The sequence below is a fragment of the Euphorbia lathyris genome, chromosome 9, assembly GCF_963576675.1.
Source record: "Euphorbia lathyris chromosome 9, ddEupLath1.1, whole genome shotgun sequence".
In the NCBI taxonomy this organism is placed as follows: domain Eukaryota; kingdom Viridiplantae; phylum Streptophyta; class Magnoliopsida; order Malpighiales; family Euphorbiaceae; genus Euphorbia; species Euphorbia lathyris.
This window is the reverse complement of record NC_088918.1, coordinates 29,214,196-29,286,284: the sequence shown is the minus strand read 5'-3', so window position 1 is coordinate 29,286,284 and position 72,089 is coordinate 29,214,196. Positions and strand designations below refer to the sequence as shown.

Sequence of the window (72,089 nt, the reverse complement as noted above, 5' to 3'; positions counted from 1 at the left end):
TGACTTTTGATGAAAGACTCAGGAAATATGCAGCCATCGTGCTTCGCCCTTTTCTTCCTTACACATCAAAGCTTCGGAAATATCATCTCAAGTGTATAGAACACTATAACATTTCCAGTGCATAGTCGAGGTAATCTTATGCGTTTGAGCTTTTTTGTGTTTTTTATTTTTCAATTTTGTGCTTAATTTCGAAGAATTGTTGTTGTAGATGCCTGTTACGAACTGTTGTTTTCGTTCGTTTGGGCAAAAGATCAAATCAATTGAAGATTTTGATTTCTTAGGGTTTTTGGTGATTACTGATTATGCAATTCGTACATCTTTTCAGTTGAGATTATTGTTTTCACGATACTGGAACTTCGTCTCTTCACATGTAGTTGGGGTTCTATTTAATAGTTATTCTGCCCAACTTGAGCTTTGTTTTAGTGAACTTGAGCTGTTTTTATGATCACTATTTTCAAGTTTGGAATACTCCATATTTTCATGGTTATAATTAGGTTACTGGGAAACAACTTAACCATGATGTTAAAACCAATATATTCCATGTTTTCCTTAGAACTTGAACTTTAGAATGTTTCATCATATATATTTTTTTTCTTCCAATTGTTCAATCCAAAAACTCTAGTAAAGATAAATTATTTTTGACTTGGTTTAATTTTTCGTTTGTCTTCTATTTGTTGTATGAATTATCATTTCAATTTGAATAAACATTTCCTTTTCTTTTTTTCACAATGAGTTTTTGAGATTTGAAAGGAAATACAATATCATGATACTGATGACTACCTATTCTTGAAAAAGTAATTTGTTCCTGATAAATTCCAAAAGGAAAAAAATGAAATAGCTGAGAAGATGTGAAGAGTTAGAGGAGGATGGTGACTATAGTTTTTTGTGGTGCGCGTGCCGTATATGGAGGATCCGAATTTATTGTTTATTGATTTTATTAGCAAATTAGATTCACATGCATTAATGCTTTCTAAAATAGGGTGTTAAGCTTGTTATTTTAAAATCTGTTTCCTTTATTAGCAGCTGAATTCAACAAGTGAACTTATGTTAGAAGGTTTTGGTGGATATAATTGGTAACTTTTTGGTGGGTTAAGGTGTCGAGCACGACTATTTGCTTCTTGTTTTGTGATTTTTACCAAAGATGTCGAGCACAACTATTTACTTCTTGTTTTGTGAGTTTTAGCAATTATGTTCTATCCAATTTTGGATATATTATATTTCTAGTTGTTGGATCTCCAAATGAATGTATAGGCTTTTGAAACTTACATTATGATCTTTAGTTAAAGCATATTCTTTTTTATTCATTATTATTATTTTCGCGAAATATTTGGTGTTATATGTATTCTTTCTTTTCTAGTAGTGATATTAATCATGATAATTAAATTAGAACTACTTTTTTAGATCTCTGATTTTTGTTTTTTTCCTCCTTCAGTTTCTCTCTCTTTATTCGGATGATGGGTAAATACTTTTTGGTCTATTCTAGATCCCTTATTTCCTCTAGGTTTCAGCCATTTGAATTGTGAACCTCGAAAGCATTAGTGAAATAGAATTCATGAAGAACATAGTCCAAGTTTAAGTGCAATAGAATGAAGAAAATAGTTGAGTTTTAATAATGGAAGGCACGCAAGTAGGCATATCCAACAGACTTTAGTTAGTGAAACTATTGCAAATTACTCGTAAAGTGATTATAACGATCGTTATGGTGGTGCCAAGTTTGAATGCCTCTTTTCTGAGTTGGGCATTTTATTTATTGATGTTATACTCTCAAATAATCTGAGGATTCGACATGAATTTTAAATTAAGCTAAAGTTTTAGTCAAATTTAAATTCATTAGTTGCTATGATTTTGTGTCGTACATTGACGAAATGAATTATCCTTAACTATTTCATTTATTCATTTGCTTTTATAAAATAGTTGTATAACTTTTTATGCAAAGTAGTATTTTAAAAAATAAATTGTGGTTCAATATTTTAAAAAATAAACTTTAAAATAAAAAAGAAGAAAGTTAGATGTAGACATGTTTTCTAATTTTTCAGCTTCCCATTTTGAAATTGGAAAATTAGGAAAAGAAAAGGAAAATGCCAAATATTTCTGAAACCAAAGAAGGCGACAAATTCTTAGAACAATATGCGGTGTTATTATTTAGTGGTTTTGATTCAACTCTCTTGCATATGGACTCGGAGGGAATCTATTTTTTGGAATCACCCACAGGGAAACACTTCCACGTATGACTCACGTGAAAACTAGATTGATCTATTCTTTTGACATTATCAATGCCTCACTGGAAATTAGATTGATCTATTCTTTTGACATATCAATGCACGAGGATACCACTTCAAACTATGATAATTTATTTGCTGTTTATGCTGACTGATAAAAAAAGAAACAACTTGTGCTGGCTGGGTTATTTTGATTGTAGCAGCCTTTTTTTACTATGAATGTCTAAATGTATATTATCCATGCATCTTATCAATGGTTCAGTTTGAGATACTGAGAACAAAGAAAGACTAGATATTTTCCTGGATAATTCCAATTAATAATGTTGAGTTGGAAGGTTCTATTTATTAGGATAGATTTATGCTGTTCATCGCTTTGTATGCTATCGATGATGACACGTGGAGGACTATAATTTTAGGTGTTTATGATTTTCGAGTCTAGTACGTGAAAGATTCATGTAGTAACTCACATATATAGATTTTCTTTTATAATTGCAGGCTAGCTCTTTGCGGAAACAAATTATTATGGACAGGATTTTTATTGGATCTGGTTTAGATAGAATCAGTGATCTTCCAAGCAATGTGATAGATCACATTCTAGCATTTTTGCCATTAAAAGATGCTGTGAGAACCAGTACCTTGTCAAAGAACTGGAAGGAAAAATGGCACACAATGCCACATGTTATAGTTGATGAGGACTTGTTTCATGAAAGATCACAGAGGAAACTTGAAGGCATAATCAATTATATTCTCGGTAGACATGAAGGGAGGATTGAGAAATTTTCAGTTTCTGTTGAAAAAGTGAAAAACTCTTACAATATGCAGTGGTGGATATGGAGGCTGTCACAAAAGTGTATTCAGGAACTAACCCTCATTATCCGGAGAGGCCGGTGCAATGAAGTGCCATCTGTATTGTTTTCTTATCAGCAGCTGAGAAAGTTGAATCTCCGCCATTGTGAGGTTAAGCCAGCACATCTATTCAGAGGATTTCAAAGTCTTACGAACCTTCAACTGAACAAAGTCAACATAGCGACTGCTGCATTTGAAAAACTTATTTCCAGCTGCCCTCTGCTTGAACATTTGACAGTAAGAAAGTTAAGTTGCGTCGATCATCTTCATATTAATGTTCCCAAACTCAAGTACTTCTGCTTTGATGGAGAATTCAAATCTATGTGTTTCAACACTCCACTTCTGGAGGTATTGTCTGTTAATTTATATCGAATTGGTTCTGAGAATAACCAGTTCGATTTAAGATTCAAATTTCGTTGTCTGCCATCTGCAATTAAGGAGCTTTATGTGCGATGTCACTTTCATAAGGTAAGATGACTTAAGATTTTGTTTTCCGGTACACTCTTTTTTACAAAGTAATGCTGTTAATTTTAATTCTGTGCTTTGGCTTTTAGTACTTGGCTGCCTGTGATACTTTCAATGAAGATTTAACGTATAGCAATCTAAGGGTGCTTGCACTCAATGCATTTTGTTTCGAAAAGGTGGACCAAGTCATATGTCTTCTCTCCTTGATTGGAACCGCTGTCAACTTAATAACGCTTGAGATAACAGTAAGTATTAAATTGTAAATGAAGATAAAGTATTTTCCCAAATAATTGGTGATAGAAATGGCTAATGATCTCAATTTTGTCATATAGGCATGTAGGTACAGCAGCGAAGCGGTATTGGAACCTCTGACAAAATTTTGGGAAGAGCAAAGTAATGCTCCTTTAACCTTGAACAAATTGCAGAAAGTGAGAGTGAGATCATTCCGTGGTAAAGAACCGGAGATAAAGTTGATTCAATTTATAATGGCGAATTCACCTGCACTGGAGGAATTAACAGTAGAATGCATGAAGAATCCCGACTTCGACGAGGATGAAGTAAAGGGAGTGTTGCAGGTATTATGTAAAGCTTCAACTGAATTTAAATTTATTGGAGGGAATTATGAGTCGAGCAGTGAGGAATCATCAGATTCTGATGACAACTCAAATGGTTCTTACTCTTCCGACGATAGTGATTAGCAAAGTCGGGTATTTTCTTCCCGCCCCCCTCCCCCCTACCCGAGAGATAGAGTACTTAGAAGGAATGCTGTTGTTTGGTATCAGAATTTTCATTGGTTGACAATTGCATGACATGAGTTGCAGCTGTTGAAAGTTTAGTTGAATAAAATAGGAAGTGGATCATTTTGCTATGTATGTATGCATTTCTTAGCAGGTCTATGCCATCTGTGATGGGGTTAGAGTTTTCACGCAGGGGCAATGCCCGTACGGAACCCTAGGACTCTCGCATTGTACGGAACCCATGGGCTCATCAGGGGAGCGGGCCTGAATTACCAGTCAGCTTTAGCAAGTTTGGGTAAGGCTGACTAGTAATTTGGGGAGTAATGCTAGTGCCGCACGGTGCGTGACACATGGCATTCAATAATATATCAAAATCAGACTTAATTTATCAATCACCAAGTTCAACCGTGTAGTAAAAAACACTAGCCCATAGGGATCCTTTATTTTCTGTATCACAATCAGTCCAGGGTTCCAAGTTAAAAAAAAACTTTTATCGTTTGTAAATTCATCTCTAACAAATAAAATGGTAAAATAAATTGGTAAACTTTTGCTATTTTACTCCTACTAATAGAAAATTTAAACATAATGGTTTATTTTTAATTCCACTAATGATTTAACTGTTATATCGAACTATCGAACTTTCTAAACATAAATAATGTCTAAAATGTTAACTGTGTTGCAAATAATTACAAAATATTACAAAATGTCAAATTAAGTCTGTAATTTATAAATTAATCATAAAAAACTATATAAAATATTTATTACGTATTATTACAGTTGCAAACAATTTGACAAAACACATAAAACTATTTCATTTTATCGATAAACTTATTTGAAAAATCCAATATAATAATCAAATAATGATTAAACCAGTCTATGAGGTAAAATTTATCTTGCTTAGAATATCTCACAAGTTTGAAAACAATTGATTTTGAACGCAACCTGCACAATTTTGCTAATAAAATTTCTTCTTTAAATTTATATATATATATTTTTTTTTGAATTTTGATCTTTATTCTATGTGTTAAATTTTTTAGAATGTAGATGTAAAGGGCCAAAATTTATTTTTTTGTCCCATGCCTGTTCGCAACTAAAGCATTAATATTTAGAGTCCGGCGAACCCTTTCCGGTGCTTAAGTCAGAATAGTACTAAGAAGTACAAATTGAAAGCAATTGACTAAGAGAGATATAATATTGAGAATGACGTACCTAAGGCTCTGATTACCAAGCTATTTATAGGTGATTTAGTCACTTACATAGAGTTTGTATGCTTTACAAGCGCCCTATTTTTCATATTATTCGGCATTAAGTGGGAGTTGGGAGCGTGCTTTTAGGATCCGGCACAATTATTGTCCCAAAGAAGCTTGCTTTGATGCTGAGCTTCAATTGTTTATAGACTCAATGAACCTAGGCCCAAATGCTAGATTCGGGCCTTAAGTTATTGTTTAAGCATTTGAGGCCCACTTATTCCCTACTGTATCAATTAGTACTCTATGTTGGAAGCTAAATTTGAAGTGCCAATGTTACTACAATGATTTGTTAGTTTGGTTGGAACCCAATTTCAGAAAAAGCTAAAATTCATAAGGATATTTGTATTATTATATTATGTATATAATATTTTAATTTTGTTTAGTAACTTTAATGTTATTTGCATTATGATTTTAGTTGCCTAATTTAAACCATCATGATATATATTTTAATCTGATTTAGTAGTTTCATTAGATCATCACTGTAGGTGCAAACTATGATTACTTTGTTTTTGACAAAGTAGCTATTATTTTGTATTTTTTTTCCATCATTGGATTCATTACTTTGGGAGCGAGCGATCGAACAAAGACTAAGGAGGACAGTGAAGATCTCGGAAAACCAGTTTGGCTTTATGCCGAGAAGATCAACTATGGAAGCCATCCATCTAATGAGACAATTAATGGAGCACTATCGAAATAAGAAGAAAAATTTGCATATGGTTTTCATTGACTTGGAGAAGGCATATGATAAGGTACCAAGGAAAGTGCTTTGGCGGGCCTTAATAAGGAAAACATTTCGCGGAAATATATTGACATCATAAAGGACATGTATGAGGGAGCATGCACGAATGTACGTACCAGTGTTGGGAAGACTGAAGAGTTCCCTATTACGATTGGAGTGCATCAAGGTTTTGCACTAAGCTGATTTCTTTTTGCCATCATTATGGATGAAATAACGAGTTCACTTCAAGATGGTATACCATGGTGCATGTTGTTTGCAGATGATATTGTGTTGGTTGATGAGACGAAAGAAGGTGTAGAGAGGAAGTTGGAACTATGGAGACAAATTTTAGAATCTAGAGGCTTTAAGTTGAGCCGAAGTAAGACAGAATATTTGGAGTGTAAGTTTAGCAACGATAGAAGTAGGGAGGCATAAGGATGGCAACGGGTAGTGTACCCGTGGGTATCCGGCACTACCCGACCCTAATGGGACTACCCGTACCCTGCATAAAAGGGTATGGGACGGGTATGAGATCAAAATTATTACCCGTTAGGGTAATGAGACGGGTATGGGAATACCCCCTAGGGTACCCGGTACCCGTTACCCGTCATAAAAAAATTTATATTAATAAATATAATTGTTTTTTAGATGTAAGACATGAAATTTAAACCCCAACCATTTATTTTTCAACAATTGAGTGATACCACTAAGCTACTTTATTCTTATTAATTATGGTTCAATTTATTCAATTTTTAGATTGATGATTTATTAAATTTATAGTTTGTTAAATTTGTAATATTTTTTTTTATTTATTGATTATTAACGGGTAAGGGTACCCGCGGGTACCCGCGAATTAAATGGGAAGGGTATGGGATGCAAAAAGTATACCCGTTAGGGTAATGAGACGGGTACGGGTAATTAAAAAATAAAAGGGTAAGGGTTTGGGAATGGCATTACCCGCGGGTACCCTACCCGTTGCCATCCCTAGGCAATGACAATCACCCTAGATGTGAGAGTTGTTCAGGCCTCGGAGTGCTTCCGGTATTTAGGATCTATTATCAAACAGATGGAGAAGTAGATGAGGATGATGCTCATAGGATTAAATCTGGTTGAGCGAAGTGGAAGAGTGCTACGGGTTTCCTTTGTGACACCGGCATGCCTAATAGATTGAAGGGAACATTCTACCGCACGGCAATTAGACCAGCATTGTTATATGGTACGGAGTGTTGGACAGTGAAACACTGTCACATCCATAAGATGTCGGTGGCGGAGATGCGTATGTTGAGATGGATGTGTGGTCATATGAGAAATGATAGGGTGACTAATGAAATAATTAGGATAAAAGTAGGGGTTACATCTATTGAGAATAAAATGAGGGAAAATCGACTAAGGTGGTTTGGCCATGTAAGACGAAGATCGCTTAATGCGCTGGTTAGGAGGACCGAAGAGTGGCAAAGGGATATAGTGATGAGAGGTAGGGGTAGACCTAAGCAAACTTGGAGGCGGGTGATCGAGAGTGATATGAGTTTATTAGGGATTGAAGAGAATATAGTAGTGGATAGGACAGAGTGGAGGGAGAGAATTTGTATCGTTGACACGACTTGATTGCACGGTTACATATGATGGTTCATGTTAGCCGACCCCGAATCATTTCGGGATGAAGGCTTTGTTGTTGTATTGGATTCATTACTTGGATTAATTTTCTACCTCAAGTATCTACTCATCAATGTAATGTGTACTCGTATCCCACACCAAGATTAATTAATAGTTTTCATATCATCATGCCTTCTGACCCTTACAGGTAGAGGTACTTTTTATTTGGTAAAAGCATAAAAACAAAAAAATAGCCGAAAAACAGGGGCGGAGAAAAGGGGTGGCTGCTGTTGGAAGATTCGGGCACAAACAAAAAAAATAGCCGAAAAACAGGGGCGGAGAAAAGGGGTGGCTGCTGTTGGAAGATTCGGGTTGGGTGCAAGATAGTGTGAAAAAGAAAAATGATATACATGTGTAAAATTGATCCCACCATCATAGCAGCATTGTTGAAAAGTGCAACCTTTTCTTATGTTTCTACAAACCCAATTTAACCATCAAACTTACGACCTAAAAAAGAACTGATCCTATGAAAACCACAATGACCTTTTTCAGGTTTTATGAAATTCTTACCAATGTATGTAGGTGGTCCATACCAAATATATATATGGTCCATACCAAATGAGCACATTGAGATCTCTTACATTAATATACAGGACCAAATCTCATGTTGTTTAGACTCTGCAACATATAATTTCTCTAACAGTGAGAATGACTTGATTCCTACAATAAGTGTGGGTTGGTTATTGTTATATGAATAAATACAAAGTGTACTACATAGAGTTTGAGTTCGAATCCTAATATTTGAGTTTGAATCCTAATATATATTACATATACTCATTAGGAGATGAACTATTTGAAATGTACATAATCAGTTGATAAGTTTCGAACGGGTTAATTTAATTCAATTACAAAAGATTGGAAGAAAAAGAAACCCCGGAAGAGTTCACTTTCTCAAGAAATCATTTTTAGAACTCTATGGTTTGAAAATATGTTTACATACACCTTTACTAATTTAGCCCAATCATTCATTTTTATTATCAAAGCGAGATTTAGTTCATTTCTATCCCCATCATTACCATTTATTATCGTTTAGGCTTTCACTTGGGTACCACTCAGTTATGATCGGGTTGTTACTGACTCACCAACTTCCTCTTAGTTTGTCCTAAAACAAATATATCGTACATTGAGAGTTCACTTTGATACAACCTATAACAACTTTGTCAAATACCATATATATGACGTTGTCCTAAGGAGTGGTGCTAGGTTGAAAGCGTGAGCAAGGAGTAGTCTTAAAAGACGACGATGAGGCAAGAATGAACTGAATCCATATCAAAACGGAGAGTGACTAGGGGTGCGTATAATAGTAAGATGTGTTTCCAAAAAAAAAAGATGGTTTTTAAGGTCGTGAGGTCCAAAGAATGAGACTTGGGCCAAAGGTGGACACTATTTACATACTATTGGACCTGACTCTCACATATATGGCCCAAGAATAGGTTTTATTCTTGAGAATGAAGTGTGTAGAACATAAACTCATATTCCTATGTGTTTAAATTCCATAACAAATGGATTATCGAGGACGTGAATCCTCGACCACTCGGTCTAAAAGGCTATGATACCATGTTAAAGTCTCATTTAACTTAAAAGTTTAACCCAATAGTTATCCCTTAAAAATAACTTTTATCATCAATACAATTTGCAAACCTTACAGGTTCAACCTTTGTTTAAGAATCAAGTTCTTATGTATTTTCAGATTTTTTTCTTGAAGTAAGTGCGCTTACTTGATCTTTGTTGTTTTAAGGTAAAAAAAATTCACCCTTATTTCGCTTAACCCACTCTAGATACGTGTCAAGTGGTATCTGAAGATGTCACTTTTGGGTTTCAAAGAGCATAGTTTTAGATAGAGACACTACATTCATGAGTCACTTTTGGCATACCCTTTGGACTCTGTTTGCTGCCTCTTAAAAGTTCGGAGTGCACCCTTAGGCATACATAAATTTTGAGGCATTGAACCAAACAATAGTAAATCTATTAAGAAGTATAGGGACAAGCCTAAAACGTGGGACTTTTCCATTGCCAGGCTGAGTTTGCTTATAATGGGGTAGTCCATTCATTTACCATATACATATTTTTCTCTATTGTCTAAACTAAGGTATCAAATCATGCATTAGATTTAGCCCCAGTTCCTTAAGATAAAAAAAAGTAAATGTCCCCACTCAGAAATTCACCCATGAGATTCGTCTAGTGGTCGAAGAGGTTTAGGAAAAACTTAAACACAACAATGCTAAGTTAAAGGAAATAGTGGGTGCACATAGGAAAAGTCAACAGTTTGAGGTTGGAGAGGAGGTGATGGTGTATTTTGGAAAAGAAAGACTAGCTAGTGCAATGAGCATTAAAGTTAGGCCTCAAAAGTATGACCCTTATAAGATCCTAAAGTAGCATAGACCAAGCACCTATGTACTCCAACTTCCAAATTGAGTACCGAATGTCCCCCTCCTTCAACATCAAGGATTTGAGTGCTTACAAAGTCGATGGGCCCTTAAACTATCCAACTGGAGGTGGAGAGCTCAACTCTCTTAAAGAATGAGAAATAATGAGAACAAATCTAAAAGCCTTTATGAGCAGTGTAGTCAGATATTGTCATATCTCCTAGCCATTAGAGGATTCAAATGATAAGCAATTGAAGCATCCCAAATCGAGTCTTCATTTTGAAGATATGTTTAACCTTGCCCCATGAAGAGATTCTATTTAGAGTAACAAGAATGGGCCATCGCCAGTATATTTCCTTATTTGTGAAAGAAAGAACTATGTAATTATTTTTGTTCAAGATAGGAGTTCTCTGTTCCAAAAAAAAGACATATAGGATTTAGTCGAAAATTCTACTTATTAGGAAATTGAGAATTCCTAATAAGTTGTTTTTGAGTTAAATTCTCAACTTCTCATTAATATTTTGAGAACTACTCCATCAGTTTCATTATAATTAACATTTTAAGGAAAACTTTTTGTTTCAATTTATTTGATGTTTTACGCTTCAATAAACATTGAATGTGTTTTTAATATTCGTATGAAAACTTTAAATATTAATTAAAATGAAACATAAAAATTATCTAATTTCTTATTTTGGTTGTTAGTAGAGGATGTATACGTTTTAGTTTCTATTTCCTAGTTATAAATTTATTTTTGTAAATTTCTTACGTGAGTGTTTAATCATCGATCGCCTTTTTGATTGGAGATTTATCATTCCTATCCTCTAGGTTATTACGAATATAATGAACCTCATGCAAGTTTTTAAGACATTCTTTTCTATGATATATTAATGTATTTAAGACTCTTCAACCTTCTTTTGTAATAAAAAAAAGTATTATAATTTTTTTAAATAATTATCCAATAAAAACTAAAAGACATAGATGGGTCTAGTGGTTGGTAGGGGTTTAACACCCAACCAAATTCTTTTTAATTAAATACTCATCGACATTGAAACACATCTTTATCTTCTAGTGAATTAATTCTAAATTCGTTACTCTTACGAAATATACATAATTAGCTACATAGGAGATAAAATTATGGAACCGATAAAGAAGGTTATTCCTCGCATTGGTAAAAACTACAAAAACAAGAACAATCTAACTAAGAAACTTAAAAATTGGATTAAAATCTAATCTTGGACAACCATGATCAATCAATGACTCTTAAAGAACCCAAAAAAAAAAAACACTAAAACACTAAAACTAGCTAGCTAGTCCCAACAATTCAGCCTTCACATGAAGTGACCCTTTTTTGCCAAAAGGAAAAAAAATAAATGTAATAGGCAAGTTCAACAAATTCACATGTGGAAGAAGGAACTTAATTAATGTCATCTTGTTAGCTATGCTATGCTTTCTTGGTTGCCTTTGTCTCCATCTCACCACCACCACCTCTATAATTTCCACTACAAATCACAGATTCTTCATCACTAACCTCATCATAATAAGAATAAGAAGAAGAAGAAGATGAAATTGCAATTTTCCCCCAAATTGGACCCAAATGATGACTTCCAAGAACAGTTACACCATTCTTCATCATCACCTCTTTTCTATGGAAGTTTCTGTGACATCCACAAGCCTCACACACAAGAGATTCTTTACTCCCTTCTTGATTTCCCTTTGGGATGAACTCTCCACAGCCATCTGCTGCATACCCACCAATTAGAACAGCATGGTTCCTCCAACACTCTCTGTACATGACCACAGAGTCTTGGTTGGGGTTCTTGGATGCTTCCATTAGAGAGTGGGGGAAAAGAAGAAGGGGGGGGTTGTTTGTAAATATGTTTTGGAGGTGGGAAATGGAGAAAAGTAGCTGTTTTTATTGTTTTTGGGTGTGGTGTGGTGTGGTGTGTTGTGTGGTCCATTTTGATGACAAAGAAAAAAAGGGGTGGTGGTTTGGTGAGAGATATAGGAATGAATCATAATCATATACGTTTTCTTCATTGCTTTTTTGCCCATTGGTTCTAGTTTGGCAGTTAGATGTTGTTGGTTAGATTTTTTTAAATTATTATTTATTATTATTTGGGTTGGGACAACTACAACAAATAAATCCAATGGCTTGATGGATTTGCAAAAACAATTTTCGTGGTTTTAAACATAGGTGTGTACTTTGTGAATTTTGCAGTAAAATGTATATAACTATTTTTCGACCAAACAATACTTGTGGTTTAGTTTTAATTTGCAAAGTTAGACCTTATATTTTAGATAATTTGCAAAGTCAATAATTTTAATTGCTTCAAATCACTTCCTTTTATTGTAGATAATCACGGCAACAATTTTTTGAAGGAATAAATGAGTTTGTAAACTGCAAAAAAAGGCACATACTCTTATTTGCAAAATTTTAAATCCTGAGGATTGTTTCTGCAAATCGGCCAAATCACAAGCTTTATTTTTGTAATTTTTCATTATTATTATTATTATTAAGGTTAATTTCAAATAAATTCCATGCGGTTTCATTTTTTTTACAGATTGATACATGTGGTTGACAAAATTTTCATTTTCTCAAATTTGACCGATAACAACCTCAAAATGAAAATTTTCAAAAATTAAAGTTGTTTAGTATCATATTTACTATGGAACCACATTTTTTTATTTTTTCAAAACCATCATTTTGAAGTTTTCTCTCATAAAAAACACCTCCTAATGACTTCAAACCTAAAATGTTGAAGAATTAAAGTTGCTTAAAATATCATTTAATTCTTGAAAAATTTCATTTTGAGGTCATTATTGGCCAAATTTGAAAAAAATGATTTTTTTGCTAACCACAGGTACCGATCTACAAAAAATGTGAAACTATAGGGTTTTATTTGAAATTAACCCTTATTGTTATTATTATTATAATTATTATTATTGATAATGACCCTGCCCATCTTTTTTATGATTAAGTCTTTATTTATGGCTAACACTATTCTGAATTTAGTTATTTTTTTCAAAATGAAGGACTAATTTTGGTGCTTGTGTTGTCCCTTTTCTACCTTGTTGCTTTCCCAAATATAACTTCTATCCTTAATAGAGTATCAAACTAGGTAAGTATAGTCTCCTATCTACTTTTCTTTTAACCGCCAAAATTGAATATGCCTCAATTAAGGCTTTTTGAAAGGCATCCTCCATGATTGTTCATCATGGTCGGACACTATATTAATCAAAGATTTCAAGTTTATGGATTGTGTTAATTAGATGTTGGCAAAAGAAAGGGTAAGAAGATTGCACTTATCTTGTACAAGTTTTGTGAGTGGTGTCATGATAAATAAACCACTAACATGTGGACCAATAAGAATAACTTATCTTAAAAAAGTAATTATCAATATCACGTGGATCAGTTAAGAAGAATTGTCGCACATTCAATTTCGATTCTATGATTATAATCATCATGTACACTTGTTAGGGTTGTTATAACCGTTTCAGGTTGATAGCAGACCTCCTTTATTAAGAAGCTGACACGTAGAATTAAGTTCATTTATAGCGTACAACATGTCAGTCTATAAATAAATAAAAAAGTGCATAGTGCAGAAAAAGATATTCTCTTTTCATAATTGATTTCATACTCTTTAACATCATTTCTCCTTTAACTTTGACGATTTAAACATCAGAGTGGGTTGGCAGTCCCCGACCCTCATTGATCCTTTATTTTTATTTTTATCTCATCTCAAGCAGTAAAAGGTTTCTAGGAAGCTCATCTCAAACAGTAAAAAAGTGCATAGTGTAGAAAAAACATTCTCTTTGTGTAATTGATTTCATACTCTTCAATATCGCTTCTCCCTTAGCTTTGATGATTTAAACATCATAGTAGAATCGATACTCTCCGACCCCTCTTTGATCTTTTTTTTTTTATCTTATCTCAGTCAGTAGAAGGATTCTAGGAAGCCCATCTCAGATTGTTCCGTATCAAATTGGTGTAGTGATCAGCGTGGACTGAAGAAACATGGTTATGACTCAAGTAAACATATTTATCTCTTCAACATCACCCCCCAAAAAATTCCCAACTCTCATGGATGCAAGTGGTGATCAAATCGAACTTTTAAAAGTCAATCCAAACTTAGATCGGCGCATGGAAGAATGTTTGGGCTTGCTAAAGCCCAAATAAAGGAAGTATATGGATGAGATTAGGGCTGGGCGCGGATCCTGGAGATACTGGACCGGGCCGAATATCCGAGGGAAAAACTCCGGAATTGGACCGGACCGTTGACTTTTTTTGGAGAACCGAACTGGATTGGACCGTTGACTTTCCGTCAAAGAACTGGACCGAAATTTATCCAGAACCGGACCGATAACCGGATTGGATTGGATTGGATTGGACCGAACTGAAATAACCGAAAGTTTAGCAATAATAAATTTATATTTCATACATTAACTTTATATAAAGAGAAATATTATATTTTTTTTTTGGTAAGAAAGGAAAGGAAAAAAACAAAACCAACAAAAAACCTACACCGGGATCAGTCTAGGAAGGCTGACTCCAATCCTATCCTCTAGGAGAGAAGGCAAAAGAAAAGAAGGAGGAACAAATAGGGTAGAAACACCTAACATTCTCCCATGCCCAGCAGCTGCTAAGCGATCCGCCACGCGGTTTTGCTCCCTAAAAATATGGGAGAAATTAAGATACTCAAAGGCAGGACGAAGCCTCAAAATAGCTTTGATGAGATTCTGGCTCTTCAGACAAACAGCCTGGCTATCTGAAATCCTGTTAATAGCCTCCAGATTATCAGATTCCACCGAGAGCTTTTTAACATCCATGCGAATGGCGAATTTAATACCTGACAAGATACCTGACAATATATAATATATAGTTATATATTTTGTAAGGTTCGGTAAACTAATTACAATAACATAAATTTATAATTTATTAATAAGGTATAACATTATTATATAGTCATAAAAATTATCCCGATTAATTCCCGTTTATAAAATAAAATAAAAAATATTTACCTAAAATGTAGACATAGAGAATTGAACACCTAACAAAATGGAATATAGTTAATCGCATTAACCATCTGAACCAATTCTACTTCTTGTTAACCATTTAATTAAGTAACAAATATTAGAAGTTTTAAATATTAAAATTTTTAAACATTTTACAAAATAGAATCTCGTGCTTCTCTTACTCTGCTTAATATATATAATTGAAGTGTTCAAAGCTCAATTAGCAAACAGAGTAGTAATAATGTGGGACTTTTTATGTGTCAATCAGTCTCTTCATATGAAAGCTATGTTTTTGTTGTTAATTAATCACGACAAGGAGGACCGAATACAATCTAGTCTTAGGGCTGTAAGCGAGCATAGCCGCTCATGAGCAGCTCGGCGTTCGGCTCGATAAAAACTCGACTCGATTTGTAAACGAGCCGTTCGTGAGCACGATTTTCAAGCTCGGTTTGTAAACGAGCAGAGCTTGAGCAGACCAAAGCTCGTGAGCAAACTCGATTAGAGGTTCATGAACAAATTCATAAACAAGCTCGTGTAAAAGCTCGTAAAGACTACAAATTATATTTACATAAAATATGATTTACACACAATAAAAATGATAATTTAAATTTAGTAAAAATAGTAATATTAGGTCCAAAACAATTAAATAAAAAGAGCAGCCCATCATCCATAAAATATGATTAACAGGAGGGACCATGGTTTAATTTTAGACATCAGCACATCACATAAGTTAACAGGTGAGAACGATGCTAATGAGTTGGTGGCACAAGTCACAAAGATTAGTATTGCATTGTTAGATGAGTATATAGTGCAAAATGTGCAAGAAAATGTGAATCTTGGAGCACATTCTTCTAGTTTGGATGAAGCGGATGATGACATTGATGATGAGATTGATGATTATTTTTTGAATATTGATAAAGATATGTCAATTGAGGGAGAATGGGAAAGATATGTCAATGAGGCACCTGAAAAATATGTAATTGAGTTTGACCTTCTATTGTGATGGAAGATTAATGTTGTGCGATATCCTGCTTTATCCAAAGTTGTAAAAGATGTTTTTGCAATTCAATGCTCAACCGTGGCTTCTGAATCTACGTTTAACACAAGTGGTAGAACTTTGGATCAATTTAGGAGTTCTTTAACTCCTGCTACAGCTGCGGTTTTGATTTGTTGTCAAGATTGGTTGAAAACTTCAACTCAAGCTTTCAAGCATGAAGAATAAGTTGAAGATCTTAAAGCATTGAGGAAGGTAATATTTACTTAGCAATTATATTTCATAGTTTTATTTTAATTAAATGTTTATGAATATTAACTATATAAATGTTATTTAATTTGTAGAAATTAGTTCTGATCCTGAAATTGCATCATCTCTTTTTTGAATTAAAGGTTTGTTTGTTTGTTTTTATAGATTTGTTATTTTGTAACTTTGATTTTGTGGGCTTTTTTATCCTTGTTGTCTACCGTAACTTTTAATACTTTGATTTTGTGGGGTTTTTTTTATCCTTGTTGTCTACTGTAACTTTTAATGAATGTTGTTTACTTCCTAAAAAAATATCATTTATTTCAAGTTATGTAAGATAATAAAATTTTATATTATATTATCTTGTAAATTAAAATTTTAATTTATTTTTAGGACATAAACTATTAGATATTTATCCGAATCACCGAAAAATTATATTGGATTGGACCGGAACTGAATCTTCGAATCCCCGAACTGGACCGAACTGAAAATTTGGGGCAATTCAATTCTGGAGATTTATTCTTTCAATCCAATCCTGGAGATTTCCTTTTATTAATCTCCGAAATTCAATCCAATACTGGAGATTCATGAATCCCCGACTTGGACCGAACTGTGCCCAGCCCTAGATGAGATCACCAAGTAACTCATCTATAACATAGGATCTGTTCAGGAAACAATGAACATCAGCTAAACATGCGACCGAAATGGCAGATGTAAGAGTAGAACTCAAGAAAACTAAGGAACCCAACAAGCGCTCAAACAATCATGATTCTGTTGCATGTTCTAAAGGAAATCATATCGCTTGTAGTTGCCATCGGAGAGGAGACCAGTCTCTAGATTCTCGCCAAACAGATTCAAGGGATTGATCTAAAGAAAGAGAGCGAGTTCGCGCCATTGTTGATATCACTACTCCAAAACAGCCTCTAGAGAGCGTAAAGGGGCAAGGATCATAATCGAGCAGAGCCGAACTTTACTTTGCTCATGCTTGACTCATCAGAAAATTAACGAGGTCAGACTCAAGCTCGACCTCAATATTCTGTTCGTGAGCTGCTCACGATTTATTCGCGAGCAGCTTGTTAATTCAACTCATGAACTTCGATCGCGAATAATTCTTTAATTATGATCATTAAATTAATTTGAAATTTCATTAACACAAAACTACATAATTTTGAAATCTGCAAAACTAAAGCTTACAAAAAGCTATGTTGTTTTACATTTTCCCCTTTATTATAATCGAGCTTGCTCATGAGCTTGTTCATGAATCTATAATCAAGCCTGATCGCAAGCTTCCGAGCCAAGTTTCATCATGCTCAAGCTCTAGTCGTCCATAAATCGAGTCGAATACGATCGAGATTTTATTGAGTTGAACACCAAGCCGCTCATGAGCGGCTCGACTCATTTACAACCCTAATAATGGATGATTTTAGAAGGTCATGGATAGGGATGGCAATGGGTAGGGTACCCGCGGGTAGTGCCAATCCCAATCCCAAACCCTTACCCGTTTATTTTTTAATTACCCGTACCCGTCCCATTACCTTAACAGGTATATTTTTGCATCCCATACCCTTCCCATTTAATTCACGGGTACCCTTACCCGTTAAAAATCAATAAATAAAATAAAAAATATTACAAATTTAACAAAGTATAAATTTAATAAATCATTTATCTAAAAATTGAATAAATCGAACTTTAATCAATAAGAATAAGTAGATTAGTTGTATCACTCAATGGTTGAAAAATAAAAGGTTGGAGTTTAAAATCTCAAATATTACATTTAAAAAACAATAATTTTTTTAATATATAAAAGAATTATGACGGGTAACGCCGGGTACCCTGTGGGTATTCCCATACCCGTCCCATTATCCCAACGGGTAATTATTTTGATCCCATACCCTTTTATACAGGGTACAGGTAGTCCCATTAGGGTCGGGCAGTGCCGGGTACCCGTGGGTACACTACCCGTTGCCATCTCTAGTCATGGACCTAATTAACTTTCAAGATATTATTTAATTTTGTTATTAAAATATTATGAAACATTAACTCCAAGATTTCATCATATTACTGTTGAAATTTAACAATTGTAATTGCATTTCCACATAAATCACACATAATTTCAATCAATTTATCTCATGGGAAAGTGGATTAAATTGCCTATGTTTAACATTAATTTGTAATATGATTATACACTCATCAAATAATTAAAAATATAGTTTAGTTTCTTATTAAAACTATTATGAAATATTAATTTGAAAATTTCATTACATTATAGTTGAATTTGAACAATTGTAAATGCACGTCCACACTAATCTCTCATAATTTCATTCAATTTCACCTCATAAGAAAATGAATGTGAAATTTTCTATAGTTAACATTCAATTATAAAATGAATTATGAAATTTATTTTCATCAAATGAATAAGAATAGCGCTAAATTTCTTATTAAAATGATTATTAAATATTGACTCGAAGATTTCATCATGGTATAGTTGAATTTGAACAATTATAGTTCACACATGTCTCACACAATTTCACTCAAATTCACCTGATGGGAAAGTTGATGTGAAATTATCTATACTTAACATTCAATTGCAAAATGATTGTTTTTTTTTATGAAATTTAATTTCATCAAATGAATAAGAATGTCGCTAAATTTCTTATAAAAATATTATAAAATATTAACTCGAAGATTTTATCACATTATAGTCGATTTTGAATAAATGGACTTTCACACAAATCTCACATAATTTCACCTCATGAGAAAGTGAATATGAAATCGTCTATGGTTAACATTCAATTGTAAAAGGATTAAAAAAATTCATCAAATTAAATGAATAAGAAAATCGTTAAATTTCTTACTGAAACCATTATGAAATATTAATTCGGAGATTTCATCACATTATATTTGATTTTGAATAATTGTAAATAAATTTTCACACCAATTCACAAGATTTCACTCAGTTTCACATTATAATTGAGTTTGAACAATCATAAATGCACTTTTACAATTGAATGTTACCTCTAACCAATTTTATGTGCTTTCTCATGAGGTACAATTGAGTGAAAGTATGTGAATGAAAATGTATTTGAACATATCGAAACTCAACTGTAATTTTTGAAGGATTATTTTTGTTGAAATTTATTTTCATCGAATCATCTCAAATATAATTTAATTTTTTAATTAATAATTTTGGGTTTAGAAGTATGTAATATTTTTAATCATTTAATTTTTTTTTTCAAATAATCATTTTGCAATTGAGTATTAAATTACAGGTAAATTACATCTATGGCCACTGAACTTTATTCATTTTAATATTGTGGCTACTGAACTTCAATTCTTAATGGCATGACCACTGAAATTTACACTTTTTAACACTAGTGGTCACTCAACTTTAACTAACTCCTCAAAATACCGTTAGCGACCTCAAAATGAAAATATTGAAGAATTAAAGTAGTTCAGAATGATATTTACCATGAAAACACATTTTTTATTTTCTAAATTCACATTTTTGGAGTTTTCTCTCTCTTATAGGGATGACAACGGGTATGGTACATGCTGGTAGTGTCAATCTTAATCCCAAACCCCTACCCTTTTATTTTTTAATTACTCGTACCCGTCCCATTACTCTAACAGGTATACATTTTTTATCTTATATCTGTCCCATTTAATTCACGGGCACCCTTACCCGTTAATAATAAAAAAAATAAAACAAAAAATATTACAAATTTAACAAAGTATAAATTTGATAAATCATCTATCTGAAAATTGAACTTTAATTAATAAGAATAAAGTAGTTTAGTAGTATCATTCAATAGCTGAATAATAAAAGGTTGAAGTTCAAATCTCATATTGTCCATCTAAAAACAATAATATTTTTTAATATATAAAAGAGTTATGACGGGTAACGTGTACCGGGTACCTGGGGGTATTTCCATACACGTCTCGTTATCCTAACAGGTAATGGTTTTGATCTCATACACGTCTCATGCCTGTCTCATACCCTTTTACACAGGGTACAAGTAGTCCCATTAGGATCAGGTAGTGTCGGGTACATGTGGGTATAGTACCTGTTGCCATCCCTACTTTCTCCTAACTAAACAACACTTAAATGACATTAGTATAAAATTTTTCAAGAATTAAAGTTTTTTAGAATATCCTAACTTTTTGAACTTTTTATTTTGAGGCCATCAACAGTCGTTTTGAGGTGTTGAATGACCATGGGTGTTAAAATGTGTAAAGTTCAGTGGTCATACAGTTAAAAATTGAAATTCAATGATCACAATGTTAAAATGGGTAAACGGTGGCCATGGATGTAATTTACCCTATTAATTACCCTAATTAATTTTATGAGATGAAATTATGTGAAATTGAGTGTATTTGCAATTTTTATTATGCGAGAATGATGTGAAAATGCATTTACAAGTATTCAAAATCAAATATAAATGTAATGAAATCTTAAAAGATTAACTACCTAATTGACTTTAAAATAGAAATTGGAGGGCTGAATTCATTCATTTTGCCAAAAATTCATTTTTCATTACATCTTAAATCACAATTTTATAATTTTTGGTTACTACAAATTTATCTTATTGAATCATTATTTTATTGTTTTTATGAGTAATTTTAAAATTTATTTTTTCCTTTTCTTATTGGTTGAGGTGTAATTTAAATTTTAGGTATTAATTCAGCTTTCAGTTATCAAATCTTTGACCAATTAACCAAAAGTTTAGGTATAAAGACTTGCAACCTAATAGTAATTTCATAATAATCCTTAACTAATCGATGATACCAAGTTGAACATGAAGCACGATACTATCATTCTTATATAGTATTTAAATATTCATTGATCTCCTAGTGAACTGATCGGTTTGAATAAGCAATACCCATTGTTTCATTCAGGTGTGACCACACTTAGGAGTGTTAAACGGTCGGTTCAGTTTAAAAACCGAACCGAACCGAAAATAACTGAATACCGAATAACATTTAAAATAAAAACCAAACCTAATCGAATAGTATTAACAACAGAACCGAACCGAATATTTCAGTTCGGTTTGGTTTTATCATTTATTAAATAAATTATTTCTTATTTTATATTATATTATTACAATGCTTGTATTAGAAAAATCATCAATACATAATTTAATTAAAGATCTTTTATTACTGTTCATTATAGGGTAACTCAATATTTAATTTTTGTAATGTTTTAATTTTCATTATGTATTCATTACGTTTTTCTAATTTTAAACCTATAATCAGGACTTAAAAAAAACATATATTCTTATAATTTTCTTATTACAATATTTAATCAAATGGTTTTATATTCAATTATTAATTCAAAAATTGAATTTTTTTTAAACCTAATCAAATAATTAATAGATAATAAATTTAATTAATTCGTATTTCTGTCGGTTCGGTTAATTCGGTTATTTTAGTATAAAAACCGAATTGACCGATATTACCGATATATTTCAATATTTAAGACCGAAAAACCGAACCGAAAAAAAAATTCATCGGTTCGATCAGTTATTTTGGTCTGGTTCGGTTTTTGAACACCCCTAGCCACACTCTTCTCAGTTCCACTAATCAAGTGGCCGGTGATTGTTGGGGATTAGTCATCGAAAATTAACCAAGTGCAGCGGAAAACTACAGTTAGATTTTCTATAATCTAGTTAAGATCGTGTCAGACTGCCACGGAGTGAACTTCAAAACAAAATTAGAACATAGATCCAGGAACTTACGGGTGATGTCTCTTCTAGAGACGGCTGCAAGAATCCACAAGTCGAGTGAATCTCCTTAATCACGTGCACCAACCGTATAGGAATTGAACCGGTGCTAGCCGTAATCGATTCAGAATAATCTAAGCACGAAGAGCTTTGTGCAGGGACTGAGGGGGCCGAAATTTCCAGGGAGGAGGCAAGTCATAATTAGCTTACTAAACCTAATGAATAAATACCTGTATCAATTAGGTTTAGGTTAAGTGGCTAATATCAAATTACTCTCTCCTTGGTCCCTAACTATAAATATAACCCTACAAATTATATTTAATTCAATTAGGTTCAAATAGGTCCAATTTAATTACCCCACTTTAGTTGGCTAATTTCTAATTAGTCCCTCCTTGATCCCTAATCATAAATATAGCCCTATAGACTATGTTTAATTTAATTAGGATCAAATAGGCCTAATTAAATAATCCCACATATATATTTATGGCCCCATAGAATTTAATTGCATTATAGTTCAATTAATAATTTATCCTATGTAACCTAATTAATCAATTAATTAATTAATTATATTTGGAAACTTGATTAATTAACCATAACCAATTAAATATCAAATTGATTAACTTGTTAAATAACAAATAATCAATTTATCCCTTTGTTAATTAATTAACAATTAATTAACATATTTTATTCCGATTAAATACATAACATGTATTTAAGATTATACTATTATTGAATTCCACGAGTTGTGTGCGCACGATCCTAAGGGTTCGTCCTCAACCAGACATGGGCCTAAAGTCCAATGACCATAAGTGGGTTCTAGCAAACCATTAAGGCCCCTGGTTGATACGAATTACTTCAGCCGTCATAGAAGACACATGAAACTCAGTAGATGATCTCTCAGTATCTTTTACCATTTGCATATCCATATTATAAACTAGAGACATGTGACTGTCATTCTCTATACGGTTTATTATATTTCTTGATCTAAAGTGAACTGATGAATCAAATAAGTAAACTACTTATCAGGGTGTGGCCACACACTTCTTCAGTTCCACTTCTCAAGTGGCCAGTGATATCGGCTCACCATTAGGTGAGTGGTATTCCCATCACTTCATCTATCCGCAACAACGTGTTCAACGATCCACCCAACATACCCGTATTTGGCATCCTATTACGGACCTGTTAGGCACATATCAAAGTGAACCGCATCCCACGTCATTTACTATAATGAAATAGGTCTGGAGATAATAGAGTTCTACACTTAGAAAGATCAATGACATGTTCACCATGAATCTTTCTAGAGCGGATCAGTCTAGTCCCACATTGAGCTACATCAATGTATACCTGTATCCATATCTGACTATACAAGTGTTCTAGTAGTGCTTCATCCTGACCAGTCTGTAAGATATAGCTTGATATTGCCAGCTCATCCTGTCCTCTGAACACCAGGAATGCATCCTTTATTCGATTAAGGTACTTCGGGATAGCCTTAACTGACGTCCAATGCTCCCTGTTGGGACCCGACTGGTATCGACTTGTCATGTTTAATGTAATTGCAACATCAGGTCTTGTACATAACCTTGAACACATGATAGACCCTATAGCCGAAGTGTAAGGAATCTTCCGTATGCGCTCTCTGTCCTATTCTGTCTTAGGACTTTGTTCTTTACCCTATATCAACCCATGGAGCATAGAAAGGAATCCTTCATTTGCTTGATCCATGCTGAACCGCTTAAGAACCTTGTCTACGTACGAGGCTTGACTCAAACCAAGAAGCCTTCGGGATCCATCTCTATAGATTATGATCCCAAGTATTGTTTCAGCTCTTCTTAGGTCCTTCATTTTGAAGCACTTGTTCAACCACTGCTTTACTCCTTGCAGTGTTGCAACATCGCCTCTAATAAAGAGTATGTCATCGGCATACAGCACCAGGAACGTTCGCATGCTCCCACTTACTTTCATATACACGTATACATGTAGGGATATCAAGATTCTGCATGAATCCATACTCTGTGTAATCGTCACAGTCTCCTCAAATTTCTTGTGGATCTGGTTCGGTTCCTATAGCATCCTCAGCTTCAGCTGTAGGAGTTTGTGAGCTTTGAACTTTAGTGAGTTCAAAATCGCTCCCACTGTCTTCTTAGGAAAGGAATCCCTTCTCCAAGAAAACATCCCATTTGGCTACGAATATTTATATTCCCAGCTGGGTTGTAGGAGTAATGACCCATAGTCTTCTTAGGGTAGCCCACAAAGTGAAATTTAGTAGATTTGGACTCTCGCTTGCCACCCATCAATTTCTTGACGTTAGCTTCGCAGCCCCAAACCTTTACAAAAGATACATTGGGCTTATGCCCGATCCATAGGTCATGTGATGTACTTTCAACTGCCTTGCTAGGTGTATTATTTATAATGAAAGCAGCCGTTTCCAAAGCATATCCCCAAAAGGAGATTGGGAGAGATGTTTGACTCATCATTGAGCGAACCATGTCAAGCAGGGTTCTGTTCCTCCTCTGGGGCACCCCATTCCATTGTGGAGTTCCAAGAGGAGTGAGTTGGGATACAATCCCACACTCTCTCAAGTATTTGTCAAACTCTTGGCTTAGGTATTCACCCCATTTATTAGACCGGGGTGATTTTTTTTTTCTTGCCAAGTTGGTTCTCAACTTCGTCCTTAAAGTCTTTAAACCTTTGGAGGGTTTCTGACTTGTGCTTCATCAGATAGACATAACCATACCGGCTATAGTCATCTATGAAGGTCACGAAATAGAGATATCCCGTTCTAGCACTTGAGCTCATTGGTCCACATACGTCTGAATGTATTAGCCCTAATAGCTCCGTTGCCCTTTCACCAGTTTTGCTGAAAGGTGCATTTGTCATCTTGCCACGTAAACAAGATTCGCACGTATTTTATGACTTTAAGTCGAATGACCTCAGCACTCCACTAGAGTGGAGCCCAGCTATGCATTTCTCGTTTATGTGCCCAAGACGACGGTGCCAAACGAATGTAGGATTCAAATCATTCTATTTGATCCATTTAGTATTTATGTTGTAAATGTGCGATTCACGCTTTAAATCTAGGATATATAACCCATTCTCAAGAACGCCATTTCCATAAATAATATTGCCACATTTTATAGATAAAAATTCCATGTCTAATATCAAAAGAAAATCTAGATTTATCCAAACTTGAAATCGAAACAATATTCCTGCGCATGGCAGGTACAAAACTAACAATCCCTAAGCTCCAACACGAGCTCAGTGGGCATCTCTAAAGAGTGGTCTCCGGTCTCCAATGCCTCTTCATGAGCGCCATTTTCAACTCGAAGATCCACCTCGCCAAATCCCAGCAACCTTCCATTTCTAAGCCTCTGCACATTTGAACAAATGTGAGATCCACATCTAGTGTCTAAGACTCAAGATGTTGAAATAGCTAGGTTTATTTCGATGACATAAATACCTGAAGTCGAGGCTACAACCTTGCCCTTATGTTTCTCCCTTAGCTTTGGGCACACACTTTTCCAGTGCCCTTTCTCCATACACTCATGGCAGAGGTCATTAGGGTTTGGTTTGAAATCCTTCTTCGCTTTAGGCTTCAGCTTTTGGGCCTTAGCCTTAAACTTGCAATACCCCTTCTTAGCACCCTTAGCCCCGCTGCCCTTGCTAACCAGCAACACTTCGGGAGTCCTTGTCATGGACTGCTCAGCCTGCTTCAGCATGCCATGCAACTCCATGATAGTTCCATTCTGACCCTGCATATTGTAGTTCAAAATGAAATTGTTGTAGGACTCTGGGAGTGAGCCCAGAACGATGTCCACTTGTGTCTCTGCACTAACTGGGGTGCCCAACCTCGATAAACAATCGATGTAGCCCTTCATCTTTATCACATGTGTGCTAACAGATGTTCCAGCTTGCATAGTTGTTGTCATTAAAGCCTTGGTTGTCAGGTAGCGTTCCTGACGTGCCTGATCCTGGAACATCCTCTTCAAGGAGTCCATCATTTCAAAAGCATGCATGTCCATGAACTGCTTTTGCAGATCTGGGATCACTGGTCACCTCTATGTCGTCCTTAACATGACGCTCGTACTGCGCTAGAACTTCCTCTGTAGCGCCTTGACCCGTCGGACGAGCTCTTGGAAGAGCAACATTCAGCACGTATTCCCTTGCCTCATGCCTAAGAACAATAGGCATGTTCCTAGCCCAATCAAGGAAATTCGGGTCTGAAAGCTTCTCCTTTTCCAAGAGTGGTCTGAGTGAATTACTTGTTGTTGCCATTAAGTTTTTGATTTAAATGATAATTGATTCTACACATTGAAAAATTGGAGAGTTAGAATTAAGGTCTTTAGCCAAATACTCAAATTGTTAATCTGTTACTAATTCGTTTTTGGTGATGTGATTTGACTATTTATACCAAGATCCACAACCCTTCTTTGACCGACCGAGCTAGGGCTCGCCAACCGGCCATTGAACGATTAAGTAGGACAACCTATCCAATTCTCCAACCTCGAGAACTCTTGGTTTGATGAACGGATTGGCACTTAACTCATCGTGCTTAGGGGCCTGCTCTGAGCTAAGACTACCCTATGTTGAGTCACACCTCCATTCACGTGTTAACCGCACCGAAGTACCTTAACACTCGACGGCCCACCAATCACTACAATATACTCAGCTAGGGCATGACGCACACTGCAGCCTTGCTTGGGAGGAAGAGTTGTGAATTAGGATAGCACTTTTAATCGACTCTTTTAATTTTCAGATTAAATTAGGTGATCGGCTTAACATGTAGAGACATGTGATGATCTGGTGATCATATTGCAAATTAATCATACTGGATATCTCACAGAAATATAAATAAAGCAATAGACATCCTATGGGCCTTATAATACATCCTAAAATGATCTAAAATCATCTTGAGTTTGTCTAGTCGCTTTTGGGCTTCCACCATGGGCCTTGGCACATCTGGACTTCCTTCATGGGCTTCAGATTACAATTTGCAATTGAAATATAGAGCCTAATCTAATTTACAAAATTAAAGATGACACACAGGCCATATTTAGCAAATGGAATAAAATTAAATTACAACCAAACTTCAATTAGGGCCCATAGAATTCTATGAATTAAAACATATTGTTGCAGGGTTAGCCAAATAAATAAAATGCATGATCATGGCAAATATATCCACACTTAACCTTTTAATTTAGTTAAACCGAATTCCTTAGGGTGAAGTCGCTTTTAATTTTACCAATTAATGACTAAGGACTGTGAACGCCTAATTATGCAAAATTATCAATTCTGCTCCCACTGAAATTGGGTTGTCATTAACTCTAAAATTTAAGCTCATTCAACGCCCGGTGCCATGGCCCATTGAATTAATTTCACAGTTAACATCAATTTTATTTATTCCAGCATAAATATAAACCATATCTTATAACTAAATAAATAAAATGCATGTCAACCAAAATTCATTTTATCAAAATTATTCAACCTAAATAATTTTAATCTATGAATTTATCAATTAAAATTTATAAAATACTTTTTTTTAATCCATAAACTTTTAATTGGTTCAGATTTGACCCCGAGTATATAAAACCTTTTAAAATTAATTTAAAACCAATATCCGGCCCAACATAAAAATCCTAGGCCCACAAACCCGTGACCCGGCAGCAGCCACCGCCACGGGCTGCCGTGGAAATGCATAGGGACTGCGATAATGCAGCCCCAATTATGTTGCTGTTCAAATTAATTTGAACAGCATCAATAAAGCATTATATTATGTTGCTGTTCAAATTAATTTGAACAGCAACAATTAACATTATGGGGCTGCGATTTGCAGCCCCAATAATGTTGCTATTCATTCGAACAGCAACATTCATATATATTTTTTTTATTATTATTTTTAAATAAAAATATAAACAACAGTCCCGTGATGAACACGAAGAACACGGATTTAAACATCAGCCCCGACCCTGAAATAAAATCAGCTCAGCCTCAATGTTTCCAATCCAAATCAAAACCATATATGTTTTGTTTTATAAATCTTTTTTCAAAAAGAGAAAAACAATCAATCAAACACAAACATATACAGATTAATCTAAGTTTTAAAACTTTTAATCCGAAGTCAAACCACTCAGTCTAACGAGCCTATACTCTGATACCACTGTTGGGGATTAGTCATCGAAAATTAACCAAGTGCAGCGGAAAACTACGGTTAGATTTTCTATAATCCAGTTAAGATCGTGTCAGACTGCCACGTTTTGAACTTCAAAACAAAATTAAAACATAGATCCAGAACTTACGGGTGATGTTTCTTCTAGAGACGGCTGCAGAAATCCACAAGTCGAGTGAATCTCCTTAATCACGTGCACCAACCATATAGGAACTGAACCTGTGCTAGCCGTAATCGATTCAGAATAATCTAAGCACGAAGAGCTTTGTGCAGGGACTGAGGGGGCCGAAATTTCCAGGGAGGAGGCAAATCATAATTAGCTTACTAAACCTAATGAATAAATACTTGTATCAATTAGGTTTAGGTTAAGTGTCTAATATCAAATTGGTCCCTAACTATAAATATAACCCTACAGATTATATTTAATTCAATTAGGTCCAAATAGACCCAATTTAATTACCCACTTTAGTTGGCTAATTTCTAATTAGTCCCTCATTGATCCCTAATCATAAATATAACCTTATAGATTATATTTAATTCAATTAGGATCAAATAGGCCTAATTAAATAATCCCACATATATATTCATGGCCCTGTAGAATTTAATTGCATTATGGTTCAATTAATAATTTATCCTATACAACCTAATTAATCAATTGATTAATTAATTACATTTGGAAACTAGATTAATTAACCATAATAAATTGAATATCAAATTGATTAACTTGTTAAATAACAAATAATCAATTTGTCCCATTGTTAATTAATTAACAATTCATTAACATAATTTATTCCGATTAAATACATAACATATATTTAAGATTATACTATTATTCAATTCCACGAGTTGTGTGTGCACGATCCGAAGGGTTCGTCCTCAACCAGACATGGGCCTAAAGTCCAATGACCATAAGTGGGTTCTAGCAAACCATTAAGGCCCCTGGCTGATACGAATTACTTCAGCTGTCTATAGAAGACACATGAAACCCAGTAGATGATCTCTCAGTATCTCTTACCATTTGCATATCCATATTATAAACCAGAGACATGGTGACTGTTATTTTCTATACAGTTTATTATATTTCTTGATCTAAAGTGAACTGATGAATCAGATAAGTAAACTACTTATCAGGGTGTGGCCACACACTTCTTCAGTTTCACTTCTCAAGTGGCCGGTGATATCGGCTCACCGTTAGGTGAGTGGTAATCCCATCACTTCATCTATCTGCAATAACGTGTTCAACGATCCACCCAACATACCCGTATTTGGCATCCTGTTACGGACCTGTTAGGCGCATATCAAAGTGAACCGCATCCCACGTCATTTACTATAATAAAATAGGTCTAGAGATAATAGAGTTCTACACTTAGAAAGATCAATGACATGTTCACCATGAATCTTTCTAGAGCAGATCGGTCCAGTCCTACATTGAGCTACATCAATACGTACCTGTATCCATATCTGACTATACAAGTGTTGTAGTAGTGCTTCCTACACAACTACACATATACTAGATGCATAGACCTTTAGTTATATTCATTCCCACGAATAGAACAAGTCTCGGACGTTTTATGATTATCAATCAACGGATACTTCATACATGTTTCATAGCACAAGATATAAACATTATGAATTATCGCCTTTATTCATATAACACATATACAATGTATTCAAACAATATGCAAAATGTCTAATACATATTGCAGGACCAATGCTTACGAACTAGGGCACACCAACAGTGATATCTGCTCTCCCTCGGCAGAGTAGCAATCTCTGCACTTCGCTCATGGTCCCTCAGTATGATTCAGTGCATACCTAGATAACCCATACTTGGCACGAATTTACTAGCCCGTTAGGCGATAACAAAAGTATGAAATGTCTCATCCAAGTCCCATGGCGATTTTGGGTCTAAAGATTCATCTATAACTGTTACATAAGAACCACCTCTGACATTAATAACCATGTGATGTTCTCATAGTGGATCAATCGAGAGTTTGCTCCATAAACCGTAATGCCCTTGGTTTGACATTCCATGTATGTGACCGGTGAAACACCATCACAACCAAGGCACAAACTGTCTTTAGTTATTCTTTGTTCCACGATAATAAGAAAGCATGGATATTTAGATTAATATCTTATTGCCACACAGGTCCTCAACCCGCCAAACATGTGCAGATCGCTAATCTTGGATACTCTATTAATTATATTGCATAAGTAAGCATGACCTAACAGATTGTTGCCTTATAGTTAATGATACCGTTAAATACAACATCTCGGGACTAGAGTGTACTCCAACAGTTCATGTGTTCTTGGATTGTGACTTTGCCATTAATATATGGCTGTCATTGGGCATTGATCACTATACCCAGGGAACAAAAAAAGTCACCGACTGGTTTGAGGATTTTATTGGGTCTAGGGATCGCTTGGAGTGTGAACTTCTTTGCACAATACTTTGGGAGATTTAATGCCAACGTAATAGACTCTATCGGAATGGGTCATGTGCTCTGCCCCCGATTGCAGCGAGGTTATGTCAGAATATGTTACTCGACTTCAACAAGGCGAGGGTTCATCCTTCAACTAGAACTTCTGTTCATCGACTGTCTCATTTGGACGCCCCTAGCAGCAAGTTGCTCAAATTAAATATAGATGCTGCCTGCTAGCCAAATAGTGAGTTCGTGGGTTGGGTGTGTGCTTTGTGACTTATATGGTGTCTTTGTTCGTGCCTTCACCATACCTCGGGTGGGGTGCCTAACTTTGAGGCTGCTGAAGTGTTGGGTCTTTAGCATGTAGTCCAGTTCCTTCTGGACGGTAATTCGGGGGAATGTAGTTATTGAAATGGACGCTAGTGGAGTTGTAGAGGCTATCAACTCGATGGAGCCAATTTTATCTGAATTTGGAGCATTGATTGGGTTCTGTAGGCGTATGTAAGAAGGGTGTAATAGGGTGTTTGTTTAGGTTTGCTAAAAAGACGGCCAACAAAATAGCCCACACCCTCGCAAATGCTACTTTATCTTTGAATTCGCCTATGTTTTGGCAATTTAAGCCTTCCTTCATTCATAATGTAATGTTAACTCATATTGCCTTTTTACATCAATGAAAGTTTCTCCTTTGCTCTAAAAAAGAATATAACCGTTGTTCCCATACCCATGATTTCAGTCATTACAATTGCTTTTTAATTATGCACGGCGACACATGCCGCATGTGATATACACACCAGATCAAATGCTTAGGAGACATATGCGTGACTCTGTCTCTATCTCATACGTTGCTAGAATTAGTTATCTCGACGTCTTGAGATATTTTGTCTAATAGTTGAATACAACTAATATATTTTTGGTATTTCCCAATAAATCCTTTAAGGGATTATAATTTTCAATATGAAAACACGGTTTACTGAGAAAACCCGAATGACACGAAAATAACTTTTCTATATGAAACATATATATTAGTAAATAACACGATTTTGACACGAAACACAAAATTGCCACCTCCATTAAAAACGGACCACTAGAGATGTTTTTACAATGGAATTTATAAATGAAAACATTTGAAAGATAAATCATATAATTAATTAAATAAATCCATGGACTAAATATAAAAATAACGAGATAAAAAATATCCGGAGAGGAGATAAAGGCGCAAGAAAGTAAGAGAGACATAACTTGTATTTCGGAGCTTCCTTCTCTACCACATTTATACTCCTTACTCTTTCATACATTCCCTCTTTCCATGCCCTCCATCTCCTCAGCTTTGGGCGGCGTCTGGAAACAAAGATAGATAAAGATAAACATCTTCTTCTTCTGTTTCCCGTCCGCCTCCCTCCGGTCACCGTCACCATGACTTCCAACGTTCATCCTTTCCAGCTTCTCGAAATCAATGTCATCTCCGCTCAGGATTTGGCTCCGGTTTCCAAATCAATGCGTACATACGCCATCGTTTGGGTTCACTCCGAGCGAAAACTCACCACCAGGATTGATCAGACCGGAAACACTAATCCTCAATGGAACGAGAAATTCGTCTTCCGAGTAGACGATACTTTTTTGAATTCAGATACTTCTGCTATAATGATTGAGATTTACGCTGCTGCTTGGCTTCGCGATGTTCAGATCGGTTCCGTTCGAGTACTAATCAGTAATCTCTTCCCTTCCGCTCCGACGAATAATTCCAAAATGCGATTCGTTGCTCTTCAGATCCGTCGCCCGTCCGGCCGTCCGCAAGGGATACTTAACATGGGCGTCCAGCTCTTAGATAGTACGATGCGGAGTATGCCTTTGTATACAGATCTTAGTGCGTCGGCGGTTGGAGTTCATGACCTAATCGACGCCAAAGCGAATAATAAACAAAGTATGGAGGAAAAAACGGCTCAATTACGTAGAACGCGGAGTGAACACACCGATTTGAACTCCGCGGATGAATTTGGGGTTAGAGCAAGTAATGTAATGGCAGGTGGATTATCCGGGATGCCGAGAACTTCTTGTGTTAATCCCGGTTCGTTAACAAGTTCATTAACAATGGATACTAGAAGTAGCAAAGAAAAAGAAAGAGAAAGAGAAAGAGAAAGAGAAAGAGATAGAGATTATTGTACCCTTGATAACGGCCGTGCAAGCATGGTCTCCGATTTAGGACCCTCCGCGTCTATAGTAGCAGCAGCGATAGCGAAAGGGTTGATTAAACCACCGGGGCAGGCCCCGACGCCTCCTCAGAGATCGGATGGAAGCTCGATACTCGAAGATTGGACAGAGAGTGATAGTGCTGAAGGTTTAAGAACGAAGCTAGAAAGATGGAGAACGGAATTGCCTCCGATTTATGACAGTGATGCTAAGAAAATGAAGTCGAAAAGCAGGAGATCGAAGCTCCGGCGGGGACGATCAAACTCAAATCCGGGGTTATTTACGTGTTTCGGGAACGTTTTCGGGTGTGAGATATCTATAAGTTGTGGCGGAGGTAGTAGCCGGAAATATGAAGGACAAGTATGTCACCTGAGTTCAGCGAATAGCTCATCGTACTTATGAGATTAGTATATGTTGGTGTTTTTGGCTCTAAAGAGGTGTATTTAGGATGCTCGACCATTGGATATTAATAAGCCTAGATTTAACGGTAAATGATCAAATTCTAAATGACCATTAACGTCTATATGATCAAAACCGTTAAGGTTGTTTGTTGTTGATGTACAATTGTAATTAGAATGTGAGGATGTGGAGTGAAGAGGGAGGGATGATCATAGGAAGATTTACCACAGTTTTTGTTTTTGCTTTCTACTTCTTTTAATGCCAATTATGATCCTTAATTTCAAGCATATATATATGTTACCAATCATGCATGTATTGAATTGTTAGGCCTGTCTCCTTTCTTTATTTCTTATATGGTATAGTGGTTTTGAGCAATCCTCCCAACAATTAAGATAGAGGTCCATTTTCTACTCTTTCCGGTAACAATTAGTTGTGCAAACGAGCCGAACAGAATCTCAATCTAGATAGGTTTGGTATTCGCTACTTATAATATTTCAAGTCGTATCTCTTGAATTGAGTTTTGACCGACTCGAACTTTTATTGAGTATTAACCAAATTTATCATACATACATAGGAGACCAAGAAAAATCTTTATAACATACTCCACATGAGTTTAAAATATTTAAAAAAAAAACAATTACATGTTAATCAGGTTGCGAACTACAGTGATTGGTTTGGAAGTTCGATCCGGTTAGGGAGCTCCTCGCCGAGTCGCCTGATTTCCTTTGATTCCGTCTCTGTGGGGGGATCGGTCCCTGCAAACACTCCGGAGCTTAAGACAGTCAGAGGTCCTAGGCGAGGTGTCAAATAATCAGTCGAAGTGCTTAGGTTAACATATGTGTATCTCTGTGGGATATCCCATTGGCTTATTTATAAGCCCTTGCCATGGGCTTGGGGCCTTTGATGTGCCTCCGAGCGACTACTCGAAAGCTTGTTAAGGGATAAGTATACCACGTCGTTATCAAGTAATAAATTTGGACAAGTCCAGATATCAAATCCACAGGATTTATACCGCAAGTACCAAACTACTAGGCTTCTAAGTTATCTAGGCAACGAGGGTTTAGATTGAAGGGTTGTTGTTCTAAATTAATCTACTCCTAATATAATCCAAAGCTATTCATAAATTCCCAAAAGTGAGAATGATAATGGTACAATAAAACAAATATTCAATAACATTCGATTTATGATCATAAGAAATTCAATATGGCGTAGTCATACTTAAAGATTAAACCTACTTATCCTTCTAGGGTTCCCTAGTTCGTTATTCTCTTGTCAAACCAAAACTAGCTTTAAGGTTCGGCAATTTGGGTCTTACCAACTATGAAGTCGTCAATTTCAATATGTTCTTTAATTACAGAGAATCAAATTCGACTCGCGATATGAGCCAAGATTATATTTGGATTATTGAATGATTTAATTAATATGCTAGGCAAATATTAAAAACTCATAAATATGTAAACTAATATTCATATTAAAGATGGAAGAAAATTGTCGCATGTTAAAACCAATTTAGGATTCATATGTAGGATCTAAAAGTAAACAGAAATAAAAAGGGTAAAAACCTATTTTGAAACCTGTCAACTCAAGCGGTCATCTTCCTGAACTTGAGAATTTGTGGAATGGATGAAAAATGAGTTTTCTCAGGTGTTAATGGCATAATGGAAGAGGATGAATTTTGTTATCAAGGTGAAAGAAATTTATTAAATAAACTTTGGAATACAAACTATGAACTAATTCTAAAACTAAAAACTAAAAACTGATTGATGAAAAACTAATTACAAACTTCTTGATTATTCCTAACTAATGGAACTATTTATAATGAAAAACTAAAAGCTATTCTAATTAAAGACTAATTAATAAAAAGCTATTCTAATGAAACACTAATTAACGAAAAGCTATTCTAATGAAAAACTAACTCTTCAAACATTATCTAATAAAAACTAATTTAATTTCTGAGGATGGAAAATCCAATTATTTAAATACAAAAAGCCCAAAGATAATCCCTAAAAATCTGCCAAAATATTATGCAGGATTTTTATTTGAATTTGTACTCTTAACTAAGTTCAATGAATCTGGTTAGAAAGCCTGAGTCCAATGAATCTGGTCAGAAAAGCATCCCGATTCTGGTCCTTAAAATCTTCACCTTTATCTCTAAAAATCTGCACATAATCTCATAAAATATTATTTAGATAATTCATCCAAAATTAATTAATTATCCTACCAAAAATCCTTTTTAATTAACAAGTCAAATTTGATTTATTTTTTGTAATTTAATTTCTTAATTTTGGGTACAAATAAAGCTCAAAATAACATATAGAAATTAATTTACTAAAAGTGACAAAATACTTGAGAAAGATTCCAACTGACATGCCATTGAGAAAGATCCTCTAAAGAGTGGAGACATCAGGAAGGTTGGCTGGATGGGCTTTAAAATCCCATAATATCTTCCAATTCATCAAAAGAGTTCCAATTCTTCAAGCGATTCGACTTATTAAATATGTTAGCTATCCTATGGAGAGTTTACACTTGTGATATCTGAACTTTAGTATAGTTCATTTCATTTTGTTCTTAAAATATATCGGATGTAACAATGACATGATAATTTTTAGTACATTGTTACTAGTCAATAACCGGTCAATACAAATTTGACCAATTTAATCAAAAATTAAGATTCACAATATACTCAACTAACATAAAAAAAAATACAATATTACCCTTAACTTTTTTTTTTCTCCCAAATTCTGATTTTATCTCTCCCAAAAGAAAAAACTTTTACAATCTTCAATCTCCTTATGCAAATTTCCTAAATCTTTTTCCAATTCCAAATTGTTATAACATCCATCTTTATCTTGTAAATTGTAATAGGGCTACCATAAACCATAAAAGAAAGAGATAACAAAACGTGGCACGTCGTTCATATTATTCTGTTAAGTTTATCAATTATACGCGAAGAGAGAAATCAGAACATAATAGAGTAATATGAATGACGTATCACATTTCGTTATCGATGCCTAAATTAATACTCTTTTTTTAACTATGGGAAAATTACATAAAAATCCACTTTTTACAAATTATTTACAACTTACATGATCCACAAAAGGACTAAAAAGATTACAAAGAGCAAAAATAACCATAGAATGTATAAAAAAATGCAAAAGAACAAGAAAACATATACTTCTCGCAAATTCAAATCCTTAAAAAAACATCTGCAATCCAATCATCATCATTTAGACCACTTCGAATGTTCGAATCTGAGTCATTTTTTTTTGTTGTAACCACGTAGATCTATTGATTCGCGAACAAGATAAACCGTTTTTGCTCTTATTAAATTCGAAAAAGGTTTAAATGAAAGAATAATAGATAATAGATATAATTCAAACGAATAAATAGATTGGATGAAATACATGTATACAGATGAAAAATAAAATAACAACAATAAAAAAAACACAGGAGATCTAATCCAGTGGGAGGAGGAATTCCTCTTCCTCCTCAAAAAAGATTCAGAAAATAAGAAAGGTTGTGTATTTGACCGATGATGAGACTTTGACAAAGAGGGAAAAAAGATGAGAATAAGGCTTTATTCTTTGTCACTTAATTTCAGTATCAGTAATTTCAGTCCAGTTTAGTTAAATAGCATTCAGTTCAGTTCGGTAATTTATCATTACTTATTATAATTATAATGATTTATTATAATTATTTACGATGATGATGATTATTATTATTGTTATTAGAACCAATATTATTTTTATAAGTCTTTTATTTTAATTACTGCTATTTTTAAAAGATTATATTATAATTTCAGTTTCAGTAGTATTCAGTTAAGTTTAGTTTACTTAATTTCAGTAAAAAAAAAGAGCCTAATTGCCATTGCTTAAGGAAACATAAGTGAAATCCTTTGAAAATAAAATGATAGTATGCCAAAATTAATTGTATATATATAATTTAACTCTAACGTTTTAAGCGAAGTGTAGATTTGGCTCTAACGTATGAAATAATAAGATCAATTTTAGACTCGTGCTATTGAAAGTTTGAAAAGACTGGTTTGACTGTTATTTAACTGTCACACCAGACATTCCAAACAAGTTTATCAATAAATGGAAGCAGTTTCATACATTTTTGTGGTGTTTTTGTAACTATATTAATAACACAATAAATATTTTATACCGTTTGAAAAAAAAATGTGATTTTTTTATTAGAAAGAGTAGCCTAGGGGCTACAGAGAACAAAGCCTGGGAAAGGAGATCCCTAAGACGTCCTGAAGGAGAAGGTCTTGAATTTCTCTAGGGGGTTGGTCAAAGATGTGCAAGCCCAAAGGAAGATCATAGGCAAGGTTCGCTAAACCGTCCGCACTTCTGTTTCCTTCACAGTAGATGTGGGAGACGGTTACCATCCAGTCACGACTCAGCAGATCCTCAATGGCATTAACCAAATTATGAAAGTCGTTGGGGCATTGCTCTCGTTCCTGAATCATACTGATCATAGGTTGGCTATCCGATTCCAACTCAACAAAACGCAGCTCCTTGGTCCAAGCTAGAGAGAGACCCTCAAAAAGACCCCAAAGCTCTGCCTTGGTAATGGGACAGTGAGCGATATTCCTTGCAAAGCCAACGATCCAATAGCATATTTAGTTTTTAGTATTTTAACCGCATTTTTGTAATTTTATTACTAATACACTAAATATCTTAGACATGACAGATATTTGGAAGGTCTGGAGTAACAGTTAAATACCAACGAAAGCAATTTTTTCTATATTTTGATAATGTATGGCTAAAATTGATCTTGCTTGCAGACGTTACGATTAAATTTACACAATTTCATACGTTATCACTAAATTCACACTTCATTTAAAACATTACCAGTAATGAAAAGTCAATAAGTAATTAAGTTGTGGTAGTGCTGGTAGACCAAAGTTAGGTTTGAATGTATATAAACTGCAATCTCAAATCTTCAAGTCACCTCATTATTATTTAATTTCTAATTGTTGCACCATATATATTAATTTGCAATTAAACTTAGAAATTTCCAATTAATCAGAAAATGAACTGGAAAAAATCATCCCCAATGATATCAGAAACTACAATTTTATTAACCAGTATCATCCTCTTTCTTCCCCTCATTAAATCCCATGATTCCCAACATTACAACTCCTTAATATACACAAAATGTTCAAACCAAACACAAACACTTTCACCTCATAATTCCCTCTCCTCCTTCTTCCAACAACTCATACCCCAATCCTCCCACTCCAACTTCTACAAAACCACCGCGGGCGGCGGGGCCCAAACCGGCATCTCCGGGCTCTACCAATGCAGAGGCAATTTAGACAAACACCAATGCTACAACTGCATCAACACACTTCCTCAACACTTAACATGTAAACAAGCTGTGGCAGCTAGAATTGAGCTCAACGGGTGTTATTTGAAGTACGAAACGGATGAATTCGTCGAAGAAACGTCGCGAAAACACGAGCTGCTGCACGAAACGTGCAGTGAGGAGAAGGCGGAGGAGCTTGGTTTTGTAGAGGTGAGGGACGCAGCTTTTTTGGAGATGGAAGAAGGAATGGGTGAAGAAAAAGGGTTTTATCATTATGAAAAGGATTATGGAAATGTTAATGTGATTGGAGAGTGTGAAAGGGATGTAATGGGATGTGATTGTAGTGAATGTTTAGGGTTTGCTGCTGAAATTGCTCGTATGGATTGTGGTTCTTCAGTTTGGGGAAAGGTTTACTTGGATAATTGCTTTCTCAGCTATGCTCTTAAACTGTACCAAGGTAATTACTTCAACCCGTCTCTAATAGATGTCGTTTTAGGATAATCAATTTGTTCATTTTTATACGAAGTTTTGTATTACTAACACTATTCAAAACTAAAGTCGTCTGAACTGCCTAGGCCCCGTCTAGGTGTTCGGAATCAAGAATCTGTCCTGATTTTCTATGATTAGTCCCTTCTAGCGTTTTTTAGCTCACAAGTGATTTTTAACCGTTTGGGCTTCGTCTAAGCCATGGATACCGCCTAAGCAACCATGACAAAAGCATTTTTTTTATTATAATTCACTTTTGAACATTATCGCATGTTATTTGTGAATTGTGTTTATTATTTTCGAATATTTTGGTTTGATTGCGTTTCATGATATGATTTAAGACTTTAATGACATTATTTAATAACTGTTGGTGGATAATATTACAGTAAAACCTCTATAAATTAATAATGTAGGGACCATAAAATTTTATTAATTTATAAAGACATTAATTAATAAATAAATTATTAATTTATAGAATAATTTTAAATTTCTTTAAAAATAAATTTTAAATTACTAATTTAAATAAAATTTTGTCTAAAATCAATGAACTATATTCATCATATTTCTACGTAATAAAAGTAAATATGGATTATATAAGTTAATTGAACTTGAAAGTTCATTGTACTTATATTAAAAATATTCAATGTATCATAATTAATGAATTACCATATAAATTTCTATGGAGTGTTTTTTCAAATGATACCAAAAATGGCTTCTCACAATTTTGCTAAATTATCCTAAGTATATATCTATATATATTTGGTATATGTATTTGAGAAATTATTAATTTATAGAGATAATAAAAAAAATATTTATAAAGGGTTGGCCCAAAAAATTATTATCTTATTAATTTATTAAAATTAATCATTTTTAGAATTGACCCAAGCCGGGACCAGAAGAAATTATTATTTTAAAAAGATTATTAATTTATCGAGTCTTAATTTATGAATGTTTTATTGTACTTGTGTTGTTTGAGTTGTTTCAATGATATTGATGTTAAAATGTTGATGTTTATACGTGTTTTTAGATAGTATAATATATATTTTAATTGATTTATTTAACAATCTTCTTGATTTATGAATAAAAACTACAAAAATAATACAAATCTGATTACTCTCCGACTAATTCTCACAGACCATATCCGTCTGATTAGCACCTAACCTGTTTTATAACCTTGATTACTAATGCATTTTCTTTTGTTGTTGATTTTTTGTCAAGTTTAACTTTATTAACTATAGTATGGTATTGATGATAGAGGAAAAGAGATCGGATACAGGAAAAATGGTTGCAATTGCTTTAGGAGCAGTAGCGAGTTTGGTTGCTGCCTTTATTTTCCTGACGTGCATGAAATCCAGATTCAACAAAGATGATCTGTCCATTCAAATGATGTCACGTCAATTTAACGGTTAATATGTTATTATTTGTCTTGTAACGTCAATTTAACGGTTAATATGTTTTTTTAAAACAAAAGGTCTAGTCTTGTCCATTCAAATGATGTCACGTCAATTTAACGGTTAATATGTTATTATTTGTATGAACGGACCAGTATAGAATTTTAAAATATAGGAGAAAAAAAAAAGTACACTCCAATTTGTTGTGTAAATTGTTAATCAGGTAATTAAATTAATGGTTGTTATATTTGGTTGAGACTATTGACCAAAACCAAAGGAAGATATGTATGTTTTGAGTTTTGTTTGGGCGGTTACACCTGGCAAGGAAACTTGTTGGGTTGGCTACTACATTTCGTTGACTAAATCTTCCCAAATAACAATACGCAAAGCAATATTATTATGATTCACATAACATAAACAAATTTGACTAATCTGACAGTCGACAAACTGTTTTTGTTGACTAAAATCTTGGAGGAGTATAATTAAAATAAAGTAATATAAAATCGAAGTAAGTGAGGTTTATGAAATAACTTATTGTGTTTTGTAGGAAATGTAAGATAAGTGATAATTTAATAATGTAATTATATATAAAATTATTCTTGTATCATTTCATTTGTATAAATAAAATAAGAGCTTAATACATCGTTTGTCTCTTGAATTTGTCAAAAAATTTGATTGGACCTCTGAACTTTCAAAGTGTTTCGATAGCCCATTGAATTTGCATAAAATGTTCAATTAGCCTTCTGGATTTACGTAAAATGTAATCAATTAATCACTCGATTGTAAAAAAGTAAGTTAAATGCGGAAAATATGTTGTACACATCTTAAAAAGGTAAAACGACTAAGGTCAATGTATGCGATTCTAATATTAGAGAAGAAAAAGTTTTATAGTTGAACAAATAAGAACTTTTTTTAATATATTTTAATCTATTTTGTGAATTATGTAATAACATTCTTAAGGCACGTGCAACATATCTTTCGCATTTAACTTACTTGTTTACAACCGAGTGATTAATTGGTTATATTTTACGCAAGTTTAGGAGGCTAACTGAATATTTTATGCAAATTCATGGAGCTATCGAGACGCTTTGAAAGTTCAAAGGCCAATCAAAATTTTTGGACAAGTTCAAGAGCAAATGATATATTAAGCCGAAAATAAAAGATCAAAAGTAATTTTAGAAAAAAAAAATGTACCATGATTACCCTCCAATTTAGAGTGTAAAAAAAATTACCCTAATCTATCCTCACTTACTATGCTTTCTAGTGCACCTCAAAACAAATAAAATTATCTAATTACACTTATCCTCACCTACCTTCAAATATTATCATCCAAACAATCTTTAAATAATGGCCCTGTTTGGTAAAGAGCGTTTTGGGATAAAAAGAGCGGTTTTGACCAACTTTAAAGGTTTGACCACTGAAACCGTTAATTGGAGTGTTTGGTGGAGAGAGGTTTGGGAGAGAGTTTTGGGATGAAAACGCTAATTTAGAAAAAGCTCTTAAAATGAGCTTTTTCAATTAGCGTTTTGCAATATTAAAATTAATGGACTTCTTTAACCCTAATATATAGACTCCCTCTTCTCCTGCGCCAAAATTAATGCCCTTATTCGTCTTTTTGCACAAACCGCTATTATCAATCAGCTAATTTTTACCAAACAGATCTACACAAACAGCTAATCAAATCAGCTAGTCAAATCAGCTAATGTAATCAGCTAACAGCTAACAGCTAATGTAATCAGCTAACAGCTAACAGCTAATTCCCAAACAGGGCCAATATAGACATCTACTAACCTCAATGTGAAGCCCCCAAATATTTCATAATACGCACCTGTAAATAAATGCATAACTTATCTTAATTATCTCAAGAAAACAAAAAAAATCATATAGCTTCCTCATATCTCGATTGAAAAAGGTGTTAATCTTTCGATAGTGCAAGACGAATTCCTTCAAAACATAGTAGATATCGTGTTCAAATTTGGATTGGGTGGGTTACAATAAGATTTTTATCCAATCCAAGTAAAATATTATTTAATGAGTTGAATGTGTTATGATCAATGTTATGAATCTTGGACCAGATCGGTTCAATCGGAAACCGACGAGGAGTTCAGTCCAAGCTTGACTAATTCGATAGATATGCAAAAAAACCGATGAGAATCGGGGTTGGACCGGCGACCAGAGGTCGAACCGGGAACCGATGCAACCCCGGTTCAGTGCAATTTAAAAACAATTCTTTTATAAACTAATTCTTTTATTTTATATATTTATTTATTTTATAATATTAAGATCATTCACGTATTTTTATAATATAAATATATATATATATATATATATATATATAGTTACAATTAAAATAATATTATCGTTTATACGTGGCTTTAAGAACATATCACACACTTATAGTTGGTTTTAAAAACATATCACACGTTTATAGTTGGTTTTAAAAACTTATCATGCACCTATATAGTTGACTCATTTGACCCTCTTGCACACAAAATTGTTGATCTGTAATTTTTGACAGATGAGTGGCATACAGAATGAACTCACGCGTTTTTTTTTCTTTTTTTTATAGTATGCACATACCACCTCATCCGTAAAAACTAACATATCAACGATTTTGTGTCCAGGGGGTTTGAATAAGTTAAATATAGATATGCAATAAGTTTTTAAAGCCAACTATAGGTGTGTGATAGATTTTTAAAACTAACTAAAAGTATGCGCTAAAGTTATTTTAAAAGTTCAAAATACTAATAGATAAAACCTGTCAAATTTAAGGGTGTAAATCAGGGCCGGCTCCGAACTGTTTGAGGCCCTAGGCGAGATACGAAATATAGGCCTTTTATACAAAAGTGTATATATATATATATATATATATATATGCAATATCCTCTCTTTTGACATAAAAATACTTTAGAATTGAAAAAAGATTAAAAAATATATATATTCATGTAATATAAAATTTAATATTTATCTAAAAATTATTCTAGCCTTTTGAGATGCAAAATCACTAATTAAAATTTTAAATTCAATGTCCTTTAATGTCTCTTTTTCAATAGATAATAAAGTTAAACCATGTGCTTTAATAATATATATAGCTTTTTTTTATGTCATTTAAAGTTAAAAAAAAAAAGACGTTACAAGATTTTGAAAAACGGTAAAATACAGATTTGACAGATAAATATATAAAATATAGACTTGATAGACAGATGTATATATAAAATATGGATTTGATTGATAGATATATATTGGATTTGGATAGAAGAATAAGTAAATTTCATGATGGTCCTAACATAAACTAAAGATACATATGAGGCCCTACTTTTTTGGGAGCCCTAGGCGGTGGCCTTGGCTGCCTTAAAGGCAAGCCGGTCCTGGTGTAAATATATATTAAACTTTAGATATTTAGTTTTTTTATTCATCTCTTACGGGGTGTTTGTTAGAAGGGATATAGGAGGTGAGAAAGGGATAAAAAAAACACGAGATAAGTTATCCCGTGTTTGTTTGGGAGATAAAAGAGTGAAACAGATGAGGGAGAAACTTCTTATCCCTCAAATCCTATACCCAAGAGGAGTGTGGTATAAAGAGGTGAGATAAGCTCCTACGATTTTAATAGGATTGAAAAGTCCATTTTATCCCTCAAATTAATGTTATATAGTTTAAATAAGGTTAAAATAATAAAATGTATTATTTTATTTCTATTCCTATACTATATACCGAACATTGAATAATAATTCTCCTCTATCATATTTTTATCCTTATCTCAACCATTTATGTGTATGCATATCTCAACCTTTATTCTTATCCCTATCCTAATAGAATACCAAACCTTCCGTTAATTTTTTTAAAATCTCTCAATCGGTGAATTACTTTGAGATTTTTGTTAATTCTTTTTAAATCTCTCAAAATTTCAGAACTGATCTTGAAGATTTTTGAAATATCCAGCAACCTTTTTCTATTTTCTACATCCAGCAGCCCTTCTTTATTTTCCTGCTTTTAAGATTTTAACATTATTAATTTCAAATAAGTTTCTAGACCTTAATTGGGTTAAATAGGTGTGGAATTGGATCACTATAGTCAGACGGTTGGGGAATTTCACAGGTACGTGCATAAAAAAAATTTACTAGTATGTATACTTATTATAATTTGAGTCGTCTAGAACTAATTTTTACGTACTAATATAAAAAATTTTAAAATTAAGCTAGATTTGGATTACAAATCATTTTGAACAAACTTTTAAAAAAATATATATATCACTTATTATATATTAATCAAGTTGGATTTTATAATTAAATACAAACTTAATAAGTTAATTAACCACTCTGAACCTTAATTTATCGGAAATAGGGAACGAAGCAATCTATAATAAGGGTAGTTCCAAAGTTCGGAGAAAGGGGCAGAGACCAAGGTAGAAATGGTTACGACAATCAAGGGGCCGGCCCCCTCGTCTCCGGTCCTGGATGATGGAAGAGACGGATACAGACATTTTTGGGCAAATAATAAGTACACAAAAACATGAGGAATAAAACTTTACAAAATCCAAAAGGGATTAAAACGACTACAGAGAGTAAAAATAACCATAAAATATATTAAAAACACACAAAAAATAAGAAAACATATACTTCTCGTAAATCCAAATCCGTAGAAAAACATCTCCAATCCAGTCATCATTATTTAGGTCATTCTGAATCTTCGGATGTGAATCCTTTCTTTTGTTGCAGCCACGCAGATCCATTGATCCACGAACAAGACAACTCATTTCCACTCGTACTAAATTCGAAAAAGTATGAACGAAAGAATAATAAAGAGTAGATACAATTCAGACGAATAAAAAGATCAGATAAAATATATGAATACGAACAGAAAAAAATAACAACAATAAAAAAACACATCAAACCAGATCTAACCGGGTGGGTGGAGGAAGAAAGAGATGAGAAGAAGACCAAAAGGGAGGTTAAAAAAAGTGTTAAACCATTTTAATTGTTAAATATATTATGATATTGAAATTATTAGATAAAAAAATCATAGGATATATTTTATATAAAAATTTAGAATATTATTAGGTATGATGTATCAAAATAGAAAGAGGGAGGGGATGGAGAGAGAAGATAAGAATGAAGGAGATACAGATGTTGAAGGAATCACACAGCAATTTAGGGGGCGTTTGGTTCGCACATGGGTAACAGAATGGAATCAAGAAAGAGAAATAAGGAAAAATAAATGGAATGACTCTGAATTTCATTCTCTGTTTGTTTCAGTTCCACAAAAAGAATGATATATCCATGATTCTGATGTAGATTAAAATCGACTGAAGGTTTTAATCGTAAACCAACAAAGAATCCGATCTTCTCAAGCTAAACTTGAAGGTTGAGTTAACCCAAAGGATATGAAATCCCAAGCTCTCAATGGAGGCTATAGTTTTAATTCATCAAAAGTTGGGGAACATTACAAAGAGAAGGGTTTAAATACCTTCCAACAAAACAAGGGTAAAGACCAAAACCCCATGAATAGGGTTTTGGGGAAAGCATGTGCATGAGGGTAAAGTGGGGAAAGGGAGAGTTCATGGCAAACTAGTAAAAAGAGAGTAATGGCAAAACAGTAAATAAAGAGTAACAAAATTTGGTCCCCTCAAGGTGAGAACTTGGAGGAGAAGTATTCTCCTGGACAAACACGCCCCGCGTCCAAGGGCTACGCCCCGCGTAAATGTGTTCCTAAACTTGGGGGTGCTGGCTCGCAGTCGTTACGCGCAGCGTCATGAGGGGTACGCCCCGCGTCATTGGGTTCCTGAGCTTGATGGTCTTGAGGACGGAAATCTACGCGTGGCGCCCAAGGTGCACGCCCCGCGTGTTTGATCTTCTGGGAAGCTTCCTGCTCAACATTGCTAGTCGCGCCCCGCGTGTGACTGTTGGCGCCCCTCGTCCTCGCGTTACTTGATCCTCCTCCCATGACGGTACCGCCCATGCTTGGCGTCCAACTAGACACGCCCCGCGTGCCCTCTGTTTTGACTTGCTCTTCGCTCTCCTTTGGTGGGTTCTCTCGAGTAGCTTCTCGTTGTTCCGGGCTCGGGTCTAGGGATAAGATGCCCTCATCATTCTCCCCTTCTTTAAAAGAGTCGGACTCCGTCTCGGGTACCTTAGCTAGCAACGATCCCTCCGGCTTCCACAAGCTCAAATCCTGCACGTTAAAAGAAGAAGACATTTTCCCAAGCCAATTGGGAAGGGTTAGTTGGTAAGCATTGGCACTGATTTTCTTTGTGATCCGGTAGGGGCCATACTTCCTTGGCCTGAATTTTCTACTCGGAGCATGGCTAAGTCGTTCCTTTCCCAAGTACACCATCACCTCATCCCCAACCTCAAACTGCACATCTCTTCGGTGTTCGTCGACTTCGGCCTTGTTCTTACTATTTTTCTCCTCGATGGTATGCCGAACCTCTTGGTGCATTTGGTGGTAGTCATTGGCCAAGTTCTGAGCCGCAACACTCTTCTTCTCCCCCTTCGAAACTTCCCCCAAATCAAGCGAATGGTTCGGGGCTTTAGTGTACACGACTTCGAAAGGTGACTTTCCGGTGGTTGAACTCACGGCGGAGTTGTAGGCGAACTCGGCTTGGGCAAGCACATAATCCCACATCTTGGGTTTGTCCCGACATTTGCTCCTCAATAAGTTACCCAAGGTCTGGTTGACCGCTTCAGTTTGCCCATCCGTTTGAGGGTGAACAGTGGTACTAAACTTCAATGTGGTCCCGAGGATAGCCCAAAGAGTTCGCCAAAAGTGACTAATAAACTTGGTGTCCCGATCCGACACTATACTCTTTGGGGACCCCATGCAACCTCACCACTTCTCGAAAGAACAACTTGGCGATGGCAGTGGCGTCATTCGTCTTCCTACATGGAATGAAGTGTGCCATCTTCGAGAATCTATCCACCACCACAAATATGGAGTCCATACCCCGTTGGGTCCTTGGTAGCCCTAATACAAAATCCATAGAGAGGTCTTCCCAAATGGTCTCCGCAACCGGTAGCGGCATACGTAGTTCGGCATTAGTAGTGTTCCCCTTGGATGTTTGGCACACCTCACATCGCTCCATGATGTAGGCCACGTCCTTCCTCATTCTAGGCCAATAGTAGCGGGAGCTAACCGCTTCAAAGGTTTTGTCTCTCCCAAAGTGTCCCCCCAACACCCCTCCGTGTAGCTCTCGGATCACTCTTTCCCGAAGGGACGTGTTCGGAAGGCACAATTGGCTACCCCTCATGAGGAACTCATCCACAAGCTGATATCCTCCCTCTTCGGTACCTCTTCTACATTTCTCCCATTCGAGCCCAAAGTCCGAATCCTCCTCGTATTCTCCCTTAATGTGTTCAAAATCCACTAACTCTAAGGCCACTGTTTTCAAGAGAGCTACCCTTCGGTTTAAGGCATCCGCCACTTTATTTTGTTGACCCGCTTTGTGGAGAATTCGATAAGGAAACTTATCCACGAAAGCGGACCATCTAGCATGCATGGAACTCCGGAGTTCTTTTTGACTTCCCAAGTATTTGAGGGCTTGGTGGTCGGTGTATAACATAAACTCCTTCCCGATGAGGTAGTGTTCCCATGTCTTGAGAGCCCGCACTACCGCATAGAACTCCTTGTCATAAGTGGCCCACTTCTGTCTTGAATCACACAACTTCTCGCTGAAGTACGCTATGGGCCTCTTTTCCTGCATTAATACTCCCCTAAATCCAACTCCGCTCGCATCACACTCAACCTCGAAGAGCTTCTCAAAATCAGGAAACGCTAAAACTGGAGCGGTACTTAGCTTCTCTTTAATCAAGGTGAAACTGCTCTCTTGCTCATTCCCCCACTTGAAACCTCTACCTTTCTTCAAACATTCGGTCATAGGAGCCACGATGGCGCTGAAATTTCGGATGAACCGCCTATAGAATGTAGCCAACCCGTGGACACTCCTAATATCCCCAACTGTCTTCGGAGTCGGCCACTCCCGGATAGCTCTTACCTTCTCTTCATCCACTTGGATACCACTCCCACTGACCACATACCCAAGAAATACTAAACTCTCCATCACAAAGTCACACTTCTTAGTGTTGGCAAAAAGTTGATTTTCCCGGAGCAAAACTAATACGGCCCTCAAGTGCTCCACATGCTCCTCCAACGTCTTACTATGGATGAGGATATCATCAAAGTAGACCACCACAAACTTCCCAATCACCGGACGTAATACTTGGTTCATCAACCTCATAAAAGTGCTCGGTGCATTGGTCATCCCGAATGGCATCACTAACCACTCATATAGTCTGTCACGCGTCTTAAACGCCGTCTTCCACTCATCTCCCACCTTGATCCGGATTTGGTGGTACCCACTCCTCAAATCGATCTTCGAAAAGACCTTGGAGCCACCCAATTGATCAAGCATATCGTCAAGTCGGGGAATCGGAAACTTGTACCGAATGGTAATCTTGTTGATGGCTCGGCTATCCACACACATCCTCCATGACCCATCCTTCTTGGGTGTCAACAAGGCCGGTACAGCACACAGACTCATGCTCTACCTAATGTAGCCCATTCTTATCAGCTCGTCCACCTTCTCCTTCATCACTTCACTCTCCTTAGGGCTCATCCGGTAGTGGGGAAGACTAGGTAATCTAGCTCCCGGCACTAAATCAATATGGTGTTGGATGTCCCGTAGGGGTGGTAACCCATATGGCAACTCGTCCGGAAAGACGTCACGGAACTCATTGAGCAATCTTCCCACATCTTCCGGAACTTCTTCAGCTTCACTTCCTACCCCACCTGTCGGTGTGCTCGACTTCACCATCACTACACAGACTGTTTGGCTTTCCTCACACTCGTTAATAAACGCCTTGTGAGTTGGACAAACGATCAAGGTAGACTTCCCTTTGTCTTTGGTCTCTCCCAATAGGGGTGTTAGTACATACCGAATGTCATCCTTCATAAATCGATAAGTGTTCTTCCTTCCGGCATGGGTAGCATCCCTATCAAACTGCCACGGGCGTCCCAACAATAGGTGGCAAGCATCCATTTCTACAACGTCACAATAAACTTCATCCCGGTACTCCCCTATGTCAAGAGGAACCCTACACCTTTGAGTGACCTTTAGCTCTCTGATGTTCTTGATCCACCCCACACTATACGGACTAGGGTGCACTTCGATCTCTAACCCAAACCTCTTGGCTACGGTATCGCTGATAATATTCTCTTGGCTCCCACTATCAATGATCACATTGCACTTCACCCCTTGCACAAGACATCGGGTTCGGAACAATTGATGTCGTTGATCCGATTCCACTTTATTTGAAACCAATAGTCTCCTCACAACATGGATGGCTTGCCCACCATCATACTCTCCCTCGTACTTATCATCAACGGGGTCACAACAAACATCCCCTTCGTCATCATACTCATAATCATCTTTGTACCTCTCAACCATGTTGGCACTCCTCCTCTTGGGGCACTCATTGGAACGGTGACCCGGCTCATTGCATCGGAAACATTGAATGGAGCCGTTCTAGCATAGGGGTTGCTGCCCCTAGGGGGTTGTGTCGCCTTAAAAGGCCTCACATCTCCACTAGGTGGCTTTACCGCACTTGGTGCCTTGGGGTCGCTTGAACTTGTGATTCCCTTGCCCTTGTCACTTCCCTTGGGAGCTCCTCTCCCTCCATAAGTATTCTCGACCCCGGCTCTTCTATAGCCTTCACGTCCCCTCAAGCTCAACTGTGCCTCGGCTTTCAATGCCAAATTACGGGCATCTTGCACCCGAATCACCATTTGCGTTCCAATTCGGTCTTGGATGTTGTATCTCAGCCCTTCAAGATACCTTGAGGTCTTTTGGCTTTCGGTTTCCGACAAGTTAGCCCTTGCCGAAAGCCTCAAGAACTCCGAGGTGTACTCGTGCACGCTCCTAGCTCCTTGGGAACAATTCCGATAGGAACTGTAAATGTACTGCTCATAGTCGGGCGGTAGAAACCGCTCCCGCAACATCGATTTCATCCTTAGCCAAGATCTAATCGGTTCCCTTCCTCCTCTTCTTCTCCCTTCCTTCATGTTATCCCACAAACTGAAGCTCCCCCTTTCAACCGGTAAGCTACTAGCCGAACTTTCTGATCTTCCAGTATTCCCGCATAATCAAAGAATCGCTCTACCTCAAGCAACCAATCGAGGAAACCCTCTATATCGAGTTCTCCCCCGAATGACGGTAAGTCCACTTTCAGTTTGAAGGCATCATCTCTATCGAAATTTCCTCCATACCCCATTCTCACATTCGGTTCGCCTCTATATCCGTCCCTCTCATTACCTCGGCCCCCATACGGGTCATTCAAACCAACTTCTCTCATTTCATAACCACCTATAACATCATTATGCACAACATCCATATTCCCGGCACGCACATACGCGGGACCAACAACATCATTTGCATACACATCATGCCTAGGTCTATCATTCATGGCATTATCATCCATCCTAATCCCCATATTCCTAGCAATCCTAGGCATATCATAATCATCAAATAATTCCCCATCACTATCACTATCCACATTTCTAATGATTACGGGATTAGTCCGCCTTACCTCTTGAACCCGAGGGTCCATTGCTTGTGGTTCATAAGCTATCCTTGGTGGTGGTGTCGGTTGCCGTTCAAGTAGATGGCGAGTTGGTTCCTCTTGTTTCCGGTGAGGTTCTCCGGCTAGAAAGTTGTTATTTTGGCGGGTTGTTATTGTAAGTTCTTCAATGAGGCGGTGCAAATCTCGGGTACTCGTCTCGTATCTCTCATCTATCGATCTTAGAGACTCCGTGATATGCTTCACGTTGCCTTCTAGTGCTTCAATCCGTTGCTCCATGGATCCGGTGGCTTCGGTTAGGGCTGCACAAAACTAACTGAAAAACCGAAAAACCGATTTCCAAAACCGAAACCAAACCGAAAAATAGGTTAACCGTAACCGATGGACTAGTGTACGGTTTTTATTTTAAAAACCGATGGTTAACCGAAACCGAAAAATAAACCGATTATGTATTAATATACATAAAACTAGTATAAATATATATAGAAATTTAATTATCAATCTATAAATATACATATTTGTATTTAATTTTTAAGTTAAAAATATCAAAATAACTTAAAACTTATTTGTTTTGGCAATTTTGTTAATTAAAATTGAAGTTACATATTTTTATTTAATATTTAAATAATTATATACTTATTTTAAAGTGAATAATTATAAATGTAAAGTGATATTCGCTACGAAAAGTCACTAATGGTTAACCGACCGAAATATAGGTTAACCGACCGAAGTTTATATTAACCGAAATATGGTTAACCGAATTAAATGGACTGGTTAATGGTTTTTGTTAATGGACTGGTTAACCGACCATGTGCACCCCTAGCTTCGGTGGTGATACGGGGTTGAACCATTTCCGAGAAGAAGTCTCCGGTCAAGGAAAACGACTCGGCTCTGATACCAACTGATGTAGATTAAAATCGACTGAAGATTTTAATCGTAAACCAACAAAGAATCCGATCTTCTCAAGCTAAACTTGAAGGTTGAGTTAACCCAAAGGATATGAAATCCCAAGCTCTCAATGGAGGCTATAGTTTTAATTCATCAAAAGTTGGGGAACATTACAAAGAGAAGGGTTTAAATACCTTCCAACAAAACAAGGGTAAAGACCAAAACCCCATGAATAGGGTTTTGGGGAAAGCATGTGCATGAAGGTAAAGTGGGAAAAGGGAGAGTTCATGGCAAACTAGTAAAAAGAGAGTAATGGCAAAACAGTAAATAAAGAGTAACAGAATTTGGTCCCCTCAAGGTGAGAACTTGGAGGAGAAGTATTCTCCTGGACAAACACGCCCCGCGTCCAAGGGCTACGCCCCGCGTAAATGTGTTCCTGAACTTGGGGGTGCTGGCTCGCAGTCGTTACGCGCGGTGTCATGAGGGGTACGCCCCGCGTCATTGGGTTCCTGAGCTTGATGGTCTTGAGGACGGAAATCTACGCGTGGCGCCCAAGGTGCACGCCCCGCGTGTTTGATCTTCTGGGAAGCTTCCTGCTCAACATTGCTAGTCGCGCCTCGCGTCCTCGCGTTACTTGATCCTCCTCCCATGACGGTACCGCCCACGCTTGGCGTCCAACTAGACACGCCCCGCGTGCCCTCTGTTTTGACTTGCTCTTCGCTCTCCTTTGGTGGGTTCTCTCGAGTAGCTTCTCGTTGTTCCGGGCTCGGGTCTAGGGATAAGATGCCCTCATCAGATTCCATTTGTGATTGTTTGGTTCAAATGAGGTAATAAACTAGAGTTGTGTTTTTAACAGTAATTTCTATACATACATGTGTCCATATTAATAAATCAATCACATGTAAATATAAGAATGAAAATTAATTTATTCAACCATTAAAATCAAAAGACAATAAAACTAAAGAAATTGAAATAAAATAAATCAAAGAAAATGCATAAATATTTTATTTTAAAAAGAAAATAAGTATTTTAAAATGATTAAAAATAAATACCAAAACCGAATAATATGATAAAAGAAAAATATTTGTCAAAAATATTTTTCAGGATAAAAAAGTAAAAACAAATAAGTATAAGAATAAAAAATGAGATTAGTTTAGGGATAAAAAAATATAAATAAATAAATATAAGGATAAAAATCAAAATCAAAAAGTAAAAATTAATAATCTCTTTATGGGGTAAGAGTGTAATTGCACGCAGAGACGGATCCAAGAATATTAACGTGTGGAGGCAAATTATATATATAGTGTAAAATAAAAAAATTACAAGAAAATCAATATCAATATACAGTAAAGCCTCTATATAGGAATACTCTATATAGGAATAAGCTCTACTTGTTATAAAAAAAAATCCGGTCCTAACTTGGCAATAATCTTTATGACCAAACCCTATTTAGTAATAATCTCTTAATTGTTATACAAATAGCTCGATCCTAAATGTATTTCTATATAGAGGTTTTACTGTACGGGTATAATTTTAATTAAATTCATCAAAATAAATTGTATGAATTAATAGAGTTGGCTTTTTTCTACCACCGAAGTTTACAATTTCTCTTTACTAAAATAAAATAACAAAAATATATAGAAAAGAAAAATAAGTTAGAATAGAAAAGCAAATGTCAATGAGTCAAGCATTCAGAAGCTCTTTTATATTATATGAGTTTTTAAATTGCAAATGTCAATGACTTTTTATATTATATTATAAAATTCAAAACATATTAAAATGTTGTATAAATAATTATAAATAATTATCTATCCGCGCAACACGCGGACACAATACTAGTTTAAATAGTTGAGGGGGCAAATAGATCATCCAGTAAATTCAAAGGATAACATGATTAAAATTGACAAGTTTAGGAGGCTGCATATGATTTTTAAAAAAAAAGTTAAGGTTCAAAAATACCCTTAACATCTAAAATGGTGTAATTTTACCCCTAACATTAGTAGCCAAGAGCAATTTACCCCTAACGTTGATAATTTGGGTCAATTTGAGAAATAATTCATCAAATTGTCTTCTCGGTCATGAATCTTGTCATCTATACTTCACACGTGTGTAATTTTATCACTAACAAATCACAAACATATATTGGGATGTGAAAAAAATAAAAATAAAAAAATATAATATATTTTGTACGAATTAGACAAAAAAAAATTCAAAAAATTCACCAAATTTATAAATATTAATATCCAATTCTATTATTAAATTATAAAAAACATGAAATCATTTTTTAAGAACGAATTGATATGCATTTTGTGCAGAATAAGGAACAAAAATATCTGTATTTTATAATAATGTCATAAATTGATCCAAATTTCCAACATTAGGGGTAAAATTGCTCTTTGCTATCAACGTTAGAGATAAAATTACATCATTTTAGACGTTAAAGGTAAAATTGCTCCTGTCTCAAAACGTTAGGTGTATTTTTACAATCTTAACCCAACAAAAACAAAAGAAAGAAACAAATAAATGCAATCCGCATGGATAAATGGAAAGTCATATTAGTAGCATGGATAAATGGAAAGTCATATTAGTATCGCCATACATAAACCGGTAAATTACACTGATGGTTACTGCTGAATTTCATCACAATAAATATTTTGACAATTAAATTTTAAACAGTTTTGATATTTGCAATAGATTGCATATAAACATTAAATATAATAGAATATTCTTTTATATTTTTAAGATATATTTATTATGTATTGAACTTTTAAATACATCAAATTCATTTAATGCAATCATAAATTCTTTTACATTTTCTATATCTGCATTAATTTTTTGCTTTTTGTTTTTTGAAAAGATATCTACATTTATTATACATTGAACTTCTAACGTTTTTTAAAAAGTACAGGTTTATCCGTAACTATGAATTTGTGCAATTTTATCTTTACACAACAAAAAATTTGAACTTACTGATTTTATAGTTATTTGGCCATCACATAAGATATTCCAAAGAAGTTCGTCGATAAAATAAAGCAGTTAATTGTATTTTGACGGGTTGTATACAGTTTTTTGTATGTAACTTTTATCTGTCAGACTTAAACATTATCATTTCGACATGTTATTTGTAACTGTGCTATTTCGATATGTTATTTGTAACTTTTATTCTGTTACTAACATAGTTACAAATAACCTATCGAAATAATAAATGTAGATATCTTTTCAAAAAATTAAAAATTAATACAGACATAAAAAATATAAAAAAATTTATGATTGCATTAAATGAATTTTGGTGTATTTAGAAGTTCAATACATAATAAATATACATCTTGAAAATTACAAAAGAATATTCTATTATATGCAAACATATTTTTTATTTAATGCTTATATGCAGCCTTAAGGGCTGCATATATCAAAACCCAATTTTAAAATGTAATTTTATATTTTCTAAGAATTAATATCTAAATAACTTTAAGTTTTGAAAGTTTTTATTTAAAGTCATTTCGGTGTAGTTTGCTTAGAGAAAAGGTAAATATTTATAGAGAAAATTCTTCAAAAACCGATATTTTTAGAAAATAAAAAATATGGTTCCATTGTAGATGTGATTCTATACAATTTTAAGTTTTGAATGTTTTTATTTTAAAATCATCAACAATTATTTTAAGGTATTAATTAAAGTTTAATGATTATAATACTAAAAAATGTTAAGTTTATCTTTTGAAGTTTTATGGTCAATACCATAAAAATAAGTAAAATTAAGTGACGATAGGTGTAAATTACCTCTTATATTTGTAACTTTTGACTATCCATGGACTGCTAACATGCACTTGTACCTTTTTGCGATCCATGGACTACTAACATGCATTTGGTCTTTTTTTTATTATTTTTTTTCAATAGATGGAAAGACCTATTTCGCCCCTATAAAAAAAAAAGGGGCGGCCCGGTCGCATTACGCGTCCCCGCTGAGCGAGGGTCCGGGGAGGGGTCCCACCACAAGGGTGTATTGGGGGCAAGCCTTCCCTTGCCAATTTAATTGGCAAGAGGCCGTTCCTAAGACTCGAACCCGTGACCTCATGTCACACGGCAACAACGTTTTACCCCCCTATAATATCTAAAATTTTATCATGATAATAGATTTAATTTTTTTTCCATATACATAGAAAAATAAGGAATTTTTAATATTTATTTATATATTAAATCTATATAAGAAAAAAATTATAAAATTTGTATTTATATATCAAATGTTAAAAATTATGTAAAAAAATAGGGTAAATTACAGATCTAGAACAATTGATGGGGGCCATTAACATATTTGATACACTTATTTCCATTTTACCAAATTAGATACTTTTATCCATTTTGGATAAAAATATCCTTAATTCTATATAACCTAACCTCCAACAACCTCCTTTTCACTTTCGGTTATTTCAAATTCTTACACCAAATTTCATCAATTCAATCCAAGATCTAAGTACATTCATACATCATTCAAGTTCATGTAAGTATTATTTCTTAATTTTTTATACACATTATTCGAATACGCAGTTGGTTAGTTGAATGTTGTTGTGTTGAACCCATCATTATCTGATTTCCTCCATTCTGCTCGATATGTCGCATTTAATTGTTGTAAATGCAACACGTGTCGTCGTAGATGCGACAACGTTACTTCTGTCGCATCTGCGACAACAAATACCAGTCTATTTAGATGTTACATCCAAACGCATTTGGTAAGATGGAAGCAAAGTATGTCAAATATGTTAATAGACTCTCTAATTAGGTTTAGATTTGTATTTGGCCTTAAAAATTAAGGGATAAGGTGTAAAAATGCTCCAACGTTTACAGTCAGGAGCAATTTTACCCCTAACGTCTAAAATGTTGTAACTTTACTTTTAATATTGGCAGTCAAGAGCAATTTTACCCCTACGGATCGTTTAGTATTTTATTGGGATAGGGATAAGGATAAACGTTGGGATAAGGATAAAGATAAATGGTTGGGATAAGGATAAAATATGATGTGGGATAAGGATAAAGATAAAATAATACATTTTACTATTTTGACCTTATTTAAACTACATAACATTAATTTAAGGGATAAGATGGACTTTTTCATCCTATTAAAATCGCATGAACTTATCCCGCCTCCTTATACCACCCCCTTTTGGGTATAGGATTTGAGGGATAAGAGGTTTATCCCTCATCTGACTCACTTTTCTATCTCACAAACTAACATGGGATAACTTATCTCGTGTGTTTTTATCCCTATCCCACCTCCTACATCCCTTCTAACAAACACCCCGCTAACGTTGACAAGTTGAGTCAATTTGAGAAATATTCATTAAACTGTTTTCTCAGTCATGAACATTGTCATCTATATTTCACATGTGCGTCATTTTATCACTCATTAGTGGCAGATGACAAACATATGACTAGACGTGAATTTAAAAAAAAAATTAAAAATATACTTGATTTTTGCATGAGTTGGATAAAAAATTTATATATTTCGTCGAATTTATAAATATCAATCTTCAATTCTACTATTAAATCATAAAACATAAAAAATATGAAATCTTTTTTTTAGAACAAACGAATATGTAATTTGTGGAGAATAAAAAACAAAATATCTGTGTTTTATAATAAATGACTGAAATTGACCTAACTTGCCAATGTTAAAGATAAAATTGCTCAATGTTAAAAGTAAAATTGCACTGTTTTAGACGTTAGGGGTAAAATTGCTCCTGATTGCAAACGTTATGAGTATTTTTACACCATATCCTAAAAATTAATAAATCAGTTAATTTTTCAAATGTTAGCTATGTGAATATTTCAAGTAACAGATATTATAAATAATAAAATTTTGGATAATAGTTTTAAATATGATTTTAATCTTATAAAGCCCTAAAAACTTTAAGTGTTTAAAAAAAAAAACAATATAAGATTATGGTTTTTTTTACCAAATCACATCCTAATCTAATTAGGAATGACATATTTCTAATTAGGAAATTCTTTTAATTCCTAATATTATATATTAATTGAATAAATCTTTTAAGGACATATAACAATTTATTATTTTCATAAAATCTAATTTAAAACTTTCCAAATTAATTAATTCAAATAAATATAATCATATTTATAATTACATTAATTCAAATTAACCAATAAAAAATTTATCTAATTTATTAAAAAATTTATATACTACAATTTTTAATATGTGTCATGTACATATGCGAATTTTTAACACATGGCATATTCTGTGATAAAAATTGTGGCATATCAGATAATTTTCCATCTAAAATCAATCAAAGGTAACCTATGAGAATAATTTAGGAGACAAAAATTACAAATGATACTATAGGGACCTAATTACAAAATTTTAGATACCATAGGGTTTAAGGAGGTTGGAGATAACTTTTTGTCAATTAATTCAAAAATATAAAACCCTAAAAACTATAAAGACTCATTTGTTTATGGAATAGAAATAAAATAGAATAACTATAAGAAATTACACTTCATAGTAAAGATATTTTAGACTTGCAAAACTAATTATCCAATCCATTTCATTTTTTTAACCAAACATATGAATAGTTATTCATAAAAATTACTATTCTATTCTATTTCTAAGGAATAAGTATTTTATTTCATTACGTAAACCAAACGGTACTTAAATGCTGACCAAAAATCTTATGTGGAATTATGAGTTTTTATTATTTTTTTCTCTATAACAATCACATTCTAATTAAATAAGGAATAAGATATTTCTAATTAGGTAAGTTTTTTAATTTATTTATTTTGACCAATTTTAAATTTATTCTTTAAATACTAATATTATATATTAGGTAAGTGAATAAATATTTTAAGGAAATATAATTAATTTAATATTTCTATAAAATTTAATTTAAAACCTTTTTAATTAATCACTTCAAATAAATATAATTATCTTTATCTTCACATTAATTCAAATTAATAAAGGGTTAATTACAAGTAGATACCTTATAGTTATACGAATTTACAGATGGATACCCGTGGTATTTTCTTACCGCATCCATATAGTTTACAAAATTTTACATTTTTTTCCTTTGCTAAATTTGGCCGATAACGACCTCAAAAATAAAAAAAATTAAGAATTAAAATTGTTTAGTATTTATTATGGAACCATATTTTTTATTTTTCAAGATCATCATTTCTGGAGTTTTCTCTCTCTAAACATTAACTTTCTCTCATAAAAAAAACAACGCCTGAATGACCTCAAATCTAAAAAGTTGAAGAATTAAATTTGTTTAAAATATTATTTAACTCTTAAAAAACTTTCATTTGAAGGTCATTATCGGTCAAATTCTGACAAAATGAACCAAAATGTAAAATTTTGCAAACCACATGGTTGCGTTTGTAAAAAAATACTACAAGTACCCATATGTAAATCGGTGAAACCATATGACATATATATATAATTAACTCATTAATTAATATATAAAAAATTATCTATTTTATTAAATTTTTATCATACTGATGGACGAAATGTGTATCGTACAAAACTAAGGGCAAGTGCACCCTATCGTTATCAAGTAATAAATAGTAAGTAGAGTATCGTTCCCACGAGGATTGTGTTTATAGTTGTTGATTTTTTTGTGAATTTCTATTGTTTAAGTAATCAATTTTGGATTTGATGTTTACTAAACTAAAAATTAAAATAACTGCACTCAATTAATTAAAGAAAAGAAAAACAATATTTATAACTGTTATGATAAAGGTGCTAGAGCAAGGCTTCACCTAACCTAATAAATAACTTTACTAATAATCCTATCCAAGTTCGTTTAACAAACTTTAGAGACGGTGATTTTCTCCTGAGGAAATCAATCCAACTTTGGTCCAGTCAAGATTAACTCTATTTTACTTACAATTATCCTAGCTTTGGTCAAGTCAAGAATAAAAGTAAAATAAAAGCATTAAGTTCTTTGAGAAAACCTCGAAGTCAAGTCGTGAAACCATAATCTCGAAAACCGCACCACATAGACATGGGTCTGAAATATGTATTTCCGTTAATTATTTTTGTATCGGTCAACTAAAACAACAAACTAAGACTAGCTAAATATTGATCACTTATCTAACTAGCAAATTAAGCTTCATAGTTCAATCCTCTATTTTATGCTATTGAACTTGGATTTGGATTATCAGTTAATTATTTACTTGTTTAAGTTTCGCCATAGCTCTAGCTATGGAGGAGTTAGTTCATGGTAGATGGAAGGAAAACAAGAAAGTTAACAGAAAACAAACTAGAAAACATAATTAAAGTAAAGAGAAGAAAAGATGAATAGAGAATAAACTTTGAAATAGAAACTAGAATTAGTTACAAATGTAGAAAGAGAATGAATAAAAAGAAAACTATAAAAAGTCTAAAAGAGGGCTAAGAGAGTGTGGTGAGGCCTGTTCCATTGTTCCAGGTCTGCTTTCATGCTTCCAAATGTAGGTATTTATAGTTGCACATGCCTTCATGCATTCCTTGAAACTTCAAACTTTAATGCCATTAAAGAGAAGATTAATGGGGGATTCAATTCTTTGCTCTAACTTCTTAACTTTAATGTAAAAAGAAGATTAATGGAGAGTTGAATTCTTCTTTGTAACTTCTTAACTTTAATGCAACTGAAGAGAGCATTAAATAGTGTAACTCCTTATTGAGCATTCAAAAGACTCTTTAAATAGTATTAAAATAGTCATAACATTCCTCGGATAGTTTTTGAGGAATTTATGACAATAAAGATTTATTTAAAAAAGTCATGATTCTTCATTCTTCAACTGCTACAAGGTCACCAGGGAGTTCTAACTTTGCAACTTTATTTACTTGAGTAATGATTCCTTAATTGCATTTTTCCCCAAATAATACCTAAAAACATATGGAACAAGTATTAGTTCTTGAAACACAAAACTAAACATAAAACAATTAAAAATATTAAAAACTATATGAAAATGCAAGATAACACATACCACAAATTTTAACACGTGTACGTGCCACATGTTAAAAAATTTGGTATATCGGATAATTTTTCATTTAGAATGGATCAATTGTCACCTATAAGAATAATTCGGAATACAAAAGTTACCAAATAATATTATTGGGGTTAAATTATAAAATTTTAGATACCACATAAGTATTTGGTATTTGATGAAGATATGTATAAAAATAATATAATTAAAAATTATTAATATATGTATGGTATGTTTAAAGATATTAATAAAATTTCTATCAAAAAAAAGATATTAATAACATAATATATTTTACTATATTAGGTAAAATATCTAATATTGATTTAAGGGATAAAATAGACATTTCCATCATTTTAAAATGGTAAGAAATTATTTCACCCTTCAGTATAAGATTTGAGATAGAAAACTTTCCCACTCTAAATTCAAATCTCTAAAACAAATATCGGATAAAGGAGCCTTTCATTATTTATCCTTCGTACCAAACACCCCTTTAAACAAAGAAAGAAACTCTTGAAATTCCATTCAAATTCTTGCTGTCTTTTCATATTCTCAAGCTTATAAACGGCGATTTAGTCTTCCCTGATCAAATTACAACGCCGACTCCGTCGCTTTCTGATTCACCGGAGAGGAGACCAAGTTTTCATCGTCAATCTGTACGCCCTCTCTCTCTCTCTCTATTCTCTGTGAAAATATGGGATTTCTTCTTCTTCTATTTGAACTTTTTAATGTTTGATTTGTTTTATCTGTTTCTCAATATCTTATATATGTTTGCTGGATAATTCATATCTTATTTTCTTTAAAATCAGTATAAAAGTTCATATAAATTGCACTTTGCTAATGTAGAAGTCTCTAAAATTCTCTAAAAGGATATTTTAAACAAATTTAAATTTAAAATTTTTGTTTTGGGATTATTTTAGTGTTATTTGATTCATAGACGGATTCATGGGAGGTCATATAAGCGGAGGAAATTATTAAAAACATCCAGCTCTTCATGTCAAATGGAGGACCTTCCATACATATTTTGGTACGTGTAACATGGATCTACGCATATTATAAGATGTCCCACTATTTTAATTATTACGTGGGGTTACAATACACGTGTCCAAATGTGAATTGGAGTTATCCGAGGGACATGGAAGACCCGGTGCTTAATATTTTTTAAAAAAATTTGCGCACAATGCGCTTACATTAAAGAAGAAAGAAAAATCCCCACTAGACCTGGATGTGATTCGAACCCATGACCTCCCTAATCATAGGTAAACTCTCAACCACTAGGCTAAAAGCTCCCAGCCCGGTGCTTAATATAAGAGCTCTATAAGCGGCCGCCTAGGATCTCCCATTTAGGGGGCCTCCGATCTATTTTTTTCTTATAAAATCCAAAACTAGTTTTGATTATATTACTCTCGACTGTTAAAAATTATCCTTGTTAGTAATTATTATATCGTATCTAAATGTAATAGTAACTATATGTTAATACGGTAACACTACCTATTTAATGGAACGGAAAATCGACAACAAAAACATATAATGTTTTTTTTTTTTTGTTAATCGGTCTTTTAACAACATAGAACAACAAATGTCTTCAAAATTTATTTCATGACTTTTCTCTTTTACAATAATAGGATAAATTACAAATTTAGTCCTATTGTTATTGTGCAGATCATGATCTTGTTTAGAAATTAGCTGTTAGCTGATTACATTTTTTATTAGCTGATTTGACTAGCGGATTGTGTGAACTTGTTTGGTAAAACTTAACTGATTGCTAATAGCTGTTTTGTGTAAAATGACAAATAAGGACATGGTAAAACATTTATTTGGAATGAAAGAGTATTAATTAGGGGTAAAAGTGGTGATGCTCTTAGCCTGTTGGTTGAGAACTTACCTATGACTGTAAATGACATTGGTTCGAATCACATCCAGGTGGGGTGGGGTGGGTTATGGGGTTTTCCTTTGTTTTTAATGTAATTTTATTTTATTTAATGTAAGTGCATTGCGCACAACTTTTAAAAAATAGGGGTAAAAATATCCATAAAAAGAGATGGAACAACAAGCTAATTGAAAAACTCATAAAATGAGTTTTTTCAAAATTAACCTTTTGAACCCAATAAACTCTTTCAAACCTCTACTCACCAAACACCACTATTATAATAAATCACACAAGCACTTCGTGTTTTAGTGAATACTAGATCCGTCATTATCTATAATATCCAAAATTCTCCTAAGGTATATTTCCTTTGACCTATTCTCATAGATCACATTTAATCTATTTTGAATTAAAAGTTAACAATTGTTAACTCTTTTCACAAAGTACAGTTTTTGGTTCGTGGCATGTAGCATAGCAATTGTTTACATTTTGTTTGGAGAAAGGTATAAAATTAAATTTTGTGGTTTGGCGGATTTGCAGATAGTACATGTGGTTTAACAGTTTACAAACAAATTATGTGATTTATGAAATTTATAGTTAAAGGATATGGAGTCGATTTTTCGATCAAACAATACTTGCGGTTTAGTTAATTTGCAAAGTCGGGATTTGTATTTTGAGTAATTTGCAAAGTCTTTAATTGCTTCAAATCGCTCTCTTTTAGGTAAATAGTCATGACAATAATTTTTTATGGAATAACTTAGTTTGTAAATTTTTAAACTATGAGAACTGTCTTTACAAATCGACCAAACCATAATATTTTTATATTTTCTCCCCTTTTTATACAATGTGTCAAAAATTATGTGTTAGTGACAAAAGTTAACAAATCAATTAATTTTATATCCAAAATAATTTAAATATTATCTATGAAAATATTTAAGGAGTCAAATGTTATTACCGAGGAGGATTTTGGATAGTACATTAGGATTCACCGTTGTTCAAAACTAAGACCGCTTAGACCCTGTTTAGGGACTCAAAATCAATAATATGCGCGGATTTTCTCCTATTAGTCTTTTTTGGTGTGTTTTTTCCAAGGTGATTTTTAACCGTGCGAATGCCGCTTAAGTGACAATGAACAAAAATGTATTTTTGTTATTATTATTTTTTTGTTCTGTTACAATTCACTTTTGAATATTATCATATGGTTATTTGTGAACTGTGTTTATTATTTTTCAATATTTTAGCTTGGTTGTGTTTTCTATTTGTGCATAATATGATTTAATAACTGTTGATGAATCATATTACTTGTGAACATTATATTTTAGTTATTGATTTGTTTTAATGATATTGTTGTTAAAATATTAATGTTTACTCATTTTTAAACATATATGTTACATTCGGTTTTGATCACATGGGCCTTAATGACCATGTAGTATTTGGTCATTCACCGTTAGATCTAGGTTTATTAGAATTGTCACGTCCGTGTCTAAAATTTCTAATCTTTATTTTTGAAATAGATAGTGTTAATTAATTATAAATTTTAAGTATGTTATTGAGTTTAATTTAATGTTTTTAAGTGTAAACTGAAAGTTTTGGGTAAGTTCAAAATAAATTATTATCTATTAGAAAATAAGTTTGACTTTTAGACCGTTAGAAGTACGTTATCATATTTTCCGTTCATACCCGATGCCGTTTTGGGTCGGATGTGACAATTTAGTATCAGAGTTCTTGGTTATTTTGTTTGGACCTAGTGTGGATTGTGATTTAAGAATATGAAAATTTGGAGATAGAAATCCTTAGGGATATATAGTTCGATAGTGAAAAGGTCGATATGAATTTCGAGGACGAAATTCTTTAAGGTGGGAAGAATTATCACGTTCGTGTCTAAAATTTCTAATCTTTATTTTTGAAATAGATAATGTTAATTAATTATAAATTTTAAGTATGTTATTGGGTTTAATTTAATGTTTTTAAGTGTAAACTGAAAGTTTTGGATAAGTTCAAAATAAATTATTATCTATTAGAAAATAAGTTTGGCTTTTAGACAGTTAGAAGTACGTTATCATGTTTTCCGTTCATACCCGATGCCGTTTTGGGTCGGGTGTGACAAGAATCCTATTATGGTGGAGATTTAAAACATCCTAAGGTTAGGATTCAATAAGCCTGTATCTAACGGTGAATGTTTAAATTCATTTGGTCATTAGAGTAAATGTGAACATGGCTGACATTACAAAATATACGTGTTTTTAGATAATATAATACACATTTTAATTGAATTTATATAATAATTTTGTTGATTTTTATGAATAAAAAAATATAAAAATACAAATCTGATTAATGCTTAAATTATTTCTTACTAATCTTTAAAGGTCTTGTCCGGTCAATTAGTGTCTAACGCTTTTTTACAACTTTAGGATTCACTAATATGAATGCTCATGGTGCTCTATTATAATTTATATGTCTTAAATTTATATTCTTTTTAATGTTTTTATATAAAAAAAAATAAAAACCCGTATACAATTATTTTCCGATGATACTCTAACGTCTTTAGCTCCTTGGTACTACAATTAAGTTTTTTTTTTCCCGATATTCAAACTTAAGTTTTGAAATCTAACACCAACAAATAGTTCAAAAAAAAAAAAAAAAAAAATCTAACACCAACTTCGTTTTAAAGATTTTCAATCAAATTTGTTGTTTGTATATAGATAATATTTTTATATCAAGGAGCGAACTCTAAGTCGTTATAAAACAAAAAGTGATAATTCTAAAAATAACTATGTTTTTTTTTTTTTTTTGGGTTTTTTTTACAAAAAGAGGATAGAGGATTTATATACTAATGACATTTAATTTGACCATGATGATAAAATAAAAATTTTAAAAAATAATAATATTTTAATGGTTTGATATATTATGTGTTCTCTGAATTTAACCAAAAGGTTTGATTGACAGTCTGAACTTATATGATATCTTATTAGCCTTCTAAACTTGCTTAAAATATCAGGATTAAGTTTCTGAATCTATAAAAGTACCATAAAAATGTATAAAATAGAAAGTTAATTTGTTTTAAAGACTTTAAATCACGAATTAGTCTTTTATTTTCTATGTTTTAATTTTTTTTACAGATTTAGATAAATTAAAATGTATATCACTTTAAACAAGTTCATGAGACAAATGGATCACTGTAAGCTAGTTTAGGGAGCTAATTGGTCATTTTAAACAAATCTATGTGGCTAATAGGTTATTTTAAGCAAGTTGAGGAGCTAACGAGACACTTTGTAAGTTTAGGAGTCAATCAAGCTATTGGGACAAGTTTAGGGGGGCCTTGATGTATTAAGCCTATTTTAATTCTTCGAATTTTTTAGTTTTGATATTATTTAGGAGAGCATAGGAAATAGTGGTTTTGAAAAATAAAAACGTGGTTTCATGTTAAGTGTGGTACTAAATAAATTTACTTTTTATTTTGAGATAATTAAATTAATAGTATCAATATAAAAGTGATTGGTTTTTGCTAATGGTGATTCCGCTTTTTGCAATAAAAAAACACATACATTTATCTGCAAATCAGTAAAATCACGCTAGTTACTTTTAGAATTATCCATAAGAAAAATGATAAGAGAGACATATACTTTAGGTGTTTCGCCATTCTCTGAGTTAATAATTGGTATTGATTTAAACTCATCAAATAAACATATGGGTTGATGATAATATTGGTAGGGTCAGCGATGACGAATGAGGAAACTCAGGAGAGAGTAAAAAGGGCCTTCAAAGCAACGAGGATCATTGGACTTCCGGATGAGGAAGTTAAACCAATTCTATGGAATCTATGGATGGTGTTTGATAAAAATTGGGAACCTATTGAAGCTGAAAATTATCGGGCGCTTTTCGATGCTTATTTTACCACGAAGGAGGATAATCAGGTATTTACTTAATTAATTTCTCCAATTCTTTTAATTTAATTTATGACTTTTATCAACTATTTCTCCAATTTTGCCAAACTTTTTTTATTTACTATTTAGAATTAAAAGACAAAAAGTAGTTCCGATAAATGAAACCAAACGGACACTAATGATTTTGGACACGTTTGTTTAAAAAGAAGACAATTTACCTTAAATTGTATTTTTAAGGGGAAAATACAATAGTTTAATCGATTTGCAAATTGATAAATGCAATTTTATATTTTTATAAAAGAATGATTGCATTTTACTAAATTAGTAAAAATACGTTAACTATAATGACATGACATGTTGATTTGTTGACTCTATTGATGTAATAAAATAGAATGCTAAATTTTACTGACGTGGTGGCATGTTGACTAAATTAATGTGCCATGTTGATTAGAGGATTTGTTAAATGGTTTTAATTAAATTCCTAATTCTAATTTTATTAACTATGCAACATGTATGCCCCTTTTAAAGAAATTAAATAAAAGCAATTATTTTTTTTATTTACAAAGGGATGAAATCATAAAGATTTTCTTATTTTTATTGTTAAATTTCTTAGGTTAGGTTTTGAAGTTTGGTGACCAATTATATTAGTGGTGGGTAAATTGCATCTACTGTCACTAAACTTTGCTTATTTTCACGATAAATCCATTAAACTTTAATTGTTTGTAGTGATTTTTTTGCCGATTGGGCTTTGCCTAGGGCCGCCTAAGCAACGTTGAATAAAATTGTCTTTTATTATTAATTTTTACTTTTGATCATTGTCGTATGATTATTCATGAATTGTATTTATTATTTTCATATATTTTGGTTTAATTGCGTTCTCTATTTGTTGAAATGATATAGTTTAAGACTTTATGATGATTATTGGGTAGCCTTTTGTTATTACGTGTAAACATTATATTTTATTTGTTTGTTTGAGTTGTTTTGATAATATTATTGTTGAAATGTTGATATTTACACATTTTTAAATATATATGTTACAAATATACGTGTTTCTCTATATTAAATAATTATATATTCTTATTTTAGATAATATAATACATAATTTATTTGAATTTACACAACAATTTGTTAATTAACAAGTAAAAGATATAAAAATACAATTTCTCTCTCCTAACCATGGTTCAAATCCAAGGTCGTCTAAATTGCTTAGGCGCTCGAAATCGAGAATCCGTCACAATTTTTTTCGATTAGTCCATCTTGGCATTTTTTGCCCTTGGGTGATTTTTGTCGTATGGGCTCTGCCTAGGGCGTCACCTAAGCGACGATGAATAAAAGTGTTTTTTTTTCTTTATTATAATTCAATTTTGAACATTGTCACATGGTTATTCGTGAATTGTGTTTATTATTTTCGAATATTTTGGTTTCATTGTGTTCTCTACTTACTTAAATAATATGATTTAAGACTTTAAGGACATTGTTTAATAACTTTTGATGAATTATATTATCTGAACATTATATTAGTTGTTTCAGAGATATTGTTGTTGAAATATTGATGTTTATACATTTTTAAAAATACACGTTACAAATATGCCTACTTTTATATGAGTTTTTTTTTTATTAAAGATGGGGAGGGAGCAAAGACATCCCAACTAGGTTGACACCTCCCTAAAAACTCTAGATATTATTAAAAGAAAATAAAAAATAAAAAAGTTCATACAACCAGAAAAAGAGAGAAGCTAAGTGAACCGGAACGATGGCCGGCTCCACATATTGCCCCTAATAAGTCCAGTACAGAAATCTGGTGCGGAATTCCACCATTCTACCTACTTTTATGTGATAGAATATATATTTTAATCGACTTTATATACAATTTTTTTGATTTACAAATAAAAAATACAACAATACATCCGATTAATATCCAATGAATTCTTAAGGGCATTGTTGGTTCAACTAACTCCTACCGTTTTTTACAACCTTGCTCCTAGATAAACACCACCTGAAGAATTAAAGTTACTGAGAATGTCATCGATTCTTGGATTTTGTTTATTTATTTTGAGGCATTGACCGAAATTTAGTAGGCATAATGTTAGAAAGTGTAAAGTTAAGTGATTTTTAAGAATTTATAAATATTCTAACAATTTTTTAAGAGTTTAATGGCTTTTGATGACCACGTATTATAAATTTTTTAGAATTTATGATATTCTAACAAATTTTAATTCTTTGAATTCTTTGATTTGAAGTTATTTAGATGTTATTTAGTTAGGTGAGAGAAAGTGTATATTTAAAAAGTTAAAGCACTAGAAATATTAATTTTGAAAAATAAATATACTTCTAAACAACTTTAATTATAAGACTTTTCACTATTAAGGTTGTAAGTTTTATTTTAATATAGTAATTGAAATTTAATAATCATAATATTAGAAAATACAAAGTTATGAACTGTCATGGATAAAGTTCAGTGGCAATTAAACCTATTCAAGGATTCGTTGGTCCGTCTAATCCACCAATCCCGCTCTATATGGGCTGGGCTTGGACATGCATGATTAGATTTTGGCCCAGCTCGAATATAAGATGGAATGGACTTTGGATTTATCTCAAAATCCATGGTTAGCCCGACTCAGTCCGCCTTCTATAATTTATAATTTATATTTTTATATATCATTTTATAACTGAATACTATAGAAGAAATTTGATCCGTTGAAACATTAAATACTATTACAATGAAATGATCGATGTGGTTTGTGAAAATATTATTGGCTTAATACATACCCAGCCCCCTAAAGTTGTCCATTTTATTCATTTAACCCCTTCAACTTAAGGGACATCCTTTTAACCCCCTAAACTCCAAAAAAACGCTACTTTTAACCCCCTATCATCTGACGTGGCATTGACCTAGTCAACGTTTGTGTCTCAAACACAGGAGGCGCGTGAGAGGATTTTGTTCTTGCCTCCAACGGTAAAAAAAAATGCATACAACCCCCTAAAGTTGTCCATTTTGTTCATTTAACCCCTCACCTCACGGGACAACCCTTTAACCCCCTAAACTCCAAAAAAATCCTAGTTCCAACTCAAGTACGGGCATTGGAGATAAAGAAGATTTAATTGGTGTCTTTCTAATTTTTAATTGGTGCTTTTTTTGGTCTCAATCCACGCTGGAATTGTAAAAAATGCTTTAACTTTGTATGAATTATGACCACAATGTATATAGATACAGTGGAAGGCAATACAAAGGAAGAGTTAAAATCTGATTTGATATGAAGTATAGAATACAGTGGAAGAGAAGTGATGACTAAATGATATTTATAGCAATTTTTCAATATTAAGGACTTTCAAAAGAAGAAAGTAGGAAAGAAAAGAGCAAATTATACACACGGACAATATTATATCTCTGCAGTCTAAAATATGGGGTTAAAAGTAGCGTTTTTTTGGAGTTTAGGGGGTTAAAGGGGCGGCCCGTGAGGTGAGGGGGTTAAATGAACAAAATGGACAACTTTAGGGGGCTGGGTAATACAGGATACACACGTGTCACGTGCGTGATACACACGGACAACATTATATCTCGACATTCTAAAATAGGGGGTTAAAAGTAGCATTTTTTTGGAGTTTAGGGGGTTAAAAGGATGTCCCTTAAGTTGAAGGGATTAAATGAATAAAATGGACAACTTTAAGGGGCTGGGTATGTATTAAGCCAATATTATTTTGTGCTTTTGTTTTTATGAGTTTTACATTTTACATTAAATTTTATACGGTGAAATAATTTAAATTCAATACTAAATAAATTTCAAAGAAAAATATTGGACGGGCTGGATCAGGTTTGGAATTTATAATTTCTTTCTCGGACTGAGCATGACCGAGCCCGAATTTTAAATCGTGTCGGTTGGGTTGGGCTGGGCTTGGGAATATGATTTTAGAGCTCAACCCGATTGAGCCCGGCCCGAACCCGGCCATGAACAGATCTAGTGGCAATGGTGTAATTTAACCGATCAGTCGAAGTAAATCAAAACAAGGTAACTCATTTTCTCTCTTTTATTGGAATAGGGCATTGAAAGTGGAAAGAAAGGAGTCGAAGCGGATGAAGAGGGAGGCAGATCAAAATCTCAACAATGCTCTGGATCTACAAGAAACGGCTCTGCAACTTTCGCTAAAGGATCAATTTCTGACCAATTTTCAGCTGTATGCCTTCCAGATCCAGGTATATTTTTGTTCTAATATGCAAAACCAATATTTGAATCTTTAATTTTAATAGTCCTTATACTTGTATTTGCTTGATTAGGTTCTCCATGCCTGTTTATATATATATATTATTCAACTGGGTGTTCAATTTGGTTCAGCTCTGATTTTCATTCCAAAATAGAGCATCACCAAATCACTCCGATTCTTGAAATCCAACTTCAATAGACTCTTAATTTCTCCTCAAAACCACCAGAGCCTCATTTTACTCTCATTCTTAAGGAGTCTCTTCCCCTGTTAACATATAAAATAACAGTGTTAAGCCTTAACCTTTGTGAATATTACCAATAAATGAGTAAATATGAGTTAAAATTGTTGGAGATGATGCCTATTTTTTAATTTTTTGAGGGGCCAAGGGTAAATTGTTTATAGTATTATTTTTAGAGAGGTAAGTAAGAATCTCTTGGAGATGCTAGCAAGTTTTACTAAATCCCTAATTGAACACTTTCTATCTAATATTAGAGGTAAATTGCATCCATGACCCTTTTAAATTTTATCTTACTTTCTTTATGGCTCCTCGACTTGAGAACCGGACATAAAATTCTTTGAACTCTGCTCTTTCCTGATATTAAAAGTAGTCCATTAACATCTGATCAACCTAAGCGGGTAACCCTCCATTGTAATTGAGAGTGATGGAAATGATATTCTAAGTAAATTTAATTCTTAAACATTTGGGTTGAGTTCATCTAGATATTCTGTTGTTTGGTTAGGTTACAAAAGTTGTTGTTTAAAGAGACAAAAGCACCAAAAATTGTGATTTGGAAAATCGAAAACATGGTTCCATCCATGATAAATGTGGTTTTAAACAACTTTATTTTTTAGACTTTTCTATTTTGAGGCTGCCATCGCTCATTTTGAGGTCATTTACTTTTATAATGGATTTTTATGTTAATAAAGGATACAATTAAGGGACTTTCATGTGCTTTTTTGAAGTTCAAGGACCATAATGAAAGTAAGGTCAAAGTTAAAAGACCATGGGTGTAATTTAGCTCTAGTATATAGAGTAAAACAACAAAAGAAATACCAAACAGACAAACTAAAACATTCTGAAGCCTTTTTTTTTCGAAATTTTCAGTTCTTGTACATAAAGGTA

The 72,089-nt window shown here is 33.7% G+C and overlaps 4 protein-coding genes across 6 annotated transcripts in view; all 4 read left to right on the top strand.

Annotated features, from left to right (window-relative positions):
* Positions 1-5,899, top strand: part of LOC136206062 (F-box/FBD/LRR-repeat protein At1g13570-like) — a 5,970-nt gene extending 71 nt beyond the window's left edge. Inside the window, exons 1-4 of one of the 2 annotated variants that reach the window (XM_065996976.1) lie at positions 1-130; positions 2,695-3,533; positions 3,620-3,775; positions 3,863-5,899. The exon at positions 1-130 is cut by the window's left edge and continues 71 nt beyond it. In XM_065996976.1, coding sequence (XP_065853048.1) covers positions 2,742-3,533; positions 3,620-3,775; positions 3,863-4,228 — 1,314 coding nt within the window. In that variant the 5' untranslated portion in view covers positions 1-130; positions 2,695-2,741 and the 3' untranslated portion in view covers positions 4,229-5,899. The remainder of the gene's footprint in view (positions 131-2,694; positions 3,534-3,619; positions 3,776-3,862) is intronic. The other variant, XM_065996975.1, reaches the window with a different exon arrangement.
* Positions 5,900-31,911: 26,012 nt separating this feature from the next.
* Positions 31,912-33,710, top strand: LOC136206536 (uncharacterized). Its single transcript, XM_065997620.1, has one exon. The coding sequence runs from the start codon at positions 32,227-32,229 to the stop codon at positions 33,400-33,402; it is 1,176 nt and encodes a 391-aa protein (XP_065853692.1). The 5' UTR covers positions 31,912-32,226; the 3' UTR covers positions 33,403-33,710.
* Positions 33,711-38,454: 4,744 nt separating this feature from the next.
* LOC136205383 (plasmodesmata-located protein 3-like) lies at positions 38,455-40,694 on the top strand. Its single transcript, XM_065995943.1, has 2 exons — positions 38,455-39,169; positions 40,454-40,694. Exons 1-2 carry the CDS (start codon positions 38,461-38,463, stop codon positions 40,606-40,608), a joined length of 864 nt encoding a protein of 287 aa, XP_065852015.1. The 5' UTR covers positions 38,455-38,460; the 3' UTR covers positions 40,609-40,694.
* A 30,096-nt stretch (positions 40,695-70,790) lies between these two features.
* LOC136206490 (histone-lysine N-methyltransferase SUVR4) overlaps positions 70,791-72,089 on the top strand; it is a 5,326-nt gene continuing 4,027 nt past the window's right edge. For both annotated transcript variants that reach the window (XR_010676298.1, XM_065997556.1), the window contains exon 1: positions 70,791-70,958. The gene's annotated coding sequence lies outside the window, so the exon portion shown is untranslated. The remainder of the gene's footprint in view (positions 70,959-72,089) is intronic.

Coding starts and splice junctions, on each gene's coding strand:
- LOC136206536 (XM_065997620.1), top strand. CDS start 32,227: ATGACTTCCAACGTTCATCCTTTCCAGCTTCTCGAAATCAATGTCATC.
- LOC136205383 (XM_065995943.1), top strand. CDS start 38,461: ATGATATCAGAAACTACAATTTTATTAACCAGTATCATCCTCTTTCTT. Junction 39,170..40,453: donor TGCTCTTAAACTGTACCAAG/GTAATTACTTCA, acceptor TATTGATGATAG/AGGAAAAGAGATCGGATACA.